Below are 72,089 nucleotides of genomic sequence, written 5' to 3'. Positions count from 1 at the left end.
TTGAGATTAATTTGTTGAGATATTTTTCAAATAATTTTCTTACTTTTTGATATAAGAGTGGTTTTAGTTGCAATTTTTCTAGTACTTTAGAATCATCATTTCTTTCCTATCAACAATGTGGGATTTGTTTGATTTTGGAATTTTAGGCATCTATATTATGTATAAAATATATTTTTCTTTTGTTCATTTGAATACTCTTCCCATTCACTTATCCATACATACAGTTCTTGACAAAATATTCATTCATTTATTTACTTGTTAAAATTCAGAATTAAGAACTAATATAATTCTTGTGGCGTTAAAGAGCTGATGAACATATCAATACATCGTGTGTTGTATTACTATTTATAAAACATTAATAGACAACAGATATCTAAAACAACTTATAACCACTTCGTTTATCTTGCATCTTAGTTGTTTAAATATTTATGATATGAATGACAAGGTAGCTAGCTAGATTATAAGAGCATTTATAGATCTATATAATTTTCTAACTCAATTTACACACTAAAATATATAGATATAACAAATTAAAGTCTTTAATTACTCTTAAAAATAATTGAAAACCTTCACTTAAATTTAATTGTATGTTACTGGGTAATATAATTTATTTATGCTCCTAATTTTTGTGAATTTGAATAGTAATACAAAAGGTCAGTTATAATCATCACTATTTTTTTTTAGATATTGATATAATCTAATTAGATGATTTAGGAGCATATAAACAATGCTAAAAGATATGATTCAATCCCAAACTATCAAATCAAAAGTAAATATTTGTTGAAATAACAAGTAAAATTAGCAAGGGTATTATTAAATTTAGTGGCATGCCTACCATAAATTCACAATCATAACAACTTTTAGATATAGACATATTCTTCCGAATATATATATATGCTACACATAATATATAACAAACATAAATAACTTTATAACATATTTGAAATATCAATTAACAGACTTACAACTATAGTTAACAAATGTATGGTTTCATAAATAACCAATAAAATTTTAAAATTATAGCTAATACATTTTGTCTAAATTCTGCGAATACAAACATCCACTCACAAAAACAACTAATACAACCATCCAAAAAAAAGGTCAAACTAAAATATCTCTTTTTACAAAAATAACAATACAACCAATATAATTTATCTACTTTTAGACACAATCAATACAACTTGTTCATACAAAAAAAAAATAGTCATTTGACAATGTTAAAACTATTTAGCAAATCATTGTTTAGAAAATCATTGTTTCCGCATTGATCATCGTCTAAATATATTCTCTTTATTATTATTTTAATTTCTTAAAATGTTAAATTTTTTTTCAATATAAAGTCACAAAATGTCCATTTTTTTCATTAGTATTTTGCAAAACTAACTACACATTTAATTTTTTCTTTCTTCATGCAAAATCTTTCGATCTTTAAACTGCTCAAAGACACTAGTTGTAATATGGCAATTTAAATAAATCATATATAAAGCTACCATTACTATCTAAATTGACATTTAACTATAAGATATGACTGGAAAAAATCTATTCAAAATTTTTTTCCCACTTGTCATTAGTCAATGCACCACAAGAATTAGTATTTTTTTGTGAGGTATGATTAGAAAAATATATTTGAAACTTTCTTCTTATCTAGTTATTGGTTGAATTATATAAAATAATGGTTTTAAAATAGCATGGCAATCTTTTCACCGTTGTCTTGTATGTAATCCAATATTTTCGGGGAGTTAAGTGAATTCAAAAAATTATGTCGACAATGAAGAAAAATTAGCTAAAAAAAATAAAATAAAAACTAAAAATTGTATATATATATATTTTTAAAAAAAAACACAAATAGCTAAAAATTACAATAACACAAACTAGTTATGTAAACCAAACTATAATTTCATAACGTGCGAAATTAACTGAAAAAAATCAACTTTCATCGGAGATTACTTTTCTTTTTTATGTATGAACTATTTGATGAAATGATGATCTATTTACCCAAGATTGTACATTCATTTTGTACTTCATTTAGGGCAACTCCAACCCACTAGAGAGGGGCTCCAATCCACTCCTAAATTCCCCCTTATTTTTGTAGCACGCTACATTGTTACTCCAAAATGGAGTAACACTGTACACTACACTCCAAAAATTTTTGGAGTGGAGTTTGTGTATTTTTATTATTTTTTTGGGATATATTGTATAATTTTATTTTTTAAGAAAATAATATTTAATTTTATTTTTTTTGAAAAATTATATATAATTTTATTTTTGGAAAAATGATATAATTTTATTTTTTTAAAATAATGTATAATTTTATTTTTTTAAAAGTGATATAATTTTACCTTTCGAAAAGTGATATATAATTATATAATTTTTTAAAAATAATGTGTAATTATATATATTTGGGTTATATTGTAAAAATAAATTAAAATTGAGGTGTAATTTATAAATATAAAAAGTTATATAAAATAATATAAAAGATGAATATATAGGGAATATACTTTTTAGTGTGAAAAAATTGAAGTCTATGGTTGGAGTAAAATTATTGTAGATCAACAACTGCATTTTTACTTTAGCTACCGCAAAAATGAAGGAATGAGTTGGAGATGGTCTTAGTACAATAGACTATTGTCAATCAAAAAATATATACACTCTCCTCTCCATCACATTACCTAATTTTAAATTATCTTATGCCCCCGTCCTAACTAATTTGTTCAATTTTAGTTGGGACACAGAGTTTTAGATATTATGTAATTAATAAGTAATTAACTAGTGTATTAGTAAAAAAATTATAATATAATAAAAATAATTATAGATTAAGATTAACATGACTAAATAGTTGAATTAAAATAGAAAATTTATAATTATGAATTTAAAATGTAATTAAAGTGTATAATTACTTTTTAAAAAAAATGACAAATCATGTGGGACGTACCAAAATAAAAATAATGGACAAATTATATGGGATGAAAGTGTACTTTATACTACCTACCTAAAATCTTATGTTGAAATCAAATATTGCATCTTATTTGAAACCGACGTGGTAGAATATAAAATTTTATTTTCTCATTTAGCATCATATTTTCAACGAGAATTTCAATGCAAACATATTCAAGAGCATTCTTCACTATGATTTCTACAAAATGATATATTCTAAAACATCAAACCTCTTATATTAAATTTAAACTTACAAATAACAAATTTTGAAAAGGAAAAATAGAAAACTAGAAGAAATGTAACTAATAACATTATAATTGTAACTAATACAAATTAACAATTTAACTTTATCTTTGATTTTTCTTATTCAATATTTTATTTTTCAAAACATCAACAACAAGATAAAATAAATATATTCTCTACTTGTATTATCTCTTGTCTTACACTCTTAAATTTCTCATTAGTTCGAATGCCTCACATTTTAGGGTAATGTAACACCTCAAAAATATCTTCGGAATGTCACACGTTGATACCAAAACAACAATAAGTACGGACATATCGAGCCTCGATGTCAAACTAATTGAAACGAGCATAAAAATTTGACGGAAAATATATAGAAGTTGGTTTAGCACCGACTCAATCTCTATTAATACATATTTAATGTTATATTTAAAGAAAAAACTATATTATAAAGAGTACTATTAAAGGTGATTTAATGTAAAAGAAAATATAAACAAACACAATAATTTTTGGGCATTTTTGTTTGGGAGTTTGGATTTTGAATTGATATTTAAATAATAAAAAAATTGAATTTGAAATATAACATTTTAATATATTTTTTTATTATATATATTTAATATTTTATTAGAAAATATTATATTTTAATATAAAAAATTCAAAATTATTAATTATATATTAATATATTTACTTTTTATATATTATATATATTTAATATTATAAAATAATAATAAAATATTAAAGAAATTTATAAATTAAAAATATTTAAAATTTTAGATTTTTCGGTTTGGTTCGAATTTTTTAGTTCGAATTTGAATTTTCGAATTTCGGTTCGATTCTGATTAATTTTTTTAAAAATTTTAGATTTTCAAATCGGTTCGAATTTGACAATATTCGAATCAAAATCCGAATGCTCATCCCTGTTTAGCTGCCACGTAGTGTCCCGACCACTCAAAAACATACCACAAAACACTGACTAACAATAAATATGGGCCCAATCTATTATTATTATTATTATTATTATTATATCATAGTATCAAAGATATTTCTTCAATTTTGGAACCCAGATAACAACAAATAACCTCAACACTTTACTCAATTCCCTATCACAGACAAATTTAGTTACAACAATCTTTTTATAATATAGCATTAAAATACATACATCAAAAAAAAATAATAATAATATAATAACATCCTTGGGAAATAGAAATAAAAATAATAATAATATAAATTGACAATTCTAAACAAAATCGATGTATGTAGTAATAATCTGCAAGCAACACAACAGATATTTCCCGCCCTGGCTGCCACGTCATCCCCAAATCAACGGATAGGATCACACCACGTCATCTAAAATCATTCAAAAAGTCGTCTAAGTCAAACTCGCCGAATTCCCCGGCGCCGCCGCTCCACGGCGTTCCGGCGAGCGGCAAACTCACCGCCGTCCAGTCAAACTCGCCGCCGATCAGATCATCGAACAGCGTCTCCGTCGTCTCGCCGTAGCAGAGCACCGACTTCGGAGACGACAGGGCGGCGGCCCCGCCGCCGTCCGACGCCGGAAAATTGATCACCGCCGCCGGACCCTTCAGCCGGACCGCCTCCCTGTCATAGGCAGCGGCGGCCTCCTCGGCAGTGTCGTAGGTCCCGATCCAGACCCGTTTTCCCCGGGTCGGGTCGCGGATCTCCGCCGCCCATCTCCCCCAGGGCCGCTGCCTCACGCCGCGGAACTTTCCCCGGCGGTCTGAGCTCCGTCCCTTCTTCCTGCCCTCCGATCGGTTCCCGATCAGACACGCCGGCGCCGGCGCCGGCGAGGTGAACTTGATCTCCTCCACGTGCCTCCTGACCCTCTGCACGAAGAAGCCGTTATCATCGTCGTCGGAATCGGTGGCGTCGGCGTCGGTGAGGACTATTCTGACAATTTTCCGGTGGTCGGCGGATTTCCGATGGGGAGTGATTTTGTCGGTGGTGATCACGTGCTCGGTGAATTTGACACGTGCCGGCGGTTCCGCCATGGACGCCGCAGCTCAATTGATAATATAAACCACAACAAATTAATAATACTAGAAATTAATTAAACTGTGTAAATATTTTGTTTTGGAGAGAGAGAGTAGAGAGAGAGAGTGGCAAATTATGTTAAGATGGGGTGGAGTGAGAAGCAATGAGTTGATTTGAAGAGCGAGAGTGAGTGTAGAATATGACATGGAAGTAGCAGAAGCACTACTCACTAGTCACTACTTCCTCTACTGTTGACTTGTTTACAAGTATGTGCGACTATTGATTGATGAGTATGGAACAAAAATTGGTTTAAGTTTGATATGGAAAATAATGTTTAATGGGATATTTTGTGAGAGAAAAAAATATATTTTATTTGAAAAATGCAAAGTTTAAATAGTAAAATTTGAAAAAATTATGTTAAAGAAATATACCCTTATTTATTTGAGGTTTTGTAATAAATTAAAAAATAATAGTACTATCTTCCGTCCGACTCTAATGTCTCATTTACGTTTTGCGACGTAGTACAAATTAAAAAAAATTTGCAAGTCTTATAATACTAATTGAATAATATTTGTACAAAAAAAATTATACAAATATAAGAATATTTTTAATATTAATTACAATTACGCAAAAGGTAAATAAGGCGGACAGATAAAGTATTCTCTATGTCCTAGTAAAGATGAATCTTTTTGTTAGAATACAGTATGTTAGGCAATGTAGATTAATAAGTTATTAATAATAAGTTATGATATTATTTTATTATTTTTTATATGAGTAGTGATGTTGGTATTTTAAATATTTTTATAATTATATTTTAATAAAGTATATGTAATATTATTTTGTAAATAATACTCCCTCTGTTCTACCACAATTGACATTATTTTCATTTTTGTCTGTCCCGTAACAATTGACACATTTTTATATTTGGTAAAAATAAGGGTGTGTTTGTTTGGGGGATTGGATTAGATTTCTACTATTCATCCCATTTTTTTCTCCAAAAACATCAAATAAAACACTTATTTTTCATTTTATATATTATACTAAAAATTAATTTTATATTTAAAACATCACATCAACACTTATTTATATCACATCATACAACTATTCAAATTCAAAATTTTTACTGCTCAAATCCCAACTCAAAATCCAAACCCCCAAACAAACACACTCCAAATCTAAACATATTTAATAAATATAAATCAACTTAGTTAACTACATAACATATAGTAACATCATAAAAGACATAGGACCCACTCAAAACTCCTTTATTTTTATATCTATCCTCAAAAAAATAAATATTTTTTAATCTATATTTAAAACTATACATTTTTTATAAAATTGATTTATGTTAATTATAAATAAACAAAAATATTTTTTTATTTACTTGTATTATAGAAAATTTATTCTCTACAAAATGATATGCATATTATATATATTTTTAATTACTATATAATTTTTAAATATTTAAACATATATTTTAATTTTTTTTAATCATGTATATTAAATTTACTTTCAAACAATAAATATTATTAATTATATAAAAATAATATCATAATTAATTATTATTAACTAATTAAACATCTTTACCTTAAATACTGTGTCCTTAATCAAATGATTCAATTTTTCGGAACGAAGGGAGTATAATTTTATATAATACAAATGAATAAAAATATATTTATTTATTTATAATTAACTTAAAACCAATTTAATAAAAAATGAAAAGTTTTAAATATAGATAAAAGTTTTTGTTTATTTTTTGAGTAGTCATACTTGTAATAATTTAAAAATTTAATTAAATTTATTTATATTTGTTAAGTATATTTACAATATATAAATTTATTAAAAATAGAAAATCAAATTTCCTAAGATAGAGAAAAAATGAAAATGCCATATGTGGCGGGATGGAGGGAGTAGTATTTTATTAGTTAGTAGAAGTACGTAAGAGGTCTTACCTTTTCATCTTTTGACTCTCTGTATATAATTGTATTTGTAGTCATATATTTGTAATGTAAATAAAAGTTAAAAATATTTTTATACCAGTGTCTATAATTATTTTTATTAAAAAAATAATATTTTTTGTAAAACGGACAACAATAATAAAAAGATACTTTGAATTGAGACGAAAAATATATATAATTTTTTTAATAAATAATTTTATTATTATTATTTTAACAAATAATACTCCATCCAATCCACTTTCTGTATTCATGTTACTGAGAAATTTAAAATTAGTGATCTCCAGTAAGACTTTTCGTGAGATGATTGAATACGAAAATTTAGAATAAAAATAATTAGTAAATAATTAAAAATATATTAGTAAAGATAATTATCCTATAATATAAATAATTTGTAGATTAAGATTAAAATAACTAATTAGTCTAATTAAAATAAAAAAATTAAAAATTAAAAATAAAAAATAAAAAATGAGACTAAGGTATGTAATTATTTTTCAAAAAATGAAAAATAACATGAGATGTGAGACGAACAAAAATAGCAGCATAAACACAATAAGTAGAACAAAGGGACTAATTAATTTAATATTTTTTTACTTACTCAATTATCTTTCTATCACCCATTTAATAAGATTTTCATAATATTTCATTTTTTACTTATCTTATTTAATATTAAATTGTTATTATATATTAATTTTCATGCCCGAATGAACTTATATAATTTTAGCCGATGGAGGATAGAAAATATTGAATAAACTCGTTTACCCTATTGAATCTTTCAACATGCAAAAAAAAAAAAATAAAAAATGATAATAATAATAATAAATCGATATTGTATTAAAATTTTGATATAGTAAAAATTTGATATAACATATATATATATATATATTTATATTTATGTTGTATTGATAATTTGATATACTAAATCATTCATATCATATTGGTATATAATGTTTCATATTGAGCAAAAAAATAATTTCATAATTTTAAGAAAATTGGTACACTGAATACCTAATACAAAATAGTATATAATCTCTCTGTGTCGAGCAAGAAAGAACATATATTTATTTTAGATTGTCCAATTACAAATATTCATATTTTATCATCAAATAATTATTTTTATATAAAAAAGAACAGAGGCAAAATTGTCTTTATAACTATTTCAACTACCGACCACAGTTAAAATATTACTTCCTCTGTCCAATTTCTATTATTCTAAAGTATATTTGCACGGTTTTTTAGGTGATTGTCTTTTTGTTATGAATGGACAAATTTGCCCTTAAATGTATGGTAGAGATTAAAAGAATAAATGAATGAAGGGTAAAAATGTAAAATTTGTGTTTAAAAAAAAGAAATAGGACAATAGTTGTTGGACGTTCCAAATAGAAAAGTAGGACATTAGTTTGTGGACGGAGGGAGTATTATTTTTTAAATTTTGAGTTAAAAGTAAATGTATACTTTACCGCTGAACGGAGTGAATATTTTGGTACATACGAAAACAATTTTAGATTACGATATATACAAAGAATATCGAATTATATACCAAAAAAGTTTGGTACATATCATATTATATTGGAATTTTGATATTCTCATTATTTTTTTGGCAAGGTATATAACTAATGTTTTGAAAAATTTTTGGTCCAACCATAAATAAAAAAAATAAATGGTTCAAAAGTATATTTTTAAATAAATAAAAATTTTAATACAATATCATACTATAATAGGATAATATATTTTTTCTGCCCATAAAAGTATTTTAATTTACTATTTCAACTTGTCATAAGAAATGTGTTTATACCATATTTAATGAAAACTTTTGTTTTTATTTTCATTTTATTTTATTTTATACTCTTCCGGTCGCACTCTCGAATCTACCTTTTTAGATTTTTATAGTAAATTAAGATTTATTAGTATTTTATTAGTTAATAAAAGTGTATAAAATAATTTGAAATTTTTATCTTTTATCTTTTATATATAAATTAATATTTGTATAATAATATATTTATAATTTATATAAAAAAATAAAATATTTTGGTATTTATATGTGATTATTTTTTATAATAGATATTTATTAATAAGATATATAAAAAATCTATAAAAATAATATTTTTAATTGAAACGAAAATATTTTTTATTTTTAAAAAAATCTATTTATACTATTGTTGCTAACAGACCTTACATATTTTTTACACCCACTCTACTTTAGTCTAAAAATTATACTATTATTAATCTAATAAAAATTTTAACTAATTTTACTTTTATAAAAGTATTAAAATATTACTCGATCCGTTCAACTTAATGTATTTTATACTATTTTTTCGTGTACCCCGCTCAAAAGTATATTAGTGTTTTATTATAGTACAAATAATTTATAAATACTAAGAAAAAATTGCAATGGATATCGCTACTAATTACTCTCTCCGTCCCACATAATTTGTCTCTATTTTCTATTTTCGTCCGTCCCACATAACTTGTCATTTTTATTTTTGGAAATATAATTATGCAGTTTAATCTCATTTTAAATTTTAAATTTTATAATTTTCTTAATTTTAGTTAAACTATTTACTTATCTTAATCTTAATCTATAATTATTTTTACTAAATAATAATTATTTTTACTAATACACTTCTTAATTATATACTAATTATACTTTACCTAAATTCCCGTGTCTACACTAATACATCCGTATTACATGGGACGGAGGGAGTATCATTTTTGCAAAATATATTCAATATGTATCACTTTTTTGCAATTTTGGTCCTCTGACCACATGTCAATTTCAAAACGGATACAATCCCACGCGCGTGGAGTGAGATTTGCTACGGATGACAAAAATCGCAAAAATATGACATGTGAGATATATTTTGTCAGAATAACAATTAAAAGATATGAGTGGTACTTAAACGATAAAAAAATATAAATCCATTTTTAAACTAAAATTTTGAGAAAGTTCACACAGTTCATCCAAAATAATCAAACAAATCAACCAACGATATTATTTTGTCCAGTCAATGTCATTTCGGGCCCCAAAAGTCTTAAACACTAAAAAAATGTACATCCACTTTTGGACTTAGAATTACACGAAACTCGCACGGTTAATTTGAAATGACCAAACGAACCAACCAACAATATTTTTTTGTCAACCCAAAGTTATTTAAAGCCCCCCAAAACTCCAAACACTAAAAAAATGTACACCCATTTTCAGACATAGAATTATACAAAACTTACACGGTCAATTTGAAACGACCAAACAAACCAACCAATGATATTATTTTGTTCATCCAAAGTCATTTAGAGCACTAAAAATCATAAACGTTATAAAAACGTAAAATCATTTTTAGACTTGGAATTGAAGGATATTCGTCATCCGAAACCACCAAACAAACCAATTAGAGATATTGTTGTGTCCATCTGATATTGTTTAGGGCTCTAAAAATCCTATATACAAAAAAAAAAAAAAAAAAAAAAACCGGACGTATCGGGATTGTAGACTGACCCCGCAGGTCAACGCGAGTTCTTTTAGTGCGCTCATGTTCTCACTCATGTGCACTGTGATAGACTTCAAGGAGATCATCCATCCTCAAATTACTTTAGCACAAACACGCTCAACTCTAAAGTTCTTTCAGTAGAGCTTCCGAAAAAAAATATGTGCATTGTTGATACAAGTAGTCTATTCAATCAATTTAACCTCTAATCAATTTCAAATGACCTAATATCAGCTCATCCATACTGGAGTTGATCAAGTAACGACACAACTTGGAAGGTATTACAGTATGGTTCATCTGAAACGACTAAACAATTCGAACATTTTTTTTTAATCCAAGGTCATTTGAGCCCTAAAAACCTTAAGCGCTTGTAAGCGCTAAAAAAAATAAATCAATTTTTATATAAAGAATTGAATGAAATTCGTACCGTTCATCCGAAACGAGCATACGAACTAATAAGTGAAACTTTTTGTTAGTTTGAAATTGTTTAGAATTCAAAAAAGTCAAAACACTAAAAGAACATAAGCTAATTTTTGGATTCGGAATTAGATAATTATTAATATTGTATATTAATTATTATTATGAAAAAATATATCCCACATGTGTTTATTTTTTGCGATTTTTGCCCTCTAGCTACGCATCAAGTTTATGACGGTGTCGGTGCGTGTGAAATTGTGCTGCAGAAGATACAAATCGCGAAAAAGTGACACATATAGAATATATTATATCATGGACAATTAAAAGACAAGAATAATAATTGGTCATAATTACGAAATATTTAATGCAATTATTCTTAAATACTAAAATACCTCTAATTTTACAAAAATATTAATTTATTTTATACTCATAAAGAATAAATATCAAATTTACATACATTTCTATTAATTATTAAAATATTATATTTAATTTATTAAAAAAAATAAATAGAAAAGGATATTACTCATAATTGACGAATTCGTGGGTTCAATTCCTACTGGATGCACAATTGAGTTGAGTTGAGTTGAGTTGAGTTGAGTTGAGTTGAGTTTGTTAGATAATTTATTAGCGAAATCTGAGATGTGACGAAAATCAAATCAGTAATAACAATAACAAGATTGAATATCTGATTCGAGTAAATCCTGAAATTGAATATAGGATGCGAAATCAAATTCGAGCATCGTGTAACACGCGATTTCCTTGAAGCGAATTCGCTCATCCACCGATCGCCTCTTAAGATAGAACAAATTATCAACGGAATAACATATTCCGCCAACCGAATTAGGAAATTTTTAGAATGAGAGATTTTGCAGAGATAAAAAAAAAATGATATAATATTCGAGAGAGAGATTTTTCGTGTGTTTTACAAGAAGGAGGATATATATTTTTTGTTTTTTCAGATTATTTTGTATCTAATCATACAAAGAGAAAAAATCTTTCAACTTCTGGACGTTGCATTCAGTTGCAACAAATTATTTTATCTTATTATTTATTTATTTTTTAAATTTAAATAAATTAATCAAATAAAATATAATACAAAATTATTTATTTCTTTTTTACATATTTAATTAAATAGCCAAGAAAGTTGAGACTGATGAGATATTTATATTAATTATCATGCCAAAAGGTTACGAGCACAAGTAAAAAGAAGGAATAGTGAATCCTTGTTGTCAAATGGAAGACAGTGAGGGAGTTTACTGAGGAATAGTGCAATATAATTTTTGGTGTTGCACTGTAAAAATATCAATTATGATGTTCTTTTTATTTTTTTTTAATTGTCACAAATTGTAAATTGGTCCCTACAATGACAAATTTGTAATATTTTATATTTTAATTGTGTATATTTATATTTTTTTAATATAAAAAATTATTTAAAATAATATATAAAATAGAATATTTAGAGAATATTCAAATTGAAAATAAAGTTGTGGGTCGGAGCTAAATGATTATAACAACTGTATTTTTAGAGTTATAACTGCATAAATAAAATTGTCTGAAATGGCATAATTGCTTACTGAAATATTCGTCTCTGACTGTGGGCCGTCGATTAGGCCGCCAACTTACAACCTCAGATATTCCTTTTGTTTCTTTTTCGGCTAAGTATATGGATCATGCATTACACGTGCCTTAATTAATAATCTAGATATAAATATTTCATACAGATTCGATTATATTCTCTCCTACCAAAAGAATTTTGACACAATTTTTAATTAATATAATTTTATATTAATTGATTATAAATTATTTGTGTATAAAATAAGAATATTGTGAAAAATATAGTGATTGTATTAATAAGAAAAGGAAAAAGTATCAATAAAGTTAGAAAAAAATAAATGAAATGTATTTTAATTTAAAATTAAATAAATTTACTGTGCCAAACCAAAATAAATGGTAGATAGAAGAGTACATTTGAACCGATTTCTAGCTCCGATGAGCATATGGTTTCAGAAACGGTTTTTCTAACCAATTGTAAATTGCATTTTCAATCGACAATAGGCCTCGTTCTAGGAAATGTGGGACTTGGGTTTGCACTAACCCAACACCATCGGGAAACTTTCGACACAAGGCTCCGCAGGTCATGAGGGTAGGTCAACTCAACACTAGTATGATTCTGCATGGTTTTATTTTTGGATATCATCCACAACTTCCGATGTGGGACTTGGGTTTGCACCCCAACAAGGCACATCCGCAAGTCACGAGGGTGAGTCAACTCAACACTAGTATAATATTGTCCGCTTTGGGCTGAGCCGCACGGATTTATTTTTGGATATCCTCCAAAAAGCCTCATTCTAGCGGAGTTCACTTAGGACTAATAAAGTGTGAAATTTTCTTCACAACTTCCGAGGTGAGATTTGGATTTGCACCCCCAACAATATCATCCAGAAATCATCCATGATGCAATAACCGATTCTAACTGCTCCACCAATCTTCTATAAATACCATATCTGAATCAGACAAATTTTCATCTTGAATCACATGCAAATTCTTGAGGAATTTATTGCGAATCACAGCTTCATTTTCTGCGCAATTTTATTTTCCTCGTATCCTTTTGTTGTAATAGCTTAGGAATTCATTTCCCAGGATAGAAAAATCAACTTCAAATTTTATATCTAAAATTTACTATTTATTGTTAAATTTCTAAGTTTAACCGTATGATTTTTTATTTGGAAGCAAAATCAAAAGCTACATTTTGGAGAAATACATCCTTTTCAAATTATGAACAAATTGTGATATTTTATGGTAATGATCAAACAACTGTAAAAAAATATTGATATTCAACTGAGACCGATATTAGAAAACACAAATATTTAATTAGTGAAAATGACTTGGACAATCTTATTTTTCAAAATAGGGTGAATTTATATACTTTGATGTCTTTTTCTACTAACGCTTTAGAAAATTTGTCAATCAACGAAACCATTCTATAAATTTCCTCTCAAAGAAAACTCAAGAATAAAGTTAATGAAATCACGAAATATTAATATTATTGAAAAGAAAGTGAATAAAAAATTTGAGGGAATATATATATATATATGTATTTGAATAAAATATTAAACTTAGATACATGATTTTCTGATGAAATACTCATATCAATAGTGAATGTGTACTAGTAAGTTATTATGAATATGTATTTTATCCTTTCATTTTTTTTTTTTCAATCTTTTTTACTCACACATGCGCACACTATGCATCCGACCGGGATTTGTCCCAATTCAACCACACACACATTCATCGAGATCGAATTCAGGACCTAGCCTCAAGCAAGGGAATTAGCAATTTTATTCCATTTGATTACTTATGTTTATATGGTAGAGTTTGACTGTTTATTTTTAATAGTAAATACACTTAATATCATCTTTATATATTTTATCTTGATGTGAACCTTGATCATGTATATATCATAAGTAGTTCCAATTGTAATTGTTACGTACGAATTTTATAAAATTGATTTTACTTACATTTTGTCCACAATTGCATGAACAGTTCATGGTTTCACGAAATTGGAATTAAAACCTAACTTTTTAAAATTTGATTTCACTTATGGTTTGTACATATTGTTATATTTTGAATTGAAATCGTTTTTTTAGAATTATTGATTTGGTACTGTCCAAACATGTTTACCCATAGTTTGTTATCTAGAATTTGTATTATAATTTTCAAGTTAAATAATTATTAAAAGCGATATTTTTATACGACGGCGGTTACTATAGATGACCATTATCATGTTGATAAGTAATCCATCGGATTATGTTTTAATGGAATAGTGGAGATTGAGGATGAGGGTAAAATTGCAATATGAATTGGCTATTGAAATTCCTCTCTTGGGCAAAAACTACATGATATTTTCTGTGAAATTTGTTTTATCTCCTTTATTACAATTTAATTACTAAAAATTTGTAATTTGAGGACAAAAAATAAATATGAAAGTCAATATAGAGCTTTAATTTAGAAATATCAAAAAACTATATTTTAAATGTATTTTGTTAGCAGTCATATGATCTTTTTTTAATAATGAAAAAAAATAAATACATATGATCTTAGTGATATGTATTGTATTTTTTAATGACCGAATCATGTGTTCTTTATTGATATATTTTGTTCTCGTTTTCATCGCACAATGTGCTCTAACAAAAATCAAATTTCAAAAAAATTAATATTGTACTTTGCAAAAACAATGAATTAAGGGGGTTCATGGATTTTTTTTGTGGGATTAGGATTTTACAGTAGAATTTATATGTGATGTGATTTATTATATTTAGGATTTGGAATCCCATATTATGTTTGGTTGGTAAAATGTGGTGGGATTTATATTTCGTGGATTTGAATTTTTTATATTCTAAATGACATAATTGTCCTCTTATGAATTTTATTTATTTTGACAAATTAAACATCTAATTCATTATTAATATAAATTGAAAAGATATCAATAATTTTATAGGATGACAATAGATTCGCGTAAACTCGAGACCCGACCGAGCCCGACCTATTTATTTGAAGTTGAGTCCAATTATTTAAGTATTAGGCCTGAATCCAGATCATGATCAGGGTAATATAATAATAATATATCAACCATATATATCAAAAAATAATTTCGAATAATATAATTATATTAAAAATATTTTTTGAGTTTAACGTATTCATTATTTTATTATAATATTTTTCTAATAAAATACATAGATTTTAATATACATTGGATCCGGTACATGTGTAATTTTAAATTAAAATTTAAGAATTGTAAAAAAAATTGATTTTTCGGATCCATCAAGTCTTACCGGGTATAGTCTCGGTCGGATCTAGTATAATCGGATCCAATTTGAATCTCGGATTTAACAATATATATTTGGGATGAATATCAGTTCCAACTGAACCCGACTTATGGCCGTCCCTATAATTTTATAATTCAAATAAAATTTATAATAAATAATAATTTAAACAATGAATTTATTAATTTATTTAAAAAATATTATACAAAAATAATATAAATTTAATTAAGTATATAATTCAAATAATAATTAATGTTAAAATTATTTAATTTTTTATATAAATATAATACTATTATTTTTTTATAAGAGGATATAAATGTAAAAATTAAAATTTCCTAAATGAGATTTAAAAGTAACAGGGGTATCTCCATTACAAAAAAATCTCTTATTTGTAGGATTTTAGACCCCTTTTTTAAATCCCATCATTTTAAATTCCACCTTCTTTTTCTTAACCAAACATGGATTTCATAGGATTTTAAAATCCAAATACCATGGAATCCCATCAAATCCTTAAACCAAAGAGCCCCTAAATATTTTTTTTTGTCAGAAAGATGAATTAAGTCGGTGTGAATTATTCCCCCCACCCGTGCATCTCATCCCATCTCATTACGCTTGATTTTTTTCTATAATACTTCTCTATTTTCACTGCGAAAAAATTGTATTTTACGCACCGAAAGATTACTCACGGCATTACTCACAAAATTTTATCCGTGAATAATTTGTTACTATATACCTTGTAAGTAATTTCTCACTAGAAAAATTCATGAATAATTCCGTAAGTAAATTATTCACAACATTACTCATGTTCTGTCCCTGATAAATTTGCTCACATAATTATTCATACACTTCGTCAGTAAGTAAATTTACTTACAAAACAAATTATGTGAGTAATTCCATGAGTAAAACTCAACAAAACTCTCATATTTGTGACAAAATATTCCATGAGTAATTCAGTGAGTAAATTACTCACAGAATTTTTCCTATTGCGATTTTATGTTTCAGACAATAATTTTTGTGAGTAATTTTTCTGATCCCCAAAAATTATATTTTGATTTATCCATACCTGTCCCAAATGATATATTTCGGCATCACATCCAAACCAAAAAGTAAATTATACCAAGTCAAATATCTAATAAACAAAATACGATCAAATCACACGATATTTATAAACATAGTTCCGTAATCGATGGATATCATAAAAAACCGTATATTTTAAAATAGTAGAATACGTAAATTATTAAAGTTCAAATACTTAGTACAAAAATCAACAAACATGTGGCGCACCAGATTCGCCATTGAGGTCGCGGCGGTCTGGTCAGGCAATCATCCTCTCGAGCTGTTGATTGTCAAGGCATAATTTTTGAAATGATCAAATCGTTCCTCCAAGCGCGCTAGCCGACCGTTAGTCCTAGATGCGCTTCTTATATGCCTGACAATTCACCAGATCATAATACTTAGCTACGAATTCCCATAAAAAATAAAAATTAAATACATCTAAATCCCAATTCACGTTTCAACAGAAGCTATATGAACAACTGCAAGAGACAACATAGCTGCCACTACCAACAACGTATTCCACAGCAGAATCACAACTAGGAGTAGGACACCACTTAATCTGTAAGAAGCATGAACTAGTAATCAACACATTGGATAATAGATTCAGTCTACAGGGTAGAAATAAAGAAACCAAGCAACACAAACACTGTTAGGCATCTTTCAACTTCTAAAACTTGGCCCAAATACAGATATGAAACCAATAAATGCTAGCAACTGATTTGTATTTCATTTACAGAAATAAAAGTCCAATTTGGTAACAGGTAACATACCTAAGCAATCAAGGAAAGGAAAGGTCAAAATCACAAAACATCAAAACAATGATGAAGATAATAAGTATAGAGAGACAAAAAAAAAGCATGAAAGTAATTTCACAATTTAAACAATATTGAGTATAAGAGAATGAAACTGTTTCTACCAAATTTCTAAAGATCACATATCAATCACCTTAAGAACAATTTGATATTGCATGGCTGCTGGTATAAACTTCACATAAATAAATGAGAGATAAGCCTTAAAGCATGCTGAAGAAATATCAAAGTAAACAATATATTAAAATTTGCCGGCGACAATTATCACAAACTAAAGTCATCCCCAGTGCATAGCCAAAGAAATCCTATTTCAATAAGGTAGATAAACCAGAGTGTATAATAATTAGTAACAAAACAAGTATAGGACATAATGAACAAGAACAGAGATGTTAACTTCAAACACAATTAAACATGAATACCATAAAGAACAATCTCATGTAAGTGATAAGTGAAATAAAAACTACCCAAGTGGGTACTTTGCTGCTTGGTTGGTGCCATAGATACTCTGAGATTCTTAGAAACCATTAAATTAAATACTAAGAATAGCAGTACTTGCTGGAAAAGCTTACATATATAGATACAAACAGTACTTGCTAGAAAAGCTTACATATATAGATACAAATTACTGTCAGTAAAAAAAAAGGTAACAAATAGATCATTTCAATGGGAATGCTAACACTCTTGACATAAATTTTAGAGGTTATCATCTGTGTAGGAAGGAAAGAAGAAATAAACAAATCAATACTGACTCACTTTGTCATGAGGTTTTGCAAATTTGAATCATTGGCAATTTGTATTTTTTACAATTTTAACCATATTAATAGTGCTCAAATTAAGCATAAACATCTCCAATGCAAGGTCAGAAATTGTGTTCTAAATATGAAATCTCTCTTCCCATAGTCATGCATTCAAACAACTAGAGCAAGAAACTAAACTAGTTAGCTTTCTTTTTCAGGAATTCCAAAATATCTAGCAAGAAGAGAGATAACAAATGTAGTGTAAGGTAGAGACTTGAGAACTTTCATACAGAAGTAACAAAAACTTACTTTTTAGAAGCAAACAGCTTCTCAAGTGAAACTTTATTACAAAGATCTATCTGCAGATGACAAAAAAGGAACTAAAAATGAGCTTCAAAACATCTTCATGGAGAAAAATAAAAACTACAATGCTTACTACAAGATACAAACACATCATAACTTAAATGAAACATTTTCACTTTAAACAAGCAAAGTAAGTAACGAATATGTAAATAGATAAAAAAACAGGACAAGCATGCTAAGGAATTTAAAGAAACTTATTATATAGATTACATACTCTTCAGTTCATAGTAAAAGGGAATGAGAAAACAATGAATCACTAAAACAAATTACAGAAACTTACTATATGTAAACTACGAAGCAAACTGGTGTGTTGATCAGCTATAGAAGTGATTCGAGGCTCCATTTAGTGCATTCAAGTACTCCATATTAGTTTAGGATATACTAATCGAATATCGAATATTGAAGTTTTGAACCATGAATGTCATTAGCAGCAGCCAATTTTTTTCGAAAAATACAACATTAATAAGGACCAACAAACAAACTAATAGTGCCTTAAATCAGATAACTTCACACATCCGTATAAGCCATCATTTAGATCTTTAAAGATAGAGATTTACCTAGAAGAAGTTGCCGCCGTTGTGGAAGTCGCAGCCGTTGTGGAAAAGGAAAAGGGGCAGGGTTTTTCACCAATTGACCAGATTGTGTGTCGCCGTGGTTGTGGAAAAGGAAAACGGGTAGGATTTTATTTTTTTAGTAATTACTCACGAAAATTTAATTTTATGAGTAATACCGCAAGTGAATTTCAAAATTTTTTTTTTTTAATGAATTATTCACAAATGAAATTGCGTCAGTAATTCCGTCTGTATTATGTGAGTAATTATTCAGGGAATAGATTATGTGAGTAATTCGGTAAATATTCATCTGCAATTACTCACAGAATCAATTCCGTGAGTATTTTTCGTAAATAAATTGTAAATTTTTTGTAGTGTTTACATATTTTCTTTCTCTTTTGGTGCAATATAATTACCGAAAATTATTGTAAATTGAGAAGAAAAAATGATACAGAAATCGGTTTGAAATTTCGATTTTTCAGAAGAGTTCGCATTAATTCAAATGTTTGAAAGTCCATTCACCGTTGGAAATTATGTTTTTATATATTTTTTGTTAACATTCATATGCTCTGACATGGGAACTCGCTGGGTAAACCTCCGGTCGATCATAATATCTTGCAAACTAGGTCTGACAAGGTAAGTTACGCTAAACGAACCATGTGTGACAGGTAAACATGGATGCGTCGGAGTTTAAATCCATGACCTCACGGTTCACAAGTTCATATGCTCTTAGTGATGTATATTGTCCGTGACATATATTGGGTTCAAATTGTAACTGAATTGCAATAAATTAATTTTATATTGCTGCATAAATAATGAACCAAATATCTCCTTTTCTATTTTGCAAAACAATGAATTAAATCGCGGACATGAAAGTTGTACTAAAAAGCATAATTCTAATCATTTTAACATATAAAATTATAAAGTATTTTAGAATTAAAGTTTCAACCCCTACACCATCAAGTTATCTCTTACGGAATTGAAATATTTATTTAATTAATAGCATTAATGATAACGTTGTAAAAATAAAATCTTTATATAATATTTTAAATAAAAAAAATTAAGTATTGATTAATAGCACCAAAAAATAATGTTTAGATTTTTATTATTAATAATAAAAAACAATATATATGTATTTTTTTCAAAAGAATAGTATAAGTACTAATTATATCAAATCACATAAATTAAAACTACTATTACAAAATCCAAACAAAACAATTACACTTACAACTAGTATTAGAATTAACAATAACATTAGAACGTACCACTGATCTATCCTATCCCATAGCGTATTTTTGCGTCCAGCTGCGTGCAGTAGCCTCATATTTGGCTGTGTCTGTTTTATACATATGTGCGATCTCCGGGACCAGAGGATCATCCGGGTTCGGATCCGTCAACAACGAGCAAATGGACAGCAGCACCTAATCCAATCGAATCAAATTGAATTGAATCAAATGATCATATATCGTATCGTAAATTTTCAGTTATTTTAAGCCAACACAAGAAAAACCATATATAGTTTGTACGGAGATAATTCATTCATTCTAAAACTTCCAAGATGGAATTCCACAATGTTGGTAATCACTGACAATATATATATATATGATAATGGTTACAATGTTGAGTTAAAAAAAATCAGTACCGTGCTGATTTTCTCAGACAACATTGTTCTGTTCAAAACTTCATAAAGTACTATTCAATAGTTCAGATAACAGCGATTGGAAGTCCAAATAACATATATTATATTCAAAAACTGATTTTCTGGACTCTTTGATCGGTACTTTCGGAAATTTTTATGAATGTTTTATGAACTCTTGAATTGATATTATTTGGAAACTAATAACACAATATAAAGTATAATATATAGAGCACCAAACTCACTTCCTTAAAGCACTTGTATAGAATACAATATGAACATAAACATAGTTATATAGAACACTAAACATACTTCTCTAAGCATCAACTTAAAAAATAAATAAATAGCATAGACTCTTAATTCATAAAGGACAGTGTTATCTATACTAAAGATTGATGCTATCTGGACATTCAATCTGTACCCAAAAAAAAGTTGGTTAATATATTGTATCTTTCGTAAAATAATTTATGAAAACTGAAAAATTGTATTATATTAATTATAGGTAATAAAAAAAAAATTGATAGAATCAAATCTAAATCTAAATCTATTAAATCTAAAATTAAATATTTAAAATATTCCAACATCTTCTTCAAGTTCAAATGGTGTAATATAAACCAACTTGAGTTTGCAATGAGAGATAGAAAATGACATAACCATAATCGTCCATCGTGCCAGAGTTAGAAGCAGTGTCCTTAATTGAATTAGAATGGGAAACACGGAACTTTCACTAGAGTCGAAAGCTACGGAACTCTCAAGCCAAAAAATATGAAACTGAAAAACACGGAAGTCTCACAAGAGTTGGAAAACACGGAATTGAAAAATATGAACTCTCACTAGAGCCGGAAAATATAGATTTGAAAAATACGAAACTCTCACCAAAGCCGATAAACACGGAACTGGAAAAAAAAACCGAACTTTCACCAGAGCCATAAAATACGAAATTCTCACCAGAACCCAAAAATACAAAACTAGAAAATGACAGGACTCTCACCGGAGTCGAAAATACAAAACTCTCACCGAAGTTGGGAAAACGAAGGGACTCTCAATGTAATCGGAAACAGCTCTTTGTACTAAATCATAATAAACGATCAAATGTCAAACTCAGACGAAAATTCAAAATCAAAAGACCAATAACGGTAGCAAAATAAAATCTACTCAAATGATAAAACCAACCACACCATGATATCGAAAATCAAAGTAGGAGGCATCGGCTGGAAAATGGCAGACAGAGATGGTCAGATGCGCTGCCATGCATGACTGGAAGACAGCGGCGGAAAAGCGATTTCCGTCGCAATTTGCGTCGGCGGCGCGTAAGCCGAGGATGCGCAGCGGACGGGCATCGAAATTTTGGGGTTCGGCCGGCGATGACAAGGCAGATCCAATGGTGCCGGCGGTATTAACCGAATCACAACGGTTGACGACGAACAGTGACGGCTGCTAGGGTTTCAACAATAATTTACGGAAGCTGAAAAATTAAAAACTATAGCAAAATTTTCAAATTTGCAAAAATCTCCAGGTACATTCCAAATTAAATGCATCCAGAGAAACGTAGATTAGTAGGTTGTGTTTACTCCGAGAGAAAACTAGACTCCCATAAAATGCAAAAATATTTTATGAAAACTGAAAATATTAATTATAAAAATAAGAAGTATAAAATAAGCATATCTCAACAGAAACCATATGTATATCTAGATGTACATAATACCTTGGATATTGTCAATGCAGGGCTCCACTGCTCCTTGAGGATATCAAGGCAGATGCTTCCATTGCTATTGATGTTAGGATGGAACACTTTTGTTTTAAATGAAACCTGGAACGTCCAAAACCAATCTAAATAAATACTTAAACAAAAATTTAAATTAATTTCAAACCACACGAACCCCTTTCCTTGTAGAATAATATTGCGCAATCAATTAAGTATAGATTTAACAAATAAACATTTTCCAAAGTACAATTTGTAGAAGGCATGGCATCATAAATATAATGCAAAGTGATTCAATTGGGATGTGTTTGCTTTCTGAAATTCAATTATAATATATATTATTTTAAATATATATAATATAATTAATAATAAATTAACTTTTAAGGAAAACCAAAATAGTATTTTAATGTTTATAATACTCCGTAACTTAGGCTATGTTTTTCCGGTATTTGCACAGTAATCAACCCAAAATTGGACTGGAGCGGTTTGGGGGACAAACGTTAACGGCTGTCAGCGTCTGTTTTTTTTCTTTTCTTTTTTTTTTTTAATTATAAATATAAAAAATTATAATAATTATAATTTAATAAAATATATGCAATATATATATGTCATATCGTAGAGAATAAATTTTTTTATAATAAAAATAAATAAAAATATAGAAATATACATGTATATATAATATAAATTTATAATCAAATTATACATATTAATACACTTTATATTATTATATTTATTACCATCAAATCAATACACATCAAAACTCTCTAAATTCAACCCAAATCTAAACACAAAAGAAGCATATAAAGTCAAACTGACCTCAAAGTTCAAATAAAAACTAAATTCAAACCCAAATTTTCCTAAAATCCCTATAAAGAAACACACCCTTAATATTATTTGATCATACCTACAAAAAAAATATAAAATTAATAATCATTCATTATGCTACTATTATGTCTTATTTACTTTATTATAATCGAGTATAATAATAATAATAATAATAATAATAATAATAATAATAATAATAATAATAATACATAGTAAATATAATCATATTTGATAAAATAATATAATTCAAATCTTTTGTTGATCAAGTAAAATCAATAGGTGTTAATTTAACCTAATTAATATGTATATATATATATATAATAAAGATAGACAATATATACTACACATAATAATATATTTTTAACTGAACATATATTCTGATATAACACGACATATGATGTGTTCTATGATGTGCTACCTAGAAACATATGTTATTTATCTTTATTATATATATTGATTTGGTCAAATAAACATACATATGCTCGACTAAACACCTAAAGTCGGAACCACAAGAACACAATATTATATAGTCTTCTCTCTGGATAAGTATACATTTTTTGCTATTTTTTAGTGTTTAAGAAAAAAAATATCTATTTTCTTTTTACTAAGAATAGACTTCAATACATATTACAAATACTCTTATATTTATAATTATTTACATAAATATCTATGGCAATAATTTTACACATCATATAAGTAAAATAACTTTTACATACAAAACTATCAGTAACTTACATCGGTCCGATTTTAAGGGTCACATTTACTTTTTGTTTTTGTTTGATTTTTCAATATTATTTATTATATCAAAACGCAGTACAAAAGAAAAATAACAAAATACTTCTATTAGTGACTTATAATATTAATATAATGACATTTATAAATATATATACAAATATAAGAATAATTTTTAATATTTAATACAATTACGCAAAAAGTAAATATTTATTTATTAACTACAATTAAAATATAATTTTTATTAAACTTTATGTTAAAGTAAATATATTACTCCCTCCGTCCCATAAGTAAGTATCCATTTGCTTTATGAACGTAATTTTAGAAATATCAGTATTATATTGGGATATAGTAGGAATAAAGTAGAAATGACTAAAATAATCTTATTAGTATGTGTGATATAAAAGTAATGACATTTGTGTAATATATTGTAAGTTGTAAGGGTATCTGTAATATTAGGTAGACAGTACAGTTACTAAAAAAAGAAATGAATACTTTATTATTAAACTAACTAAAATAGAAAAATAGATACTTTGTTATGGGATAGAACGGACGAAGTATTATATAATGGAGGGAGTATGTAATTTAGAAGCATAAAAAGAAAAGAGTAATGAAATGAAATGAATGAATAAATGATACATACCTTGGGGGGTTTAAAAGGGTAATCAGGGGGGAAATATATTGAAACTAAAAATACACCTCCAGCATATGGACTGTCAGAAGGACCCATGATTGTCGCCTGCCAGTAAAACATATCTTCTCCAACCGGACCTAATAAAATTAAATTAAATTACATTATTATTCTTATTATTATTATTATTATTATTATTATTATGTAATTTAAACAAAAATGATAACTTATTTAGTTAATAGGAAATTGATTATTATTATTATTATTAATTTCTAGATTCAAAAGCTTCAAATAAGTTGCTCTGTGAATGGATACATAGATAATGGAAAATGAACTATTAGAATTAACAACTGTTGCGAATTTCAATCAATGGAACACAAAACAATCCAAATCAAACCAAGCATTCATCACAAAATTAAACAAAAAAAAAAAAATCATAATCCAATTCTAGAAAATTTCTTAAGAATCAATCACCATGGCAACATAAATCGAAGAAATATATATACCGGCGCTGCACGACGTCGGAGGATCCTTCTGCAAGTCCTTGAGCTCCTTCAGTATCCTCTTCGACGCCATTAATTAAAGCTCGCTTTATATTCAACGTGAAAAACCAAAACCCTAAGCCATAAAAATTCGACAAAATCATGAACAAATTAAACAAAAACACCATCCATCCGAACAATAAATAACCAAATCCTTTCACCAAAATTAAAATCGCATCGGAGCATCTATTCAAAGGACCGAGAAACAGCAAAAGAGAGGGAAGTGCGTACCTGATTAAACGCGGAGAAGGAGATGAGAATTCGGAAGGAGAGAAGATAGGGAAGGAGAGAGCGATATATGGAAAGAGGTATTTGATACCTTTCTATCAAAATAGATATATATATTAAAAATAGTTTGCGTTTGCGGGGCGCCACACAATATTCTGGAAAGTTCGTCGTAACGGCCAACGGCGTACAATCAACGCTTTCATCACATTACGTTAAAACCCAATTTCATATTAAAGCCCACCGCTTCCCATACCATCATTTTATTTTTAATTAATAACTTTGGATGTGTTCTCTTGGGAGTTTGGATTTTGATTTAGAATTTTGAATTGTAAAAATTTTAAATTGTAATAGTTGTATGATGTGATATAAATAGACGTTGATGTGAAAAAATAAATAATATGTGTTTGATTTGATTTTTAAGATTTGGATAAAATTATACTCTCTCCGTCCTTAACAATCTATCAATTTTTCTATTTTCGTCCGTCTCATAACAAAGAATCAATTTTCTTTTTAAGTAACTGTACTGTCTATTTAACATTACAAATATTCTTCCAATTTACAATATATTATACAAATGTCATTACTTTTATATCATACAATACTAAGAAAGGCAATTTAGTATTTTTATTTCTACTATATTCCAATATAATAATAATATTTCTAAAATTTCGTACAAAAAGTAAATAAATATATAAATATGGGACGGAGGAAGTATAATAATTAATATCTCGCGTGTTCTCGATTGAAATTATGTTTATTTGTGCTTTTATTTTTATTTCACTATCAGACATTTGTCAATTTGCCTTTGAAAATTTGTTTGGAATTTAAACAGTTTTAAGGTAATTTTTTTAACTTTTGATTTTGCTTTAAAATCGATACGTAGAAAAAAAAAAAAAAAAAAAAAGCTCGTTGCCTTTCAAACTAAGCTTCGGAGTTTCCGAAATTATCTTAAATAGCCATGGAGTTTTTGAGATTATTTAAGAAACTTCATAATTTCCGAAGCTATTTTCGAATTACTTTATTGGGTTCAATAGTTTCAGAACTTCAGAAGCTGTTGAACCCACAAACCATATTCCGGAACAATGATTGAATCACTTCAAATATTTATTATTATTATTATTATTATTATTATTATTATTAATTACTAAAAATAATACACATTCGTCTCAAAACTATAGTTTTATTTGAGTTGGATACGAGATTTAAGGAATATTGATATTAAATTGATAATTGTAAAAAAGTATGAGTAAAAAATTTATTTACCCTTGTGAGTGTATTAGTGTAAAAAATAGTGTTATTTGTGTAATAATAATAAAAATATAGGAATAATTTTACGGTGATATGAGTATTTATGGAAATAAAACTATTATTTTAGAACGGACAAAAGTGATAAACAAAATTATTGTATTAATACGGAGGAGTATTGCATTCAAATTCTAGAAGCGTTTTATGAAATAAAATTCCATTGCCCATTTATCATGCATATTAAATATTTATTAAAACTTATATACAAAAACTTAGACCACACAAAATTTATACACAACTGTCATTTATACACAACTGTCATTCACCACAAACAGTTAAAATATCAAAGTTCATCCTTTCTTCTATAATATAATATCCTGATCAACTATACACAATACAATAAATTATCCTTAGACTAAAAACAAGGACAACATCAAATATCATAATATCGTAATATAACAAAATATATCACTAAATGTGTTAGAAATTTTGGAGAAAAATAATGGGATTGTGTTATTGATATCAAATGAAGGAGTCTATATATAAGCAAATATAAAATAGACTCGATAGACTCAAATCTAAGTAATCTAATCTATGAATAAGATCAAATTTAGACATAAATCTATTAAATCTAAAACTGAATATCTAAAATATTTCAACATCCCTTCAAACTCAAGTGGTATAACAGAAACCAACTTGAGTTTGAAAAGAAATTTGAATATATACGCAAAACGAAAATATAAATAAAATTAGTAGTTGACTCTACATCCACCGGAGCAAAAAACGAGATGACTCTCCACCGGAGCCAACTCTACCAGAGCCGAAAATGAAATTACTCCACCGGAGCCGAAAACGAGATGACTCCACCGGAGCCTAAAACGACATGACATGACTCAACCGGAGCCTAAAACGACATGACATGACTCCACCGAAGCCGAAATGAGATGACTCCACCGGAGCCGAAAACGAGATGACTCCACCGGAGTCGAAAAACGAGATGACTCTCCATCGGAGCCGAAAACGACATGACTCCACCGAAGCCGAACACGAGATGACTCTCCACCGGAGCCGAAAATGAGATGACTCCACCGGAGTCGAAAAAGAGATGACTCCACCGGAGCCGAAAACGACGTGACTCCACCGGAGCCGCCGAAAATGACATGGTTTCACCGGAGCAAAAAACGAGATGACTCCACCGGAGCCGAAAACCACATGACTCCATTGGAGCCGAAAACCACATAACTCCACCGGAAGCGAAAACGAGATGACTCCACTGGAGCCGAAAACGAGATGACTCCACCGGAGCCGAAAAACGAGATGACTCTCCACCGGAGTCGAAAACCATATGACTACCGGAGCCGAAAACAAACAAATCGCAAACATTGGACAGATCAGATCTCATGCAGGCAACAGACAAGCAGCGGATAGATGGCAGATCATAGACAGACTTCCGGCAACAAATAAGCAACGAAAGATGGCAGATCGCGCGCAGGCAACAGACAGGCAACAACAAATGGCATATCGCACGCAGCAACAGATGGCAGATCGCACGCAGTAACAGACAGACAATAGACATATGGCAAATCGTTTCAGATCGCTCGTAAGCAACAGACAAGCAGCGAAGATTTCAGATTGCACATAGGCAATAGACAAGCAGCGGACAGATGACAGATCAGATACGAAACGAGACAGATTTGCAAAAAGACAACTTGCAAAAGCATGATCTCAAAATCACAAGACCTTCGGGTACAATCCAGGTTAAATGTACCCGGAGAAACACGGGTTGGTAGGCTATATCTACGGCATGAGAAAAATAGGGTTTGATACCATGTTAGAAATTTTGGGGAAAAATAATGAGATTATTTTATTGATATCAAAAGAAGGAGCTTATATATAGACAATACAAAATAGACTCGATAGACTCAAATATAAGTAATATAATCTATGAATAAGATCAAATTTAGACATAAATCTATTAAATATAAAATTGAATATCTAAAATATCTCAACAAAATGGTATCGCTTACCAAAGACCATCAGTTCAAAATGCAAGTTCTTAGTCATTGTAAAAATTTTATTGTATAGTTTGGGGTAAACTGTTTTTTTTTAGTCCTGTAACTGGACCCCCTTATCATTTTAGTCCCGTAAGTGGAATATGTCGCAAACTAGTTTCATAAGTGAAAATTTTTCGTTATTTTAGTTCTCCGGCACCGGAGACGCCCGCGTGGCTCGCCGAAGGCCACGTGTCTGCCAGGTCAACGACACTTGGCGGACACGGGGATTTTATATTTTATAATTTTTTTTATTTTATTTCTTTTTTTTAATTTTTTTATTTGTTCTAATGTTAAAAAAAATTAAAATAATTAAAACAATTAAAAAAAATGAAAAATAAAATAAAATTCACGAGTTCGCCAGGTGTCACTAACCTGGCGGGACACCGGGCGGACACGTGGCTTCCGGCAAGCCACGCGGGCGTCTCCGGTGCCGAATGACTAAAACAACGAAATTTTTTCACTTATAAAATTAGTTTGCGACAGGCTCCAATTACGAGACAAAAATGATAAGAAAGTCCAATTACGGGACTAAAAAAACAGGTTACCCAATCATTGAACACAGAAAGGGGTACGATATCATTTGAGTCTATGTTGTTGTCATCGTTATTTGTGTTATTATATATATACATCATCAACTCCATTATTATCCCATTGATAATTCCAGCCACATAATTTTTATTTGTTAGGCATATTTGGTCAGTAGAAAAGGCCTTGATTGACAAAAAGTGGAAATAAAAAGCCCCATGTTAAAAGTTTTTTCTATCAAAAATTTCGAAATGAATTATTATAGGTTTGACCCAACTCAATCAAATGAAATATTACAATTTCGGAGCTTTCGACTTACGCTAAACTAGATTCCACAGGCAAGTCACGTTAAGACGAATCAAGTGTAGCAGGTGACCTGAGCCGTCGGGGGTTTGAATCCATGACTTCACAGTCACAAATCTAACACCACACCATCAGGCCATCCCTTCCGGGGCTAACATTTGTTGCTTATTAAATGGACGAAAATGTGCTTATCCAATGTAGATTATGTGATGAGTTTATGAATATTATATGCTGCTTTCATATTTTCAAAATATATAATATACATCGTTATATTTAGGTATTTACTATGTGTGTACATTTATTGTCTAAAGGCAAAACCATACGGGAGACAATAACCCCTTAATAAAAATAAATTATAATATATTTTGTATTACTATTATATAAAAAATTATAATACTTATATAATAGAAAAAATATAATTCAAAACAAAATAAAATAAAAATGAAAATTTATAATATTTATATAATAGAAAAAATATAATCCAAAACAAAATAAAATAAAAATCCGCCGTGCAACACTTTCAAAAATATTTTGTATAATTTTTTGTTACATGTGTTTATCATTTATCAATAAATTTGTTATTAAATCAAAGTAGCCAACTTCGTCGGCTTTTAGTACATCTTTACCCATATCAAGTTATATGCTTGCTATTCAAATTATTTTCTATGAGAATGAATATGCTAAAAGAAAACAAATAGAAATAAAATTTTTAAAAAGCGATGTTGGCAATCCAGAATCACCGCAAATCAATTTATAGCTATTATATTGATGTTATAAATGAATTAAGAAAACAACATTTTGCCAAAGGGCATTGTTAACCACATGATCATAATTTCCAAAGATTTTATTTGATAAAATTATGAGAAAATTTCAGTCAGTATGGTTTAATCAATATAAAGCTTGAATATAGCATAAAAGATGTCACATTTTATTTTATATGCTACTTGTTTAATATAGGTCACAAACATTGCAGGGATATTACTTTTACTTAATTTGGTTTTAGGAATTGGAAAAAATCATAGAAAAAATCAAAGAACATGAAAGACCTTCAACGAGAGCACATCGTTATGCTAAAATTCAACGTTTGTTATTTCAAGATCAACGCCATAATATTGAGTATGTATTAGCACAAAAAAGCAAGGAGATGAAAATTTATTACCATATTTGATTAACAACAATCGTAGATGTTATTCGCTTTCTTTTACAGCAAGATTTGGCTTTTTGTAGGCATGATAAGTTTCTTACACTTTTGAAATGGTATTGTGATATGAATGAAGTGAAAAAAAGTGATGAATTCAAATACTTCGGGAAACAATTAGTTGACTTCTTCTAAGACTCAAAAGAAATTATTAATGTCTGTGCAACAAATGTGAGAAAAGTTATCTTTAATAACATTAGAGATAAGTGTTTTTTTTTTTTTTAATTGATGAAGTTCAAGACAACTTGGTAAAAGACTAAATGCCCACAGTTTTGTAATTTATGAATAACAAAAGAGAAGTGGTTGAATAATTTCTTGGAATTGTGCATGTTAAGCATACTTTTTCAAAGTTTTTCTTAAAAAATCCACTAACGTTTTCTTTGCAAAATACGATCTATCACTTAAAAAACTTAGAGGTCAAAGTTATAACGGAGCTTTAAATGCGTATGGTGAGTTCAATGGTTTGAAGGCACTTATTTTAAATGAAAATCACCAAGCACATTATGTTCTTTGCTTTGCACACCGATTTCAGTTAGTAATTATATCAGCTTAAAAAAAATCATGCATTGATGAGTAATTTTTTTTTATCATTAAATTATGATTGTGAATCTTGTTGGAGCTTTGTGTAAACAAAGAGATGTTCTTCGAAAAAAATATCATGATGCTCTTTTACAACACTAGAGAGTGGTGAAATTGATATATATGAAAAGACAAAAAATAAAATCGGGTTTAGTTTAGTTAAGTGATACTCGTTGAGGCTCTTATTATAGGATAATCAATCGTATTTTAGACATGTGAGATGCAATTATAAATGTTCTTGAAGTTATTGTTGAGGATGACATTAATCAAAGAAGTCGAGATATTAATACGGGTTTGATTGATAAAATGTTGAGTCTTGAATTTATTTTCATTATTCATTTAATGTTCACATTATTGGCGAAAACAAGTGCGTTGTCCTGCCTTGCAAAAAAAAAATCATGATATTGGTAATATCGTATCTTTTTTTTATCTTGAATGACGTAAAAACCCGCAGCCGCGGATAATATCGTATATTTAATTATAGTATTGAAGGATGAATTGAAAGAATCTTTAGTGGATGACAATTGGATGAAATTTTTGAAAATTATCTTTGATTTTTGTTTTAGTAAAGAATTTTTGTGCTGAATATTAGAAATCCTATGTTTTATCAAGTTAGATTTCAAAGATTAATATAAAAGCTATTTTACATTGTTTTAAAAAAATGACAACAAAATATAACTATCTAACAGTAAATAAATTATATCTTAATATATGTATAACTGTTAATCCTAAATTTTAACCTCCTCGTTTGAAATCCTGATTTTACCTGTGGTGCTGTTGTACTGTCTTCTTGCTGCTCATACCAGTAATAAATTAATATATGTATAAAATGTTTATTGAATTGGTGTGGAGATTTTTGTTGTATGAATTAAGTGAGAAAATGTTAATTCAATACTCCATGAATTGCATTAATCATCATCAGCAATTCTTTACATGATAGTTTACCGACAATTTTAAATATTCCCTCCCTCTATATATTTATTTTTTCATGGGATTTTAGAAATATTAGTATTATATTATGATGTAGTAGAAATGACTAAAATAACCTTATTAATATTGTATGATATAAAAGTAATGACATTTGTGTAATATATTGTAAGTTGTAAGAGTATTTGTAATGTTAGGTAGATAGTACAATTACTAAAAAAATGAAATGGATATTTTGTTATGGGACGAACTAAAATAAAAAAATAAATAGTTTGTTATGGGACGGATTAAAATAAAAAAAATAGATAGTTTGTTATGGGACGGATGGAGTATATGTTTTCTTACAAAGTTAATACTCCATCCATCCAAGCAAAAAATATACATTTATTTTTAGCACGGACTTTAAGAAATAATAGTATTTTAATTATAGTTGGTAGGTAAAAATAGTGTAATGACATTTTTGCTCTTACGTTTTTAGTATAAAAGTAACGATGTAATGTAAAGTAGGGGTATTTGTAAAAAAAATAAGATATTTAATGAAATAGTTACTTTGTAATTGGACGTCCCAAAATAGAAATATGTATATTTTCTAATTTGACGGAGGGAGTATTTAATACCTAATATTATTTTTTTATATTATCAATACTATTATCGTATTCCTTTCTATGTCATTATATTTAATGTTAAAAATATTCTTATATTTTTATAGTTTTTTTTTGTACAAATGTCTTCTCTATAAATATTAATATTATAAGACACTAATGAAAGTATTTTTGCAATTTAATTTATTTTTAATTACAAGGGTAAACTGTTTTTTTAGTCCCGTAACTGGACCCCCTTATCACTTTAGTCCTGTAAGTGGAGTGTGTCGCAAACTAGTCCCATAAGTGAAAGATTTTTGCTGACCTCCGGCGAGCCATGCGGGCGTCTCCGACGCCGGAGGACTAAAACAGCGAAAATTTTTCACTTATGAGACTAGTTTGCGACATACTCCACTTACGGGACTAAAATGATAAAGGAATCCAGTTGCGGAAAAAAAACAGTTTACCCTTAATTATAATTAAATTAAATAGTTATTTTAATTTTAATTTATAATTATTTTCATTAATATATTCTTAATTATGTAACTTAAATTCTGATATTTACAGGAATCCGGACATGCAGAGTAGTAGGACGGAGGAAGTACTAAACATACACACTAAAATTCAAACTTAATCCAGCTTTTTTTTTTTTTTTTTTTAATGACGTTTGAGAACTGCAGCAGCTACTCGCAAGTGCGAATCGGATAAACTCTCAGCCACATTTAATCTAATATTCTGCAAACTAATATTCTGCAAACTAAGCCGATAATGGAAGATACAAATTAGAGATTGGTTTAGGGTAACAAATTACAGAAACAAAGGCACAAACCTAAAGTCACAAATAAATCAATCAATCAACACATCCATATCCATCATCACATAACATTAACAACCTAAAAAAAGCCCATCTCATCTCCAACACACACCAAATAAATCTACACAACATTTAGACATGTAACTAATTAACAATGAAGAAGAAGAAGAAGAAGAAAAATCCAATTGGAACAAGAATCATAACCATAATCATAATCTTAACAATTTTACCTTTCAGATCAGATCAAGATCAAGGCGTCGTCGTCGACTTGTTGTTGTTCTCCTCCGACGACGGCCGGTTCTCCGAGTCCGACTGCCGGACCTCCTCGATCATCCGAACCACGTCCTCCATGCTCGGCCGGACGTCCGGAACCTTCGCGACGCACGCCATCCCTATCTGCAGCATCTGCACCATCTCCTCCTCGATGTTCTGGAATCTCATCAGCTCCACGTCGAACACCTCAGCCGTCCACTCCTCCCGCACCACCGACTGCACCCATCTCGGCAGATCCACGATCTCGTCGCGCCCCGGCGACTGGATCGGCTGCTTCCCTGTCAGCATCTCCAGCAGCATCACCCCGAAGCTGTACACGTCCGATTTCTGCGTATGTTTCTTAGTCTCGATCACCTCCGGCGCCCGGTACCCCACATGCCGCGACGTCGCCGGATAGTTCATCAGAGCTGCCAGGCCGTAGTCGGATACACGCGCGTCGAATTCTTGGCTGAGGAGGACGTTCGACGACTTGATGTTTCCGTGCGAGAATCTCGGCCCCCCCGTCGAGTGGAGATGCGCGATCCCTCTGGCGGCAGCGAGCGAGATTTTGACTCTCGATTCCCAATCGAGAGACGGTCTTCCCGACGACGCCTTGTTTCCTGCAATAAATCGATCCGATTTTTAGTTCGAGAAAAAAAAAAAAATTATGATCGAAGAGTTTCGGTTAGTTAATTACCGTGCAACATGGCGGCTAAGCTTCCGTTCGGGTAGTAATCGTAGACGAGGAGCTTTTCGTCCTTGGAGTAGTAATAAGCGCGTAACGGTACGACATTCGGGTGCCGTCCGACTCTACCGACGACTTCCATTTGCTGCTCGAATTCTTTCTTCCCAACGATAACCTCCTTCAGCCTTTTCACGACAACCGTTGTCGACTCCTCCAAGACAGCCTTGTACCCCGTCCCGAAGCTGCCTTTTCCTAACACCTCGGCGGAGGCTCTAAGTAGATCCTCGAGATCGAAGTTGTAAGAACTTCCTTCGAAGAAAACGAGCTTGTTTTTATCAGGCTCTTGCACTCCGCTCCCGAACTCTTTCCCGGGCTTCTCCGTTCTCCCGACAACAGACGGCTTGGATTTCGGCGCAGCAGCGACTCCGTCGTCGCTCGCTCGTTTCTTATAGCAGCATAAGATCAGTATTAGAAGTAGGAGAAATAGCAGCACGGCGCCTCCGACTGCAATGGCAATGATGGCGCCCAAAGATAGTTTCTTTTTCGAGCTTTCTGTCTTCGGCGCCGTCGACGGAGGGACGACAGGACTGGGAGAAGGGGAAGGACTGATGGCACCCGAACAAGGAGTCAGAGGCTGGCCACAGAGAAGATTTCCGGTGAACGATGAGCCGGGGAACTTCCGGAGAGTCGCGGGGATAGTGCCGTTAAGACGGTTGTAGCTGACGTTGAATCGTCTGATGCTCGTGACACCTAAGTCGGGAATCGATCCGGAAAGCGAATTGTTGTTGAGCGTCAATGCAGTGAGCTGCGTCAAGTTCCATATCGTTAGCGGAATGGATCCGGTCAGCGAATTATCCGAGAGATCAAGAACAGCGAGCTGTGGCGACAGAGACACAGGGATGTCGCCGGAAAAGTTGTTGCGCTGCAGAAAAAGGTAGCGGAGTGACGGTAGGGATAGAACATCCGGAGGCAAGTTACCGCTGAGGAGATTGGCTCGGAGGCTAAGAACCATCAAAGAGTCGAGCAATCCGAGAGTGTTCTGAGGAATCGAGCCAACGAGTCCGATCCCGGGAAGCCGCACACCAATCACATGTTTACCATTGTCAGTACAGTTTATGCCGATCCAGGAAGTGCAGACAGGGGTCGCCGAGTTCCAGTTGAGCTTCCGGCCATGGTGGATGGCAGCCGCGAATGACAGTAGGGCTTGTTTGTCTGAGTTCAAATCACAGAGAGCCTGAGGAAGAAGACATGCAATGACGACGAAGGAAAAAATAATGGCGCCGATCCAGCTCGGTTTCATGTCGATATCCGATTTTCCTGTGGGAGATTGGAGAGGACGAAGTAAATATCATTTACTGATCAATTACCAGATTAGAAAGTGAAGAAACTAATCAAAGAAACTACTGATTAATCTAAAAACCAGCAGAAGAGATTCACAAGAAATTGAAAACTAGGAAGAAGATGCAAATGGTGTTTGCTCAAAACGATAAGTTAATGCACAAATTCAATTCCTTCCCTAATCCAACCTTTCTCACCAACCAGAAACCTAAACTTCATTTTTTCTCCAATTAGGCGAGAAAAGCTGCCTATGTGTATATATATATATATGTTCTTCAAAAATCCAAAAGTAAGAAAGACTACTCCAAGCCAACCAATGGCACCGTTGCAGAGAGAGAGAGAGAAGGAAGAAGAATCTCTGATAAACTTTCCTAAAGAGAATCCTAGAGAGAAATGTGTTTTTCAACAAACACCATTGAGATTAAAAAATTCAACAATAAAGCAGAGAGAATACTATCCGATAAGCAAATTTGCAGAAAAAAATCTCAGCAATAAATTTCCAGATTGTCTGCAACTGCAACAAAAATGCAGTGACAATTGGCTTCCCCATTAACAAAAATTACTGAGAAATCTCCGCCAATTTATGCAACAAAGCACAAAATCATCAGTTCGCCCAGATCTGCAAGTTAAAATCATCTAATTTTGTTCCAATTCCAAGCACAGTAAGTTCGAAGAAGAAACTTCAAAAATTAAACACAGACACAGAAAACCAGGCTAAAGCGGAAGAAAAGTTGCCAAAATTACCTGGAAGTGCAGATGCAACACAGCCCAACCTTGGGCAAGTGGATTCAGCGAGAATGGCGAGGTTGAAACCCCAAACCAGAGGCTTTTCTTCGAATCTCGGCAGCGTAACTCAAGTTGCGCGGAAACAGCATGGATAACCGCATAGCTGTAAAAAGGAATTTCCAAATGAGGCTCGGCAGATCCAAGAAGGAAAGGAGAGGGAAGAGGAAGAGCACAGCTCAATTTCGGTGCTGATCCAATATTTAATTTAGTTAGCAATGGTGAGCTGGGCTGGGGAAATGCGGGGAGCGTGAGCAGAGATTTCCCAACCCAACCACTGTTAGAGAGAGAGAATTGAAGACGGAGAGAGGGAGAGAGAGAGAGTGAGGATGGCTGGGTAGGGTGGGGGTGGGGGTTTGGGGTGGGGTAGGGTAGGGTGGGGGCGGGGCGGGGTGCATTGTCACATATAAACTGTCTCTCACTTTATACAGTAGGGCAGTTCGCTCTCACTCAGTTGCTTGCTAATTTCTTCTTATTATTTAAATATAAAAAAAAGATCTTATAATTTACTCTATTCCTATTTAATTTTTTTTTAATTTTTTATTTTTATCTTTTCTACATTATTTATCTTTTTACTTTTTAAAATATGATTATACGTTTAAATTTTATATTTTATAATTTTTAAAATTTAATTAAATTATTTAGTTATTTTAATTTTAATTTATAATTATTTTTATTAATATATTTTTTAATTATTTTGTCTCGTATTACTTGAGAGGGAGAGAGTAATTTTTTTTATTTATACGTATTTTCTTTTTTTACCTTTTTAGAAGTAATTTATTATTCTCTCCATCCTATAACAAAGTATTCATTTTTTCCTTTTTTTTTCTAGTAACTGTACTATCTACCTAACATTACAAATACTCTTACAACTTACAATATATTATACAAATGTCATTACCTTTATATCACACGTACTAATAAAGTTATTTTAGTCATTTCTACTTTATTCCTACTATATCCCAATATAATACTAATATTTTTAAAACTACGTGCAAAAAGCAAATGAATATTTAATTCCGAAACGGAGGGAGTATAATATACCAACAAACATTAGAGAGAGAAAAAAAATTATATATAAATTGATATATTAATTACATAGAAAGTATAATTACTAATCCATAAAATATAATGAATATATTGATTTTGGAGAATATTTAAAAGGAAAAATTTATTTATGTATCAATATAACCAAAATTTATTAATTTTGATTTCAATATAAAAATTTTATCAATTTTGGTCATAATATAATTAAAATTTATATTTTTTTGTTCTAATATAACAAAACTCATCATTTTTTGTCCAAATATAAATTTTTTTATCAATTTTAGTCCCAATATAACAAAACTCAATTATTTTTTGTCCCAATATAATCAAACTTTATCTTTTTTTGTCCCACCGTCAACAAATCGACGGAAAATATTGACGTGTGTTATGAGAAAACGAGAAAGAAAGCAAATAAAGAACACAGAGGTTTTACGTGGTTCGGTGACGATGTGTCAACCTACGTCCACGGGCAGGAACCGGAGAGATTTTATTATACTGATTCAGAGATTTACAATGTGTCATCCGACTAAAAACCATAGTTGTCTATATATAAGCACCCCAAAACACCCTAAACAGTAAGTCTATTTGTTATCAATTAGGATAAGCCCAAAAGGAACCCTGCCAATTGAAACAGCCCTTTCGCTTTGGTTTAGGGTCGGGTAGACCGCTAAATCCAAGTCACGTTTCAACAATCTCCACCTTGACTTGAAGTTTCTCCAACCGCCAAAGGTTCGTTAGTATCTCTCAGTCATCTCCTTCCTGCCATATGCCCCGAGAGGGCTTTACCTCCTACGAATATTCACCAAGTTCAAGCAGTGCTCAAACTTCTCCGTCGGTAGCGCCTTTGTCAACATATCAGCTGGATTGTGCTCTGTAGCTATTTTCTGAATAGAAAACTTGTCTTCCTCCAGAACATCACGGATAAAATTCAACTTTACATCAATATGTTTGGTTCTCCCATGATACACTGGATTTTTAGCCAAACTCAAAGCACTTTGACTATTACAGAATAACACCGGTTTCTCCACCTTCAGACCCAAACTCTGCATCAGACAATGTAACCAGATACCCTCCTTAATACCTTCAATCATTGACATGTATTCCGCCTCAGTCGTCGACAATGCAACCGTAGGTTGTAAAGTAGACTTCTAACTGACTGCACATCCAAACAAAGTGAAGATAAAACAAGTTAGTGATCTTCGTTTCACCAAGTCACCCTCGTAATCAGAGTCTGCATAGCCAACAAGACCATCACCATGGCCTTTATCATCATATACCAGACAAATATCAGACGCTCCTTTCAAATATCGCAAGATCCACTTTACAGCTCCCCAGTGAGCTTTACCCGAATTAGCCATAAACCTGCTCACCACACTAACCGCATAAGCGAGATCCGGTTTCGTACATACCATCGCATACATAAGACTTCCAACTGCACTTGAATATGGAACCGTCTTCATGTAACTAACCTCTTCATTTGTAGCCGGTATAGTGCTTCGATCAAGTTTAAACTGTGCCGCCAAAGGGGTACTTACCGGTTTGGACTGATCAACAGAGAATGCCTGCAAAACTTTCTCAATATACTTTTCTTGAGAAACCCATAACCGTCTTGTTTTTCTATCACGCCAGATCTCCATACCAAGTATTTTCTTTGCCGCACCCAAATCTTTCATCTCAAACTCACCCTTTAGTAGAGTCTTCAAGTCATTAATTACAGCCATGTTCTTAGCTGCAATTAACATATCATCCCCATACAATAGCAGATACACAAAGGAATCAGTAGAAACTTTCTTCGAGTAAACACAGTTATCAAACTTATTACGAGCATAACCATTAGACACCATGAATGAGTCAAATCTCTTGTACTATTGCCTCGGAGACTGCTTCAAGCCATACAAAGATTTCTTTAACAAGCATACCTGGTCCCTTTAGAGCTGTAGAACCCCTCCGGTTGAGACATGTAAATTTGTTCTTCTAGATTACCATGAAGGAATGCTGTTTTTACATCAAGCTGCTCCAGCTCCAGATCAAAAGCACCACCATTGCCAAAAGAATCCGAATGGTTTTGTGTTTCACCACATGAGAAAAGACTTCATGGTAATCGATTCCTTCCTTCTGTGAAAACCCTTTTGCCACCAGTCTCGCCTTGAACCTAGCAGGTTCAACACCAGGAATTCCCTCATTTTTTTTAAAGACCCACTTGCATCCCACTGGCTTCACCCCTTTTAGTAGTGCAACAAGATCCCAAGTCTTGTTCTTTTCAAGAGACTGCATCTCTTCATTCATTGTCATAATCCAGGTTTCTGCATCTTTAGTCGCCACACCTTCTTTATATGTCTTTGGCTCATCAGAGCCAAGATCATCACTAACCGCTAGTGCATAAGCAACAGAATCCATGTCACACATATTGACACATCCTGCAAACCTAGCTGGTTTCTGAATATTTCTCTTTCCCTTTCTTGCTGCTATGGAATCTTCAACCCCAGTACCAGCGTCATCAGCTTCCCCCTCAACTGGTTTCCCTTGAGGTTTTGACTGATCTGGTTGATCGGATTGATCAATAGTATTATCCTGCTGTTTTTTCTCTAACACAACTCTGTCAGGAGTCTCAAACTCCACCCTCTGGTTAGCACCACAATCTTTTGTACCTGCAATACTTTCACAACCTCTACTCTGATCAAGCATAGCAAATTCATCAAAGGTTACATCTCTGCTAATAAGAAATTTACCAGGATTTTTACCTTCTGTACACCACAGTCGATAACCTTTTACTCCTGTTGCATACCCTAGAAATATGCATTTTACCGCCCTCGGCTCCAGCTTACCATCATTCACATGAGCGTATGCAGGAATATTCTTAGATTAAAGTAATCAGAGGGTTTACCGGACCATACCTCTTGAGGAGTCTTTAAGTCAATTGCAGTTGATGGAGATCTATTAACCAGATAGCTAGCAGTGTTTGCTGCTTCAGCCCGGAATTGCTTAGACAAGCCAGCAAATATGCGCATACACCTAGCACGCGCCATGAGGATTTGGTTAATTCGCTCTGCAACTCCATTTTGCTGTGGTGTGTGTCGTACAGTGCGGTGCCTCACTATACCTTCTTTCTTGCAGAAACCATCAAATGGAGCGTTGCAGAACTCCAACCCATTATCAGTTCTTAGAGTCTTGACTTGTTTACCCGTCCGTTTTTCAACCATGGTCTTCCACTCCTTGAACTTCCCAAACACCTCATCTTTAGTCTTTAGAAAGTACAACCAGACTTTTCTCGAATAATCATCTATGAAAGTGACAAAGTAAGAACACCCGCCCTGCAATTTCACCGGAGAGGGACCCCATAGATCTGAATGAACATATTCCAGAATTTCTTTTGAAGTGTGATGACCGGTACTAAACCTCACCCTGCGTTGCTTCCCTTTTATACAAGCCTCACAGAATTGAATTTTACCTATCACATCCCCACCAAATAAACCCTGCTTGCTCAACACAGAAAACCCTAGCTCACTCATGTGACCTAATCGCCGGTGCCACAAATTTGTTCTATCATCATGTTTATCCAAGGACTGGGATACCGCCGCCGTTCCCATCACTGAACTGCCTTGTAGAAAATAAATTCCATGCTGCAGTTTTCCCTTCATCATTACCAGCGCATCTTTCAGGACTTTCACCCACTCACCTTCACCATGATATTTTAAACCATTCTTGGCTAAGGTGCCAAGAGAAATCAAATTCTTTCTGAGTTCAGGAACATACCAACAGTCAAATTTCCTGACAGTACCGTCATGCAATTTTATCTGCACTACCCCGCTCCCTTTTATGGCTAGAACCCCATCATCACCTAACTTCACCGTTCCATTCCACTCTTTAAAAGAAGTGAGTAGATCACGAGAGAACGTCATATGGTGAGAAGCACCAGTATCCATAATCCAGGAATCAGCGGTACTAGCACTACACGCTGTCAGAACTTCACCAAAGTCCCCATCATCAGAACTGTCTTGTACCACAACAGCACTGCTGCCACTGTTACTAGAATCAACTTTTGTATTTCCCTTCTTTTGTGGACAATCCCTTTTAACGTGCCATTTCTCCTTGCAAAGATAACACTTAACTTTGCTAGAGGATTTTGATTTTGAACGCGACCTCTCATTCCCGTTACCCCTCTCCTGTGGTCTTCCCCTACCTGCAAACAGACCTGAACCAGAACCCTTTTCCAGAGAAACCTTTATTTTCAATTCTTTGGACATAAGGGCATCTTTCACATCATTAACAGAAATTGTAGTTCTACCATATAGCATAGTATCTACAAAATTCTCATATGAACCAGGTAGTGAACACAATAAAATTAGGGCTTGATCTTCATTATCTACTTTAACCTCAACTCCTTGAAGATCAAGAATGATACGGTTAAAGGTATCAAGATGATCCTTTACCTGAGTACTTTCAGACATCCAGAGTGTGTAAAGACGTTGCTTCTGATATAGCATGTTCGTGAGAGAGTTGTTTTGGTACTTCTCACACAGTTTATTCCATAACCCAAAAGCCGTTGTCTGATCTACAACCTCCCGTAACACCTCATCAGTAACTGACAGCAAGATCGCGGAATGAGCCCTTGCCAAAATCTCCTTATTTACCTCCTCCTTCGTGTCTTTAGGAAACCTGTCTTCTCCCTCCAACGCAGCCGCACATCCTTGTTGAACCAGAAGTGCTCTCATCTTGACCTTCCAGAGCGTGAAGTCATTCGACCCATTAAACTTCTCCAGATCAAACTTATACGAGGACATCTTCAATCAATGAGATATGGCTCTGATACCACTTGTTATGAGAAAACGAGAAAGAAAGCAAATAAAGAATACAAAGGTTTTACGTGGTTCGGTGACGGTGTGTCAACCTACGTCCACGGGCAGGAACCAGAGAGATTTTATTATACTGATTCAGAGATTTACAATGTGTCATCCGACTAAGAACCATAGTTGTCTATTTATAAGCACCCCAAAAAAGCCCAAAAGGAACCCTGCCAATTGAAACAGCCATTTCGCTTTGGTTTATGGTCGGGTAGACCGCTAAATCCAAGTCACGTTTCAACAACGTGGACTTGCAAGATTGTACAATTTCTTCGAATATAAATATAAGGTTTGATTTTTTTTCACGTCAATATTTTTCGTCGGTTTATTGACGATCTGACCAAAAAGATAAAATTTGATTATATTGGAACAAAAAATAATGAGTTTTGTTTATATTGAAACTAAAATTGATAAAACTTTTATATTGAAACCAAAATTGATAAATTTTAATTATATTGAGACTAAAAATAATTTTTTCCCGTATTTAAATTATAACGGCTAAAAAAACTATACCAAAAATAAACCAAACAAATAATAGGAGTATGATTTAATTTATTTATATTTGTTAGATTATATTTTGTTCATAACAACTGAGAAATAAATCTGACGCCGACCTATCCACATGCGGGAGAAATGAGCATGTTTGTCCCCTCACTTATCATTCTTTGTTTTTTTCTTAAACATATACTAGTACTGAATTTTCAATTTTTTATTTCAATTATTTTTTTTTAAGATATACATATTGAATTATAAGTTTTTTTTTTCTTTTATTTTTATATAATTTTTAATAAAAAAATATAAATATGTAAAAATAATAAAAAAATATTTTATTCAAATTTATTTTTATTTAGTTATTACATAAAAATAAAATAGTAATTTCATCTATCCATAAAAATTATAGAGATACGTGCGGTCATGGACACTAAAAAACCATAGTATTTTATTGTAAAAATAATATAAATAAAAAAGTAAATTAAGGTATTTTAACAAGTTCATTGAACTAGTAATATAAGTAAAGTTGTTTTCTAGTAACAAAATTATTACTCCTTCCATCCCATATAATATGAGTGTATTACTATAGACACAGGAAGGAATTTAGGTAAAGTATAATTAGTAAATAATTACAAAGTGTATTAGTAAAAATAATTATTATTTAGTAAAAATAATTATAGATTAAGATTAAGATAAATAAATAGTTTAATTAAAATTAAGAAAATTATAAAATTTAAAATTTAAAATGCAATTAAAGTGAATAATTATATTTCCAAAAATAGAAATGACAAGTTACAGATGAAAATATAAAATAGGGACAAATTATGTGGGACGGGGGGAGTATTTGTATATTAAATTGTAATAGTATTTTGAGTAGATAAATTTTTTTATTATAAATATAATGTGTTTAATTTAACGAAGAAATATATATATATATATATATAATTACTTGCATAAGGTTGATAAAAGGAGAGAATAATTATTTTAATGTTAATTGTATATATTTATTTATTATAATAAAAGGATTACGATCGTAATGTAACCATTGGAATTGGAATTGTAGTCATGTTTATTTATTATGCTACTCACTCAGGCCCGGAACAAATGTCTTGTTGGGAGTTGGCACGGGGATTAAGGAATGATAGTATTTAATCGAAAGTGGATATAAAATAGAATGTAAAAAACTATAATGCCCTTACTTTTTTAAGGATTTAAAAAAATAGATTAGAGTAAGAATTAGGATTAGTTTGGAAAAATAGGAATAATATTATTATAATGTGGGGACCACAATTACTAAATAAGGAAACAAGATAATTATTTTGGGACGGACGAAAATGAAAAAACAAGACAACTCTTTTGGGACGGAGGGAGTATCATTTATTTTTTGCGCGTTATTATTTAAATATTAATTATTATATTATAATGTAGTACAAATATAAAAAAAAAATTCTAAAAATACTTTCATTAGTGTTTTATAATACTGATAGAAGGACATTTGTACAAAATATTATACAAATATTTATAATGTTAAGTAAAATAATACAAAAGGTAATTTATAACATAATTCTTTTTTCTTTTTTTTTATTAACATAATTTTCAATATATGTATATATATAATAAAAATATTACTTATTATATTATCGATATAATCGTTATATCTAACATAAAAAATATATTTTAATAAAAAACACTGCTAGAAAATTATTATATTATCATAAAATAATTGTCGGATCTATTTTCACAATTTTTACTTAAAATTTAATAAAAATTATATGTTAACTAATTGTTGCGGACTTTCGTAACAATCTTTGTTACAATAATTAATTTTTTCTATTTACCACAGAAGGCCGCAACAAAGAAGAAGTAGATTTATTGTTTTTAAATTTGTTGCAACATTCTTTGATAATAGATTTAAATAAAAGTCATTTCCAAATGCATTGTTATGATTGCCAGCGACGAACAAAAAATAAAGTTATTGTTTTTAAATTTGTTCCAGCTTTTTGCAATAATTAATTTTAAATAAAAATTATTTTTTTATGTATTGTTGCATTGTTCACGACAATAATTTTAATAAAATACACTTTATATATTGTTGCGGCTTTCCGTGACGGCGTGTTATTTATTACTTTAATTTGTTACAGTATTTCGCGATTATTTTTTTATTTTTTTTTTTTTTTAGTTATCATGATTTTTTTAAATAAGATATTATTCCGAAAAAATATATTTTACGAAAATTATATATTTTGCGTTAATAATTTTTTAATAAATATTATTAGTAATTTTTAAGATTCTATATATTTTTGTTTTATAATCGTTGCAAAATTAAACTATATACGAAATTCAACAATTAAGATATAGTTGAATAGTTCTATCAAACCGACAAATTTCTACCTACATCATCAATATACGTCTTTTTCATGAATTATATGTATATATTTATTTTTTTCATAAATAATATTTGCATATAAAAACATTCTTTTTTTTTTTTTTTTTTTCAAAATTATCCATAATTCCCTTATGTTTCGAAACTCAGCGTAAATTTTCTCTCTACTTTAAAAATTGCATGGTAGCCCCTTATACTTTAAAAAATATTGCATGAAACTCCACCACCATGAAACTTTCCTCACGTGATAAAGAAAATGATTTCATATCTATATATTTTGCATTGCAGGGGGTTTTATGCAATATTTTTGAAAGTACAAGTGAACGTCATGTAATATTTTTTTAAAGTATAAGGGAGTACCATGCAATTTTTAAAGTAAAAGTGAAATTTACGCTGAGTTTCGAAACCACAAAGAAGTTATGACAATTTTGCCTTTTTTATTATTTTTTTTATTAAAGTTCTGGTCACGCATTTGAGTGATGTTTGCATTTAATTTTTTATTCCCTTTTTTGTATTGTCTGTTGCTTAAATACTATTTTTGGAACAATTTCATTAAATGTATATTTTTGAAGTCATACGTGTTTCCTAACTGAATTAAGAAGTTTGATTAGTTAATTTTATTTATTTATTTATTTATTTGTTTATTTTTTTACTATCGAGAGTTTTGAAAATATGAAAATTAGAATTTATTTATTTTCATAAAAATATATTCTCCATCCGTCACTTAACAATTTATCCATTATTTCATTTTGGTCTATCCAATAACAGACTATCTATTTTTTTTAATAATTGTATTATCTATCTAATATTACGAATACCCTTCCAATTTACATTATATTACACAAATATCATAAAATTAGATTATGTCTTTTTACCTTTATTTCTATTACATTATAATATAATATTAATATTTTTAAAATTTTGTACAAAAAACAAACAGATAAATAAATATAAGACGGAGGGAGTATATATTATTTTTTTTATCACTAAACATTTAAAAATAATAATAATAACAGTATTTAAGAATTTTTGAAAATATGAAAATTATAATTTATTTTTTTCTCAAGTTGTGTTATATTAGTATTCTTTTATTTTAATAATCTTTCTACTGTTTGTTAATAACTAAATAAATTCCAAAATACTAATATAACACAACTTTTTGTTTTTTATATATTTTATAAGAAAAAAAAAATGTATATGTACTAAAAATGCATATTAGGAATGATGTATATTGAAGAGTGAATAAAATCTTATTATTTAATTTAATATTTTCTAAAATAAAATAATTATTTGAGTGAAGTTTTTGTCGGAAAAAATTAATGAAATAAACCGTTAAAAAAAATAGATTTGGATATATATATATATATAACCTTTATTTTCAATTAAAATATTCTTTTTTTTTTTTTTGAGAAAATTTGATTGAAATGAGTTTTTGACTTGATTCTAAATTATATCACATAATAAATAATTGTAAATTAAAAGTAATTTGAAATAGAATATTAATTTGAGTTTATTTTAAATAATATTTTAATATGATATTTTATGAGATAAAATAATATATTTTTATTGAAAAATACATAAAATATATAGTATTTATTTCAGTTTAAAAAAATAAAAATAAAAATAAAAATAAAAATAAAAACAAACTCATATCACATAATGAATTAAGGCTTTATTTGATTGATTTAAAGAATAAACAGAAGTCAAAATTTTTAAATGTAAATATAATTTTTTTTGTTAAGTTTTTATATTATATTTATAAATTTTAATAAATTATAAGAATTTTAAATTATCTAATATAATTATCTTAAATTTTAATTAAATTATAACAATAAATAAACAATTTAAGGTTGAATTAATTGTACTATTCAATTTATTTTAAATTTTTATAAATTATATTTAAAAATTTAAATCATCTACTATAACTAAAATTGCAATTTTAAATTTAGTATCTCAAATTATTTTTTATGTTATCATAATAATAATAATAATAATAATAATAATAATAATAATAATAATTTATCATTATTATTATTATTATTAACAAAATATTTTAATCTTAATTTTAATAATATTTTTATTTTTATTTTTTTTCAAATTTTATGTCTATGCTTCTAAAAAAATACTTTTAAGTTTTAATAAATATCGATTAAAACATACTATATAAAGTCTTTTTTCTAAAAACATAAAGTAAAAATTCCTGTTAAAAGATAATTTAAATATGGCCAAAATACTGACTTCATTCACCCAACTTTTCAGATAAAATGATTTTTATGCGTGGTACGAGACATAATTTAAAAAATATAAAATATTTTATTTTATGTAAATATTCCATTTTTTTTTTACTTTTTAAAAAAATATATATTTTTTTACTTTTTATAATAAGTAATTAATTTATTTTTTACTTTTGTATAAAATATATGTATTTATTATTATTTTTTAAAAAAATTGCAATTAAAAAATAATATTGGCATACTAGAGAGAGTGTTTTAAAAAGCAGAAGCTAGAACCTCTCAAAAATAATTTTGAATGATGTTATATATATATATATATATATGATGTTTTATAAATAAATACAATAATAATACTAATATTTTTTCGTCTCAACTCGTTTTTTTACAATTTTTATCAGCCTTACTAAAAAGTATATTTTTTAATTATAATAAAAGTAATTATATCTAAATATCAAAATATATCTGATTTTTACAAAAATATTTATTTTATTTGCATTTTCGAAGCATAAATATCAAAATTATCTTACATATTTCCATTAACTAATAACAAGCGCGGACGGAGATGTAAGATAGCGGTAGCACATCTCACCAGTGTTTTTATTCTGTCAAGAAAATATTTATATGATTTAATAATTGTGCTACTACTAAAAAAATTTGTGTATCTCATTTAAATTTTAAATGTTACCATTATCCAAAAAATAATGAACTATTAAAAATTTAAAGTTAGGACTAATCAATAGAGTATTATTAATTTTTTTTTTGTGTAAATTAGGGCTAATAAATATATATTGTTTATTTTTGTTATTAGTTCTTTTTGTTTATTTTTTATGTATAAAATAACCCACTATCTTTGTAAGTTTACAAAAAAATAAATAAATATATAAATAAATTGTTTGCAAATTGCTTTTTCATCATATACATAGATAAATAAATAAATAAATAAATAAAATACAGACACATTACATTTTATCATAAATATTATATCAAATTTATATTTCTCTGTTCCAAACGCTTTGCAATATTTTTATTTTGGTTTGTCTCAAACAACCGACACGAAATAATGAAATATAATTACTCTATATCACATGTTTTATCTCATCACATCACTCAAATAATATATATTTTTCTTTCTTATTATATCAGTTAATTATCAAATTATTTTATTTAATACTATCCACCTAAATTCCTGGAAACAAATGTTTCACCATGTTGAGACGGAAGAAATATTAAATTATTATAAGAAGTTAAAAGTTTAATTAAATTGATTTATTGTATTAAGTATATTTAAAATGAATAAAAATTACTAAAAATAAAAATGTATCATTTCTTATGAAAAAAAAAAAAAAATCATTTATGATCACTACAAAAAAATATCATTTTTATAACGAGATTTTTTCGGCTTTAAATTCACTTTTTTCGTTACTAATGATATTAGAGACGAAATTAATGATGAAATTACGTTAGCTATGTGATCTTTAGTGACGGAATTTCGTTACAAATATACTAATTTTTTTTTTTTTTTTTTTTGTAGTGGACGGAACGGAAGATTTTACATGCTACTATAATTGTTCCAGAAGCTTCCATCATAACAGTATAGAATTATAGAGAACACATTTGACCAAATATGTTACTATTTACTTTTACCTAATCCATTATCATACATAGTTGTTTTCAACATTGTCATTATTTACTTTACCTAATTCATATTATAACTAGTTTGTTTGATTTTGAGTATAATTTGAATTTTAATTTAAATAATATTTTAATATGACATTTTTTTAAAAAAATAATATATTTTAATTAAAAATAATAGTGAATAAATAATAAAAGTTTGTATTTAAAATAAAAAACAAATATATACTTAACTTTGAACACATGTACACCTTCAAACATTCTTCAAAACAAAAAACTGGTTCTCTCAAGATAATTATCTTGAAACTTTCTAGGTAAATTTGATTATGAGACTTATATATCTTCTTTTAAGGTTCTCTCAAGATACTTTTTCTAAGAAATTATTTTATCTAAATGTCATCTAGGAATATTGGTGAATAAAAGAATAATAATATTTCATTAATTATTAAGGAAGTAAAATTCACGATTATACTACAAAATCAATAAGTTTATCTAAGTGCAGAAATGTAAAATAAGAGGTGGCAGAACACGACTTTTGTCACGAATGGTGCCAACCGCCCGGCAAAGTGACTTGGAGCCACGGACGAAATCACACGGGGGCTAGAGGGGGCACTTGAACCCCCCCCCCCCCCCCCTACTCTCCCTAATCCAGTCGAATGCAACTGGGGATGTATAGTTCAAACGGTTGAACAATCCATCTTATTATTATTATTATTTTTAGAATATACTATAAATTTTTACTATATATATATTTCAAAAATAGCATTTAATCACATATTTACTTTTTATATTTTATATTATACTAAAAATAAATTTTATATGAAAAACATTATATTAATATTTATTTATATTAGAAAACCAAACAATTATATTCATTTAAAATTTAAATATTCAAAACCCAAAATTCAAAACTCTTACACAACAAAATTTACCCAAGAATACACATAAACATTCTAAAAAAATGGAGAGGAGGACAAGAGATCAATATTATTGATTGAAACAAATAATTATGCAAAATTGACAAACACTCATAATAATTTTATTTCAAAATTACACAACAAACAGTCTGAAATACAGAATGGAATAATAAGATAAATGGTTGCTTGCATGCATGCATGCTTGTCGTTTTCCCTTCCTTGACTTATTATGTTGTTGAGGATGAGGAGGCCACTATAATCATACATCATATTCAATCATTTCCTTTCCTACCCAATTTTTCAAATATAGATACGAAAATTATTATTAATAGATAATTAAAAAATTTATTAATAAAAATAATTATAAATTAAAATTAAAAAAATTATAAAATTTAAAATATAATTAACGTGGATAATCATATTTTCAATAAATAAAAAAATAAATTATATGAAACAAATGAAAATAGAGACAAATTATGTGAAACGAATAAAGTAATAATCATAGAATTTCTATACGTGGGCCATATAAAGACGACCCCACCCCACAAAAATAAAAAAGATTAGTACACTAATTATTATTAGGGTAAATTATTTTTTTAGTCCTGTCTGCCAGGTGTCGCTGACCTGACGGACACACACGTGGATTTTTTCTTTTTATTTTTAGTTTTTTAATTTTTTTTAAAACTTATTTTAAATTTATTTTAAATTTTATTTGTATTTTTTTTTATTTTTTTTATTTGATCTAATTAAAAAAAATTTAAAAAATAAAAATAAATAAATAAATCCACGTGTCTGCCGGGTGTGGCTGACCTGGCGACACGTCACATCCGGCAAGCCACGCCACGCGAGCGTCTCCAGTGCCGGAGGACTAAAACAACGAAAATTTTTCACTTATGGAACTAGTTTGCAACCGGCTCTACTTATAGGACTAAAATGAAAAGGGGTCCGGACTAAAAAAACAGTTTACACTTATTATTATTATTATTATTATTATTATATTCAATAACGAACCAAAGAACATCTTCTTGCCACAACAAAACAACTCATGCAATACAAATGCACACCTATTATTATTATTATTATTATTATTATTTTTATTATTATTAAGAGATCAAGTTCGCATCAAATCTAAATCCTAATGTCCATTAGCGGTCAAGAGAATCTTCAAAGACAACCCAACTCCTCAACCTGTGACCATATTATACAATTGGGGATCATTGCGCTGCTGATTTGAAAAAATTACACGTCATACATACAAACATATATTAGCATTATACACAACACATAATAATAACAAATGTGCTGTATACAAGTATATATGTACTAAAACCAACTGGTGTGTATGCTGTATAAAATTATAGCATGTGCTGATAATTCATGTGTTATATTTGTATAATATTAACATATACAATGTGCTATATGGGGTAATAAATATTATGTGCTGTCTAATATTAAAATTCAACACTGTAGCCGTCGCGCCGCCTATACAACTTTATTGTTCGTTTTTGATAGATAGATAGGCAGCAGTGATACATACACTTACTTACATATATAGAAGAACCAACATCACTACACAAAATGACAAGGAGGAATCAACTGCAATTCATTATTCTTAACTAATGGGAATTCCTTTTAAATATATATCTATCCATGGAACTGAAAGGGATTTAACACCCTTCCAGTTCCACAACCATCATTCAAATAGATATATATATATATATAATACTATCATATACCCAAACTCGGCGACGTATAAGAAATTTGTGCTATAGAATACCCGGTAACATATATAGAACAAGTGCTAATAGTACCCAATAACAAACAAGTAGGAATCAGAAATACCGAAAATCATATAAAACAGTAGTTTGTTTTTCATGGTAGAGTGAGATAATAATCAATTTAACATATTCTGGAGAGTATGATCGATTACTCACTTTAAAGTTTTCAAGCACATGCTGATTGATCACTTGTAGAAATCAAAGTCAGTGTCGGGCTTTTTCACATTGGATCTGTAACCCTTCTCGAAATCCTTGGGGAGTATAACATACCGATTCTTCCTCACTGCATGCATTCCTGCTTCTTGGCAAATAGCTGCAATCTGCACGAGTAAATTCCAAGTGACAATTGGTAAATTGTTCAATTAATATAATATATATCATCCACTTATAAAAGTCAACTATTCAACACAAAATATTATTTTTTATATTACCAACACAAATTCCCCATACCACAGATAAAAAATCAATTAACTTTGAGTGAACAGACTGAATAAGAATATATGTGTATATATATATATTGACAAGTCACTAAGATGCGAGACTTCAGATGAAGGTAGAATTACTGACCTCAGCTGCGCTAATTTTGTCTGGCCGAGATACATAGTCTTCCAAATCCACTTCATCGCTTAAATTCATTTTTGCAGTGCAAACCTACAGAACAACATTTCTTGTAAATATATGTAATTACCAAGTTTCTTTTCATATATACTCATGGAGTTTCTCCCAAACACTTTAATTATAACAATATATATATATATATATAAATATATAAAATAAAACGAACTAAAGAGTCGAGCGGGTTCAAATTCTGGCTTTCTGCATCCAACTGCTTAAAAGAAGCAGATTCAGCCGTAAACAAAAAAACATCTCTGGGTACTTCTAGCATCTTACAGATTTCTTTTAATAATTAGTATTTAATGGACCCAGCATTAGATATCGTTCGGTGATGTTCAAAATAAAGATAACATTATTTCTGTAACCAACAAAGTGCAGTAAGCAAACAAGTATAAACGGGCCCTATGTACAAAACACTCCAAAAGCATGATCACAAATCTGTTACGTTTAGAAACACACCCCACCCACTAATAATAGGGCCAGCCAGAACCACCATTAGATATAGAATCATTTTTCCTCAAATACTCAGCATTACCTTTCATTCTCGATCTTTATTAACACATATTTCACTTCTAGTTGTAACTTTTAACTACGATTTTTAGCTACAAGCAAATATTATAAGCATTGCCAATCAATGCCTCAAAAGTATCGTCTGTTATTTTGTTTCTTCATTATATCATTCCTTTTGGCTCTCGGGTTAGATAATTTTGGAGACAGTTTATAGGAGTTCGGATGAGACGATTGATGACTCTGAAAAGGGGAAAAGCAGATATAAGGGAGTACAAAATCTTCGAAATTAACCTGAAAAACGAGCCTTTTTTGCCGTCTATCTGGTAGAGGAAACTCAATTTTACGATCAAGTCTTCCAGGACGCAGAAGAGCAGGATCCAAAGTGTCAGCACGATTAGTGGCCATGATAACCTTTACATTAACTGTTTGATCAAATCCATCCATCTGCATAAACATTGAATATTACAAATGAATAGTTAAAAGATACTGGGCCAGAGAAATAAAAATATTTTCATTAGCTCTATTTTCTACAAGAAGGTAATGTAACAACTGCAATTCATCTCGAGCAAGCAAACTTACAAATTATTTGAAAGGAAATTTGTATTCCCTTATATTATGTCTATTTGCACCTTCTTTATCTAAATCTCAAAATACCTGATTCAACAGTTCCATGAGAATTCTCTGAACCTCTCTGTCAGCTCCAGTTTGTGCATCAAATCTAGCTGTAGCTATGGCATCCACCTCATCAATGAAAATAATTGCAGGTGCATTTTCTTTGGCTAAACGGAAAACATCACGAACCATTCTTGGGCCCTGCGCATATTTGTTGAACCAATAAAAGATCATTATTGTGTTTCGGCAGTCCTGTTTGTCATTTTCATCAAGGAATAAAATAACAAAGCCAGAAACGACAAGAAAATGGCTTGAACAATCTGAAGCATAGGCCAGAGCTACCATGAAAATTCTCTCATTCCAACTACTTTAGGGGTACGAAAGTGGAAAACAATGAACATGAGCCAAGGTATAGTAACCATTCTATCATTGGCAAGATGAACAGGCTGTATAAAGTGATGTAAGTAAAAAAAAAGTGGTATACATACTCGTTGAATATATATTATGTCTGTCACTATCTAACTCAGGAAAAGTATGGATTTGTCAAAACATAACCATGCTATATTCCTTATCACTTGGATTACACTCTCCATCGTCTTGGTCCATTATTCAGGCAGAGCAAACAATCAAGAGAAACAAGATCTGGGCTGTAACCAGCATTATAACTATATAGCAAGATATTTATACCAGATTTTCCAATGGAATGAATGCTAATTAACAGTTGTCCACAATTTTTTCATAAGGAAGGAGGCCTATACAGGGTCAATAGTCAATCGATCATTGAAGCATACCTCTCCCAGGTACTTCTGAACAAATTCTGAACCCACAACTCTGATGAATGATGCAGTTGTGTGGTGAGCGACAGCCTTCGCAAGCATGGTTTTCCCAGTGCCAGGTGGACCATAGAGCAGCACACCACGTGGAGGATCGATACCAATCTGCTGGTACAACTCATGGTGAGTCAAAGGCAATTCTACAGCCTCACGAATTTCTTGCTTTTGAATGTCACATCCGCCAATATCCTGACAAAACCACCAAAGATAGCATATTAACTGGTAAACACTATATCCTTAGGATGAATGAAGATAACATTATTACATATAATGCGTAAGGATAGCAATTATACACCACCAAAAGAGGTAAACACCACCCTACATATAGAAAAATCACTCAATGATAAGCATCCGAACCCATAAGCTGTAGAGCACCATAATCAACTTTCGCCACAGCTAGTTAGCCTCAACAATGGACATCTTTATAATAACAGATTAGTTCTAACTATACTTCCAAATTTGAAAGTATCGTGTATGCAAATAAGAAACGTGAAATGAGTGAAGACCAAGGTTGTAATGGCACCGTTTTGTGGCGCCGTGCCTGTGGACAGCCATACCTCCACGATACAATATGGCGATCACGATGCAAATGTATAAAATTTATATATACATACATTATACTACCTCTGTCCAGCCACAAAGTACACAGTGATTTTTGTGTTGATCTTTAAATATTAATTATTATATCAAAACGTAGTACAAATAGAGAGAAAATGACAAAAATACATATATTAGTCTCTTATAATACAAATATAATCATATTTTTGGAGTAAACCATACAAATATAAAGATATTTTTAATATTAAATACAAGGACGCAAAAACATATGTTTACTTCCTGGCTGGATAGAGATAGTATCTTATATGAAATTAAAGTCTATAATTAATTTTATAGTAACATGTTAAAAAAAAATACAAAAATGACTAACAAACAAAAATAAAAAGTTGATTTAAAGTTAAGAATAAATAACTACAAAATTAATAATAAGTAATAATGTAATACACTAAACACTAATACTCCCTCCGTCCCATAATAAGGTGTCCATTTACCTTTTGCGTCATTGTACTTAACGTTAAAAATATCCTTATATTTGTATAATTTTTTATATAAATGTCATTATATTTTTGCAATTTTTTCTTAATTTGTAATATATTTTGATATAATAATTAATATTCAAAGATCAACACGCAAAAAGTAAATGGATGCTTAGTTATGGGAAGGAGGGAGTATTATAATAGTATTAAAAAAATAACCCTAAGCAAATAGAGAGTGTAGAGGAGAGCGGGAGAAAGAGGATGACAAGTTAGGTTCAATCGGGTTTAAGGTTTACAGGTTAAGGTTGATGTGGTTTGGGGACCTGGGTTGGGCTGGAGACTTACAAGGCTCTGGGCTAGCCTGCCCAGTACCATGGCATCGCCATGGCGTCGCGAAGGCCGACCCAAGCCGTTTTGTTTAATATGGCCAGGCGAAGAACCCTGGCACTCCCCAAAAAGTGCCGGGACGCCATGGCGATGTCGTGACAACAGTGGTGCAGACAGAAAAAATTCTGTTTTACTCTCAATAACATTAGAAACATTACTGTCGCACATAAACCATATAATTGAGTGAAGGTATTGTAAGCTACTTAGATAATTCGCAACTTTAACTTCCTAAAACCCTAATTCGATAATCCGTGAAGCAAATTGAACAGGGGGGATGAAACTTGAGGAAGAAGCAAACTCACGGTGTAATTAACGTCGGGCTTCTCCGATTGGCTGAGAAGAGAAATACTGGAGTCGGCTTCGGGGGGCAAGACGTCGACGAGGGCATTAGAGTGGCGGTGGAGGGCGACGGATCCGGAGGGCTTGAGAAGCTCCCGATTGATAGTGCTGAGAATTCTCACATAATAATTCGATCCCGTAGTCGACCCAACGATAGCGTTGTTCTGATCGATCATCTCCATGAACTGGCCAATGACGAGGGGCACCGATTGGATCCTCTTCACTTCCTCCTGCGCACGCAGCAACTCTCGCCGGAGATTCTTAAGTTCATCCTTAACGTATTCTTCTTGTATCTCGAAGAACTCTAGCTGCCTCTGCAGCGTCTTCAGCCGGGAGTACAAATCATCCTCCAGGTCAGTGGAGAGGGAAGACGCGTCCGATTCTGCCAGAGGTCGCGTCGGCGGCGGCAGGGATGGAGTAGGTTTGGGGTCGAGAACCATCGCTGTAGCCATGAGGGAGGGTATCGAGAATTGAAAGGGGGAGAGTTGGAGAATCAACAGTGGCGTAGAAATTGGGGCTTTGGAGTCGCTTAATGTGGGGTGAATGAGTTAAACGACGCCGTAACGACACCGACTATTTTTTGGGCCTTGAATTGTTGTGGGCCTTAATGGGATAATGGGCCTTTTGTATGGCAGTAATATGTAATGGTTTGGGACAAGGCCCGTAGTGTATACATTAATCTTTTGTTTTAATTAACATTTTTAAATGGCAAGGTTATGTCATATTTCAAAATAGTAAAAAAAATTGAATAAAAAATAGATATTTAATATAATATAAAAATATAATTAAATTTAATATTTTTATATATAAACTAAAATTTTGTATTATATTTTAAATAATAATGATAAATGAACATTTTTTTTTAAAATGTATTATTAATAAATAATATAAGAAACAATTTGAAAACATGCCTTAAAATTTGGATCACTATTATATATGTATTAATTTTGTATATATAGGACGCATTTACTTTGAAAGATTGTATTATAATGCCTAAATTATTTTAATGGATTATATAATCAATGAATTAATTAATATGACGTTTATTTTGCGTGATTAAATATTACTATATAAAATTATATTTTTTCAGTTCGCCTCTAAGGGTCACATTTACCTTTTACGTAATTGTATTTAATATTAAAAATATTCTTATATTTGTATAAGTTTTTGTACAAATGTTATTCTATTAGTATTATAAGACACTAATTGAAATATTTTTTGCAATTTTTTCTTAATTTGTACTACGTTTTGATATAATAATTCATATTCAAAGATCAACGCGCAAAAAGTAAATAAGACCCTTAAAGCAAAACGGAGGTAATATTATGTTTACTTTGTTTGATTATATAGTATGATTATTTTTTCTTACTCAAAATAACCTTAATAATATTATTATAAATGATTGAATTATAAATTATTTTATATATTCTTTTTCTTTCTAATTATAGCAATATAATATATAACAATATTAAAGTTTAATTGATTTATTGTCATGACATAATATTTATATATAATATGATATATTTTTATTATTTATTAAATATATTTAATTTTGTCCTCAAAATTATAAATTAAATTTTAGTAACATACATTATAGCATTTTTATCACATTGTATCATTGATTAAAACTATTGCATGAAAATAGCAATTTTAGCATTCTATAGCTTTGAAATTTTTTACTATTTTCCTAAAGCTTGTTGAAAATCAGTTCAAAACTAAGGTAAGAAAGGTAAAGACAGATGATGGTGCAGAATTTCTAAGTCACTGCTTTAAGAACCTATTGTGTGAAAATGAAATTATACATGAAAAGACCTACCTTTATAATTCACAGCAAAATGGAAGTGTGGAAAGAAAGCAGCAACATCTCTCGATTGTGATGAGATCATTGTTGTTGCATTCCAATTTGGCTATATCCTTTTGGGGGAAGCACTTTTTACAATAACACATCTTATAAATCTTCTTCCTACTCCAGTGATCGAGTGAAAATATCCCTATCAAATACTGCATAGTACTCAACCAAATATAGATCACTTGATAGTTCTTGGATGTCTTTGGTTTGCCCTTAATACTGATCCTTACAGGTCAAAGCTTGGGAATAGAGCAATAGAATGTATATTTGTCGGATATGAACAAGGATCAAAGGGTTATAGAGTCTTGGACATTAAAATAAATAAAGTTCTAATAACTAGGGATGTAATATTCTATGAGGATGTCTTCCCTGGTCTTGAAGATAAATCTTGTTTCAACCTTGAGATGCCACAATGCCGTACATTGCCTACTGTGGGAGAGAATCAACGTGTCTCTCTCACACCTAATAATTTTTCACCAGGCATAACAATTGAAAGATCAGGGTCGATAGTTGGCAAGGAACGTCGATCCCGGACATCTGCGGTTTCATTAGAAGGCAACTCATAACATATTTACAAAGGAGATTGGTGTTAGCCGGCGACCACGAGCATTCTGTTCAATGCAGGCCAGGGAAAGCGCTGGCAACAACAGAAAAGAAGGGGTCCATGTAGCTGTTGCGTCCACCCTATTCCCAAGTAGGATTCGAACCTACGACCAATCGGTTAACACAGAGCTTCTAGCACTAGGAAACAACCCTTTGGCTGGATCGGTTCCTACTAATGACTCTAATGTGTGGGATTTCCAAAAATATTGATAAAAACTACATGCCACCAGCATCTCTCAGTCCTACACAAACTACTTTAGAGGAGTTTGACAGACCTCATAGAGCCAAAAGAAAGCCATGTTAGATGAAAGATTACGTTTATGCTCATGAAACTCCCGAAGATGCAAGTGAAGAGCCTCTTATTTATGTTGCAGTTGCAGAAAAACCACATTGAGTTTATGCAATGACTGAAGAAATTAAGGTCCTTGAAGCTAATGAGACATAGGAATTAACCACTCTACTACAAGGAATGAAAGCAATTGGATGCAAATAGGTATTTAGAACCAAAAAAAAAAAAAAGGATGGAACCATAAACATGTATAAGGCTAAGCTTGTTGCAAAGGGATACTTACAAGTTCATGGAGTTGACTTTGACGAATGTTTTTCACCTGTGGCCAAAAGTTTCACAATAAAATTGGTTTTAGCAGTTGCAATTGCAAGGGGATGGAAGATTCAACAAATTGATGTAAATAATGCATTTTTATATAGAGCTTTGGATGAAGAACTATATCTCAAGCCACCACCAGGTTACTCTGTTACTTCTGATCAAGAGTGTAGATTAAAGAAGTCACTCTATGGACTCAAACAGGCACCACGTGTGTGGTACAAAACTTTTGCTGATAAGGTCTTATAGTTTGGTTTTGAAAAGTCCCCTCGTGATGATTGTCTGTTCTTCAAGGATATTGGTGCAGACATTTTGGTTTTAACTGTTTGTGTGGATGACATCCTGCTGGAAGGATCCTTACCTAAACCCATTAACGAAGTCAAACTCTATCTTTATCTAGCTTTTACAATCAAGGATTTGGGAAAGGCCAACTACTTTCTTGGATTGGAAATTAAGTTACTAGCAAATGTGATGATTTTGACTCAAAGGTAGTCAATATATTTTTGATATTCCTGATGACACGAACATGTAGAAACCAAATTAACAACCATTTTTTTGCCTACTTTTTTGAAGCTCTCTGATAAAGATGGTGAACCACTTGTTGATGCATCAATGTACCGTAGATTAATTGAAAGGTTGTTGTATTTGAACTTCTCTAGACCGGATATAACTTTTGCCACACAATAGTTGAGTCAATTCATGAGTGAACCTACTATCACTCATTGGAGGGCAGCAACACACTTACTAAGATATCTTAAGGGAACCATGAATCACAACTTGACATTTGATTCAACATCTTCATTGCATTTGAAAGCCTATTGTGATACAGATTGAGGTATATGCCCTGACTCAAGGAAATCTATTATCGGTCATTATGTGTTCCTTGGATCGAATCTTATCTCTTGGAAAGCTAAAAAGCAGTCTACGGTAAGCACTTCATCAACAAAAGCCTAGTATAGGAGTATGAGCACAACGACAAACGAGCTGCTTTGGATTTCCTATCTTCTGAATTCATTGAAGGTGATTGTGTCACAACCTATTCCATTGCATTGTGACAATTTTTCAGCATTACATATAGCTCATAGTCCGGTGTTCCATAAAAGAACAAAGTATATTAAGATTGCATGTCATTTTGTTAGACATCATGTCTTGATTGGTTTCATATCTTTAGTTCATGTTAGAAGCAAATCTGAGATTGCTGACATCTACACCAAGAACTTATGCAATCTAATGTTAAAAAATTTGCGCTCTAAGTTGTGCATGATCATGTTTGGTTCGAGGAGAGGATGTCAAAAATTGAAGAACAATGGAGCATTAGAAGCCGAATGTTGCAAAATGGATTGGAACCGAGATGAGGAACAAGGTGAGAAAGAAGATAAATGTTAGGTAATTTGGTTGTTTCATGGGTTTTTTTTTTGTATTATATATTTTTATTTGTAGCCCATTATCAATTTTAGATTTAAGCCCAAGTTACAATTAGTTTGTTAGGGATTAGATTCTGTTTGTTATTCTCTAGAGGACGAATGTATATACTGCTGATGTACTGTAAATTACTTCTTTGGTGAAATACAAAAAGTTCATATTCCTAAATTCTCTTCAAAACCAAAATACATTTTTGCATGTAATTTTTTTTATGGATACATACATTTATACTAAGTCTATACGCACATACATACATGCATTGCATCAAGGAAGAATGTATTCAAATTGCTAGAGGAGTGAAGAAGAGGGCCTCAACATAATTGTCGACGCTAGAAAAATAAGTATGTTGGTCGTGATTGTACACAACTTGTGCAGCTCTAGCCATGTTAAGCGCGACTTTAATAATCGGTAGAGGCATCCGCGTGTGGTTGTACATGACTTCTCCATTCAAATCTTTCCACAAGTTGTTTATCTTTTCCAAAATACGACTTCTCCCTTCCTCTTCACTCCCCAAGTTTTTCTCCTTCATATATAAATGTATGCTTGACGCAAAGTCCCCTCGTTCTTGCTCCTCCTGTTACAATAAATTGTAAAATTAATTACAACATATTAAGAATTGTTAAGGTGTTCATTGTGTATTAATTAGTATTGTACTGACAACATATAAAATATAAAATACCAGCACACTATTTGAATTAATACACTAGGTATTGTGTGGATTAATCTAATGTTTTAGTTCATATTTTACTGATGTGTAGTGTTAACATACATTTTATGCTAAGATTAATCGTAATATGTATTGTGCGGATTATTTTTATGCACTGTTAGTTTATATAGTATATTAAAATATATTTTGTGCGTTTGATTTATACCTTATGTGCTACTAGTCTATATATCTTTTACTATCAGCATAAGGCTAATTAATCACAATCAACACCATAACTACCGACATATATGTATATGTGCATACCTTGGCCGTTCCAAGATCATCCCAAAGGCGAAGAATTTGGCCGGCAGCCGTGAAGAGCTTTGGATAGGGTTTGGTTAACAATTGAGCGTTTGCTTCGTTGATGCCTTCCCCGATTAGGAAGAATAGATGCACCAAAGCCATGTATGCCCCGGCAGTGGAAACACCATTTTCGACATACTCATCCAAATTTGGGGGCCGACCCCCGTTGAACCACTTCGCCTCCCTCATGAAACCTTCGATCATATCTATCCACTGCATAAACATGTATTTAAATATGTTTCTTAGGATTAATGTGTAACTATATAAAATGTAAATGTAGTATGAAGATATTTTTCACTTGTATCAGTTTAACTTTCTTATATTTATCGACATATCCATCTTATAAGATAAATTCAAACTTACGTTGAATGTAATTTTATATAAAAGTGATTGAATCGAAAAAAAAAAGTCAATCAATCATAAGTCAATATATGTGACAATAGTTCTCTCATCATTCATGTATTTTTTAAAGATACTAATTTTTATCTATTTTTATAATGAATTATTTTCTATTTTAACAAACAGAACGAACTGAATAAAAAATTACGTACCGTAGATTTAAGGTAAGGAAGAACACTCCATCCATTCTCCTTGAGAACTTTGTAGCATATTTCATTAGTCGTATTGTACAATGCCATGTAGCATATTTTCATGTATTCGGGAAGGGTTTCGATGGCTGCAAGATCCCATCTAAAACAAACAAGTGTGTTCATCGTATAAATATAAAAAATAAAATAAAAAAAAATCATTAAGCCTATATTTAGTGTAGCTTACAATATTAATAACTAAAACATAGACAAATATATATGTTTTGCTTGAATATAATGTGTTACCTCTTAATAACATCGGTGAAGAGCAATAGGTCGTCCATTTTGCCGTAAGTGTCGAAAACATCATCAATGACCAATAAAACGGCAATGGTTTTAGCCAATTCTATTCGACATGTAGAGTATTTGGGCTCCGGAAGAAGTCCAACGCTCCATAGAAAACACTCCAACGGTCTATCCCGAGCAAACGGTAACTTCTCAACAAGCCCTAGTTGTTTCCACCACCTAATCAATGGATTATTAGTAACACTTTTACAGGATTATATAATCTTGATTTGATTTTGTGAAATTAAATGTACACGATTTTTATTAATTATATTAATATTCAATTAACTACAGCAAAATATTGCTATAGCCATGCAATTTCACATCAATCAAACGTGAACTTTTTAATAACCAGCTATGTAAATATCACCAGTTTCCAATTAAAGACACTAATTTTTAATATATATTTTATTTTCTTAAAAAAAAATCAATATTCAACATAAAATATTATTTTTTATATTACCGATATAATTTTCTTGACTTCACATAAAAAAAAAAAAAATCTCAAAATAAAATGCTAATCAAACACTATATCTTAATTTTTTTGGGCATAGAAAATAGGAGCTCTTATCACTTTTCGAAATATATCTTTAAGAGGTTTTGTATTTGGACTACTTCAGTTTCTATACTGAATTGAGTTATCCCGTCGTGATCCATTTTTAAAATGCCATATTTTTATTATATACTCCCTCCGTCCACAAACTAATGTCGTACTTTCCTATTTGGAACGTTCAACAACTATTGTCATATTTCTTTTTTTAAACACAAATTTTACATTTTTACCCTTCATTCATTTATTTTTTTTAATCTCTACCATACAATTAAGGACAAATTTGTCGATTCATAACAAAAAAGACAATCACCTAAAAAATCGTGCAAATATACTTTAGGATAATAGAAATTGGACGGAGGGAGTATATAATAACGATGGCCACATAGCATTGTTTAAAATCCTAACTAAAGGGTCAAAGATAAACTAAATTCCGAACTTTGGTTTGTTTCTCCAACCTTCAAACCTCAAGTTTATATATACTATTTGGATTCTGCATTTTCGAAAAAAATTTATATTTTTATCTTACAAAATATTCCATTATATATTATTTTAATATCAAACTCAAATCAAAATTTTCCTAAATTTATCAAAAGAATCATACAAGTCAAATTTAAATAAATGACTAGAGGAATTAGAAAGTAGAAAAACAACCGACAAACAATAATTTTTATTATTATTTTTTTCTCAAACAAGAATATATATATTGGAAAAAGTCTCATGACTAATAACGGCCATTGATTCAAACTATATATTTAAATTGATTTAATTGTCCTTATTTAATCAATAGTTACTATTATTTGATTTTGATAGATCACATGCTAACGTTGAATCAATATAAAAATATTTTTCGAATTAATAGTCCTAATTAAATTCAGCATGCGATCCTATATGTGATTAATTCAGTCCATGCTTGAATTGATTTTTCACATCATAAGTTCTTTTACCCCAAATTTATTAATACAAAAAACAAAAAAAAAAGAGGTTTATGTTGTCAAATTATATCAGCTTCAATTAAACTATTATCCAACTAGTTATAAAATTAATTTTCAATGCATTTAAATAGATTAACACAATATATATATATATATATATATGAATATTATGCAATTTCTAATGCATTACTAAAATTAAAATCACTACCAATGTGTGGTCTACCATTACATATGATATTATTAATATTATATATTGTGTTATATTAAAGTGTGATCTATTTTGAGCATATACATTGTATGGATTACTACTGTCTATTACTCCCTCCGTCTCATATAATATGAGTTATTACTCTAGACGCGAGAATTTAGGTAAAATATAATTAGTAAGAAATTAAGAAATATATTAGTAAAAATAATTATTATTTAGTAAAAATAATTATAGATTAAGATTAAAATAAATAAATATTTTAATTAAAGTTAAGAAAATTACAAAATTTAAAATTTAAAATGTGATTAAAGTGCATAATTATATTTCCAAAAATAGAAAGGATAAGTTATGTAGGACGGACGAAAATAGAAAATAAGGGCAAATTATGTGATAAATTATGCTGAAATTATTTGATAAATTATGCTGAAATTAATTATAATAAGTGTTGTATATATTTTTAGTTTGTTTCTTTAGATTTCATATCTCAAAACTTTTACTATTCGAACTATGTATTTTTAAAAAAAATACATTTTTTTTTCCCTCACAAAACATCTTGTTATATATTAATTTAATACCAAACATAACCAATTTTTTTTCCAAACTCATCAAAACAAATGTCTTTGTTTGAAGGTTTTAGTTTTTTAGACCACTTCATTTTTGCAGTAGCTACTTTAAAAGTGCAGTTCATCTACACTCATTTTACTCTAACCATAAACTTCAATTTTTCGCTCTAAAAAGTATATTCCCTATATATTCTTCTTTTATATAACTTTTTATATTTATATTACACCCCAACTTTAATTTATTTTTACAATATAACCCAAATATATATAATTACACATTATATATTACTTTTCGAAAGATAAAATTATATATCACTTTTGAAAACATAAAATTATTCATTATGTTAAAAAAATAAAATTATATCACTTTTTTCAAAAAATAAAATTATAGATTATTTTTTTAAAAAAATAAAATTACACAACATACTCAAAAAAATTACAAAAATACACAAACACCACAAAATATCATACAAACTCCACTCAAAAAATGGAGTGCCCCCAATTTTTGCACAACCCACTGCATGAGTTGCTTTGAGTTTGGATTTTTAAACGCTAAAAAGTTGAATTTGAATAATTATTTGATGTGATATAAATAGAGGTTGATGTAACATTACGAATGTAAAATAAATTTGTAGTATAATATAAAAAAAAAAAATAATTGTCCGATGTGATATTTTTTGAGAAAAAGATGAATTTGAATAGTAAAAACATGTCTGTAAAACGCACAAAACAACGCAACCATAAGAATTATATATACATATATATATATATATATTTCTAACTAACCTTGTGAGTTCTGTCAATTCCATTTGGTGTTGAGCTTGAACTCTATTATAATCCAATACTGCAAGTTCGATCAGCTCTCTATTACCCCCACCGTATTCCTGAATGTATCGCCTGGCCTCTAGCCGCGCCATCCGCCGGTGCGTCGGCACCGCCAGCGCTTGCGCCGCCGCCTGCCGGAGTTGTTGTGGAAGCTGAGGAAGCCATTGCTGAAGGCGAGCTCTCGAGAACACCTTTGCTTCCTCCATTATCGTCTCTTCTCCTCTAGCGCCTGTGTACGACGCTTCGTACAAGCTCAGCAGCCCTAATCCGCCCTCCGGCATGGACAATTCCTTGAATTTCCCCCTCTCATCCATGAATTTCAGAAACACGTCTGTGCGTTTGAAAATTTGATAATTAATTAGCAGGATATACGTATACATGGCCGTCTCTAATATTTTTAAGGCTCTGAGCAAAAAAAGTAAATAATAGGCGCTATAACCAAATGATTTTTTTCCCCTGGTGTGGAGTAGATTGACGGGTGTAGTTTGCTATACATATCTTTACTATTATAAAATTTCACAATATTATGACTATTAAAACTAATAACTCAATAATAATAATTACAAATTCTAAAGGCGATAAAGATAGAATTGATTTTAGAAAATTTTGGTTAAAATTTAATTTTAGAATTAAAATTAGATGGGATAATTATTGAGAAAAATAAAGAATAAAATCTAAATTAAATTGTAATATATCCGATAATAGTAATATAAAATTTAAAAATATGGACCATCATGAAGTAGATCACTACAAGAAAATATTAATTTTGTAACAAAATATTTTTTTTTGTCCTAAATTCACTTTTTCTGTTACTAATGACATTAGAGACGAAATTAGAGATAAAATTATCGTTAGCTATGTGAATTTTAGGGACGAAATTCCGTTACTTTACTGATATACTATTTTTTTTTTAATAGAGATCCTGAGCAATTGCTCAGGTTGCTCATGCTAAGAGTCGACTCTGTTAACATGCATATATATATATATATGTATGTATGTATTGTGTGTGTGGTGTACCTGCGGCGGCGGGGAAGCCATTATGGCGGAGCAATCGGAACCTTAGGGCGGTGGCGATTAGGTCATCATCTTCTCCGGCGAGGGAGAACTGGTTCTGGAGAAGGGCGGTGATTTCGTCGTCGAGATAGTAGGCGATTCCGAGGCGTTGGATGGTGTCGATGAGCTTGAGTGTCTCCAATGGCGGTTTAGATGATCTTCTCAGTGTTCTTGCTGTTTCTTCCAGCAGATATTCCCTTCTCTTGTTGCCTTCCTCGTCTTCTTTGAAAGGATGTGGCTAAACATACATATATTCATACACAATAAATAAATAAATAAATAAAAGAAATTCAAATAATTTTTCGATTCCAGAGAGAAAAAAAAAATACAATTTATTCAACTACATATCAATTAAGCTCCACAGAATATGAGTTTGTTTATTTATTTTTTTAATTTGATTCAAGTATTTCAAATTATGTCATTATCCTAATTTAATTATCACAAACAGTTTTATTCACTCAAAATTTTATTATTTTTTTATTGATCCGCATAATGTGACTTAGTGTGGTGCCTAATTTGCACAGTATTATATTCGATCAAAAGTTTACCCGATTCACATTTTCGAGTAGCCACGGATTCTCGAATCATAAAAAACTTGCTATTATTTTTGTTTAACAAAAAATAACTAATTGACTATTATTTTTTCTACTTGTTCATATGTATTTATTATTCTTTTAATAAATTTCGTATAATACCTCAATTTTATTTTATTTTATCTATATCATTATAATATAAAAATATTATTATTTTTTAATCTTCACCCAAACAAAGTATAAAACTATGATAATTTCCTATAAAAATATTTTCTATTTCATTTTATAAAATATTACTATTATAAAAAACACATACAAAAATCAAACAAAAAACATTAGGGTCTTTTGATTTGCATTTCCCTTCAAATTATTTACTAATTAATTGACACTATTTTAATTAAAATATTATTTTTATCATAAAATAAAAATACTATTCAAATTAAATTTTTTTGTTTTAAAAAAATCTCAAATTTCAAATTTCAAATCAAACGCAGATCAAACAAACCCTATAATATTTAAAGGTTCTTTAGGCTCTGACAATAATTATACAAACACAGATCAATAATTGAACACAAGGAAATAAATATACAGGTTGTTCGTTTAGTGTTTTATTTTATTTTATTTATGTGAAGTATAGAATTGTGTCGGCAATGTAAAAGATACTCCCTCCGTCCCAAATACTGTGTCTGCTACACTGTACACACAATATTATAGGAGGGATGTAATTAGTAGATAATTAAGAATGTATTAGTGAAAATAATTATTCTATAATATAAATAATTATAAATTAAGATTAAGATAACTAATTAGTTTAATTAAAATTAAAAAAATTAAAAAATTTAAAATGAGATTAAAGTTGCGTAATCATTTTCCGAAAAAAGAAAGTGACATGGTATGTGCGACGGACAGAAACGACAACGTGGACATAGTATCTAGGACGGAGGGAGTAATATTTTATATTAAATATTAACTTTTTATAAAAATACAAAATATATATATTAGGAATTATGTCGGGAAATGAAATATTGGTAAACAAGCCCATAGAATCACTCGTTTAAAAAGACATAAGGATCAAAAAGCATAACACGCCCGTGTTGCTTTACAAATGAGGAAGACAAACCATCGATGGCTGACGTATGTATTTGCGCAGCACATCGTAACTCGTGATGACCGGTGGCGGCGGCACCACGATTCTGACCGAAGACGACATGCAAAGGCGGCGACGTGGACGGGCAGGCCAAAGCTCCGGCCGCGGCGGCGTTGGGCAGCTACGGTATAAGGTGGTGCCGAATGAACAAGCCATTTGCTTCTACTGCTACTTCTACTTCTTTTATTGCATGTATATTATATATATATATATATATATTTGTGTTGTGTGTAGGTTGCTACGTGTACGTGGTGGGGAGATGCATATAAAATTATGGGTGCACGTGCCCCACGGGAACAAATAAACATATTAGATTACATTTAAAATAATATATAAAGATCATTTTAATATTGCTTAATAGTATTATTTACTTTGACTTGTGTTGGAGAGAAATATATTTTGAATATAATTTTTTTGTAAGTATATAATAAAAATATGTATTTAATTTGTATTTTTTTTAAAAAATAATTCAATAATTAAAAATTTTAGAAAATTTACAAGAGAACACAACTCTTGTGTTTGGAAGTGAATTTCTTATGCATCTATTTCGATGTGGATTTGAAAATTTAATTTTGAGTTGGGAATCACTCAATGTTTCAAATCATGTTTGAAAAAAAAAAAAAAAAATTTTTTTACTATAATATAAAAAAAATAAAAAATTTATATTTGATTTAATAATTTTAAAAATAAAAAAAATATTGAACGATAGAGAATCATCTAATCTCATGTTCAAAAGCTGTTAAAATTTTTGTATTGTATTTACTAATTTTTTTAGATTATCTTTTTTGTTCATTCTTTTACAATTTCAAAGAAATTTTTCAATATTTAGTCTAGACTATTAACAATAAATACATATTTTCTTCGTCATTCTCTAAGTGTCTCATTTACATTTTATGTCATTTTATTTAACATTAAAAATATTCATATATTTGTATAATTTTTTGTACAAATGTCCTTCTATTAGTATTATAAGACACTAATAGAAGTATTGTTGCAATTTTTTCTTAATTTGTACTACTTTTTGATATAATAATTAATATTCAAATATCAACACGCAAAAAATAAATGAGACCTTAGAGCCAGACGGAGGTAGTATATTTTTTTCATAAACATTAAATTAAAATTTCATTTAAAACAATTTGAATCAAAACACAAACAAAACAGACCTATATATTTACATATTTGATTATTATTTTATTTTATTTTTTGATTAATTGGAAACTCACAGTAGTTGTTTTTCAAATGCATTCTCGGTAAACCTCCGCCAAACCTAATAGCTTGGCAATTAGGTACGAAAAGACAAGTCACATTAGACAAATTATGTATATTATACAAAATTTGGAGGCGTTGTAATTTGAACTCTTACCTCATGGTCACACAAAACACATAGATAGATGTTTGACCAATGCAATCTGGGTGATGCACCTAGGATTCTTTTTAGCTTAAAAAATGGGCTTGTACTTGGGACTCATCTCGAGCAGTACCAAAAATATTATTATTCTTGATTAAAACATTAGATTATGGTGCAAAATCTGACATCGCCAAGAGCTGTTACTAAGACCCACGACCTATGACCCAAGACTCAAGACCCGAGACCTGAGTTCGTCTCGTGCTTGCGATTGTGTATGTGTCCATCCTTTTAATTAGCCTAATTAACCTAGCTCCACTAATTGAAAATCATATCAATTAACTATTTTATTTGGCCCATATATTTCTACTTACCAAAAAATTCTTTTTATAAAAGTTTTGAGTTTAAATTTATTGATTATTTAAATCGATTTGTTCAACAATCCCCAAATAAATGAAAATACTCATAATCAAGACAGATGCATAATTCAGTTTAAGAGAGACATTGACGCGTTATGACAGGTAGTTTGTAGTTTTGAACTTTCTATAGTCAATATTACATAGTATAGTGGTTGTTTAGCTGAGATGATGCATTGAACTGTTCAACCTCAGTGTATACTAAGGGTGTGTTTGTTTGGGGGTTTGGATTTTGAGTTGAAATTTGAATAGTAAAAGTTTTGAATTTAAATAGTTGTATGATGTGATATAAATAGGTATCGATGTGATATTTTGAATGTAAAATTAATTTTTAGTATAATATAAAAAATAAAAAATAGGTGTTTGATTCGATGTTTTTGGGGGAAAAAATGAGATGAATAGTGTATTTAAAATCCAGTCCCCCAAGCAAACACACCCTAAGTTAATAACATTAACGTGTTGTTATTTTAACCTCATTTTGTTATCATATTTTGATTTGTTTTGGCTATTAATAATATCTTTAGATTCACAAGTGTTTAGTTTGAAGAGACTTATACTTCACTCTTGCTTAGAGAATGGTATTCGAATGTTACTGTCGGATTTTCATAGCTTAGATTTTTTATTGAACCAGAGCTTGACGATCTCTAAGTGATTTGGTTGTGTTATCATATTGTTGTTCGACTGGGATCTCTACCCATACTGCACAACATAACTTTATAATCATATGGCCATATCTAAGAGCATTCATGAAAGTGTCTCCGCGGGTGGTGATGTCATGGATGATCAACTCACTGATATTGATAGGCTGATTGTAGAGAATTTTGGCCACAACAAAGAGATTCGTCATGCACATATCGGTGAAATGCGTGGTGCAGTAATTCGCATGGAGGCCCATTTCAAGAGTGGCATGTATTTATCCTATATGTATTTCTAAGCCAACTTCTCGTCTAGGGCTTCATAAGAATTTAACGACTTTTTATATGAAAATTCCTCCTTCAAGAGTAAATTCTTTGCGATCGCCATCAGACACTCATTTACCTTTACTCCCTGGACATAAACATTGTCTAGACATTTCTCAACAAGAAGGTTCATGTAAAATTCCCTCACTATTGCTATATTTTCACATTATGTGGGATTGGCTAATAGCTGCAACAATCATTTCTCAAATGTCCACTGAATGAATTTATCTTTGAAGTGTTGCAAATCAAATCATTTCCCAATTAAGTGGTTTTTTTACCCTGTAGAGCTTATGTTGGACAATACAGCCACACTTACAAATCTTATTGGGTCATACGCATTGACATCCAACGCTCTTCTAACAGCCTTTTTAGCACCCCCTCTACGTCTTTTTGTGTTGCTATGTATACTTCTACGTAAACACTCATTTATTTTTCTTTCAATTCAAGAACACGTTAGCCTTCCAACTCGAAATCCAATCGTACTTTAGTGAATCGCTCATCTTTGTAGTTAACTAGGTTCTTAGCTGCCAGTTAGCAATTCTAGGGCTAAGACTTCCCTCAACATCCACCCAAAGATAATAGTCTTCTGGAAATACTATC

The 72,089-nt window shown here is 30.2% G+C and overlaps 5 protein-coding genes across 7 annotated transcripts; all 5 read right to left on the bottom strand.

Annotated features, from left to right (window-relative positions):
* Positions 1–4,239: 4,239 nt before the first annotated feature.
* LOC127253736 (pathogenesis-related genes transcriptional activator PTI6-like) lies at positions 4,240–5,418 on the bottom strand. The gene has a single exon (XM_051278477.1). It carries the CDS (start codon positions 5,181–5,183, stop codon positions 4,518–4,520), a length of 666 nt encoding a protein of 221 aa, XP_051134434.1. The 5' UTR covers positions 5,184–5,418; the 3' UTR covers positions 4,240–4,517.
* Positions 5,419–16,990: 11,572 nt separating this feature from the next.
* On the bottom strand, positions 16,991–25,764 carry LOC127253837 (ubiquitin-conjugating enzyme E2-17 kDa-like). Of its 3 annotated transcripts, XR_007839345.1 has the most exons (7): positions 25,659–25,764; positions 25,392–25,503; positions 24,898–25,025; positions 22,701–22,805; positions 20,625–20,780; positions 18,755–18,804; positions 16,991–17,272 (listed from the first exon to the last, which is right to left on the bottom strand). XR_007839345.1 is itself a non-coding variant. In XM_051278619.1 (6 exons), the coding sequence occupies exons 2-5, from the start codon at positions 25,459–25,461 to the stop codon at positions 20,637–20,639; spliced, it is 447 nt and encodes a 148-aa protein (XP_051134576.1). In that variant the 5' UTR covers positions 25,462–25,503; positions 25,659–25,764; the 3' UTR covers positions 16,992–17,272; positions 20,625–20,636. The 3 variants fall into 3 exon arrangements, 2 of the variants coding, with proteins under 2 accessions (XP_051134576.1, XP_051134575.1); XM_051278619.1 differs by lacking the exon at positions 18,755–18,804 and having other exon boundaries at positions 16,992–17,272; XM_051278618.1 differs by lacking the exons at positions 16,991–17,272; positions 18,755–18,804 and having other exon boundaries at positions 20,424–20,780.
* Positions 25,765–33,815: 8,051 nt separating this feature from the next.
* LOC127253802 (probable inactive receptor kinase At5g58300) lies at positions 33,816–37,270 on the bottom strand. The gene is made up of 3 exons (XM_051278575.1): positions 36,901–37,270; positions 34,831–36,135; positions 33,816–34,753 (listed from the first exon to the last, which is right to left on the bottom strand). The coding sequence occupies exons 2-3, from the start codon at positions 36,116–36,118 to the stop codon at positions 34,131–34,133; spliced, it is 1,911 nt and encodes a 636-aa protein (XP_051134532.1). The 5' UTR covers positions 36,119–36,135; positions 36,901–37,270; the 3' UTR covers positions 33,816–34,130.
* A 15,045-nt stretch (positions 37,271–52,315) lies between these two features.
* Positions 52,316–57,108, bottom strand: LOC127253791 (26S proteasome regulatory subunit 6B homolog). Its single transcript, XM_051278559.1, has 6 exons — positions 56,557–57,108; positions 54,792–55,022; positions 54,043–54,201; positions 53,680–53,832; positions 52,831–52,914; positions 52,316–52,583 (listed from the first exon to the last, which is right to left on the bottom strand). The coding sequence occupies exons 1-6, from the start codon at positions 57,043–57,045 to the stop codon at positions 52,449–52,451; spliced, it is 1,251 nt and encodes a 416-aa protein (XP_051134516.1). The 5' UTR covers positions 57,046–57,108; the 3' UTR covers positions 52,316–52,448.
* A 4,085-nt stretch (positions 57,109–61,193) lies between these two features.
* Positions 61,194–68,931, bottom strand: LOC127253600 (geraniol synthase, chloroplastic-like). Its single transcript, XM_051278255.1, has 7 exons — positions 68,740–68,931; positions 67,051–67,324; positions 65,995–66,364; positions 62,914–63,132; positions 62,632–62,770; positions 62,042–62,293; positions 61,194–61,645 (listed from the first exon to the last, which is right to left on the bottom strand). The coding sequence occupies exons 1-7, from the start codon at positions 68,920–68,922 to the stop codon at positions 61,352–61,354; spliced, it is 1,731 nt and encodes a 576-aa protein (XP_051134212.1). The 5' UTR covers positions 68,923–68,931; the 3' UTR covers positions 61,194–61,351.
* Between the last annotated feature and the right edge of the window lie 3,158 nt (positions 68,932–72,089).

The sequence above is a fragment of the Andrographis paniculata genome, unplaced genomic scaffold (genome assembly GCF_009805555.1).
Source record: "Andrographis paniculata isolate CXL003 unplaced genomic scaffold, ASM980555v1 Contig51END, whole genome shotgun sequence".
Taxonomy (NCBI): domain Eukaryota; kingdom Viridiplantae; phylum Streptophyta; class Magnoliopsida; order Lamiales; family Acanthaceae; genus Andrographis; species Andrographis paniculata.
This window is presented reverse-complemented; position numbering and strand designations above follow the sequence as displayed.

What these genes read in the sequence shown, in the direction of transcription:
- LOC127253837 (XM_051278619.1), bottom strand. Translation starts at nt 25,461, where the DNA reads ATGGCGTCGAAGAGGATACTGAAGGAGCTCAAGGACTTGCAGAAGGAT. An exon ending in TCCGACGTCGTGCAGCGCCG is followed by an intron (nt 25,026 to 25,391) that starts GTATATATATTT and finishes TAATTTTATTAG; the next exon opens with GTCCGGTTGGAGAAGATATG. An exon ending in CTGCATTGACAATATCCAAG is followed by an intron (nt 20,781 to 22,700) that starts GTATTATGTACA and finishes CGATTGGATTAG; the next exon opens with GTGCTGCTGTCCATTTGCTC.
- LOC127253802 (XM_051278575.1), bottom strand. Translation starts at nt 36,118, where the DNA reads ATGAAACCGAGCTGGATCGGCGCCATTATTTTTTCCTTCGTCGTCATT. An exon ending in CTTAGCCGCCATGTTGCACG is followed by an intron (nt 34,754 to 34,830) that starts GTAATTAACTAA and finishes GATTTATTGCAG; the next exon opens with GAAACAAGGCGTCGTCGGGA.
- LOC127253600 (XM_051278255.1), bottom strand. Translation starts at nt 68,922, where the DNA reads ATGGCTTGTTCATTCGGCACCACCTTATACCGTAGCTGCCCAACGCCG. An exon ending in TGGCTTCCCCGCCGCCGCAG is followed by an intron (nt 66,365 to 67,050) that starts GTACACCACACA and finishes TCAAACGCACAG; the next exon opens with ACGTGTTTCTGAAATTCATG. An exon ending in GAATTGACAGAACTCACAAG is followed by an intron (nt 63,133 to 65,994) that starts GTTAGTTAGAAA and finishes TCCATTGATTAG; the next exon opens with GTGGTGGAAACAACTAGGGC.
- LOC127253791 (XM_051278559.1), bottom strand. Translation starts at nt 57,045, where the DNA reads ATGGCTACAGCGATGGTTCTCGACCCCAAACCTACTCCATCCCTGCCG. An exon ending in TTCAGAAGTACCTGGGAGAG is followed by an intron (nt 54,202 to 54,791) that starts GTATGCTTCAAT and finishes AAATATGCGCAG; the next exon opens with GGCCCAAGAATGGTTCGTGA. An exon ending in ACAAAATTAGCGCAGCTGAG is followed by an intron (nt 52,584 to 52,830) that starts GTCAGTAATTCT and finishes TTACTCGTGCAG; the next exon opens with ATTGCAGCTATTTGCCAAGA.
- LOC127253736 (XM_051278477.1), bottom strand. Translation starts at nt 5,183, where the DNA reads ATGGCGGAACCGCCGGCACGTGTCAAATTCACCGAGCACGTGATCACC.